Raw genomic sequence first — 68,896 nt, 5'->3', positions numbered from 1 at the left:
AGCCTCTGTCCCAATGGAGTACATCACCTACCCAGTATGTGGATATGTTTGCCAACCTGGAAGCTCCCCAAACCCCACACTATTGGGATTTTATGGAGACTTCATCACATAGGTATAATCAATCATTAACTCCATGTCTAGCTCCTCTCCCCTTTCTGGAAAATGTAGAGTGGCGCTGAAAATCCCCAGCTTCTAATCATGGCTTGGTCTTTCCGGTGACCAGCCCTCATCCAGGAGCCGTTCAGAAGCCCACCCAGGGTCACCTCATTAGCACAAAAGATGCTCCTTTCACTTAGGAATTTACAAGGGTTTTAAACACTGATATCCCTTCTTCAAAGTAGGTATAACTGTACTATACAAATAAAGAAAATGAGTCATAGGTCAAGTAATTAACTCAAATCCCTCCTAAGTGGACTCCAAAATCTGCATTTATATATCTCAGAAAAAGATAGGGCTTTGAAGCAAGAAAGGCTGATAAGAAATTCTACCTCTGCCACTTAATAGCTATATGGCCTTGAGAAAGTTACTTCTTTGTCTCAGTTCCTCTTTATAACATGAATAATAGAATTTACCACATGAGAGTTGTGAGGAAAAAGTAAGTATAGTACAAAGTATACCCTAGCTCTCAGTGTTAACTTCCAACTTCTTATTTATAAGAAAACAAAAAATAAACTAATTGGACATGTGTGCTACTCTGGAAAGCAGATGAAAGCCAGAGGTTAAGAGAATGAAGGCTCAAATTAAGCAAGCTCAGGCCAAAATTCCACGCATGGGTCTTTTAGAAACTTGATGAATTTCAGCATCCACATCTCTGATAGAACAGTACTACCTCACAAAGTTACTGCAAAGATTAAATGAGGTGATACACATGTCCATGGCAAGTGTTTAATAAACAATAACCAATGATCATCTCTGCATCTCTAGCAACTAGCACAATGTTTAATGAAAAACAGTGATATAATTAAGACATCTTTTGTGCTTTCCTTTACTAGTCCTCTTATTTTCTTTCCTGCCATTATCCTAAATATTTTTAAATTCACCATCTCAATCTCTTTCCTATAAACACCAGAGCAACTAAAGAAAAATGGAACTTTGTTACCACTCGAAGTTGGCACTTACCTAGGGGTAAAATGGAGTGTACGAACAGCAACAACCCCAAGTCACCAGTACATCAGGGGAAACAATTTTTACCTTATTCACCACATTAGGGACTATTAGAAAATATCACAATTAGTGTAATTAAAGAATATCTTTCAACTTTTAACCAAAGGTCCTCTTTACTCCTCAGCTTTTACCACACAGAATGTACAATACAAAATCCTTATCATTAAACCTATTTGTTAACAAGTGTCCTGGTCAAGAATAAAATTAAGTAACTGAAACGTCAGCTATTTTATAGGCTGTTTTTACAAGTGTCCACCAAAGGTGCTCTTTAGTTCATGTGAAAAATTATAAAAATAGTCGTAAGTTTACCACTGCTTCATAACTAACTCTGAATTTTCCTAGGCTACTACTTGACAGGAGATGGGAGGCATTTTTTCAACACCACTTTTCTCAAGTACCTGCATACTGCTCCCACCGTTTTTAGTATGGCCTTAATATAAATTAAAATACAAATAAATTGAGCAATAACCCAAACCAATTTCCCTGTTGAAAAGAATTTTTAAAATTGTTTTATATAATACAATCACTTCACTAGTTAAAATTAAAATTTATTCATCTGGAACTTGCAAAAAAAGAAAACTTAAAGCAAAAACTTTACTTAAGCTTAATGCTCTTTTTAACTCCTGCACGGATTCCAGATAGTTCACCACTATAACGCTGCACTTCTCTGCGAACTTCACGAACCTGGCCTCTCCTGCGAATTTTGGCTCGTCTGAACTTCTCCCGGTGTTTCACTCTGGGATTGCGATCAATCTTCTTTCTCCTAGGTGTAAGGCCCCTGTTTTTAGCAATCTGATAGGTAATGGCTCTCTTTGCATTTTTATTTTCAAGAGCCTGTTCTTCGGTACTATTTTCTTTCTTTCTCTTCAAGTTTTGCCTGTCCTCTTTTTCTTTATAGTATTTCAGTACAGTTTTGTCAAAACTGGAATCGTCAGAAAGATCTGTAACAGCAGAGGCAGCAGCTTCTGAAACAGATTTTGGTTTGGCTTTGGTGGATTTTGCTTTTGGATTTAGTTCTGTCTTTCCAGCACCATCCTTCAGTGAGAGTAGAAGACGAATCTCAGAGGACAGCTTCTCATCCACAACTGACAGCTTGTTGATCAAAGTTCGGTAGGTAACAAGCCTGTCTATAACAGGATGTCCGTGTACAGGGACTCTCCTAGCTTTCAGGATCAAATAAAAACTGATGTTGGAGCAGTAGTTCAAATAGAGGTTGTACTTGGTCCTCAGATATTGGCTTCCTTTTCCAGGTGGAATGATCCCTTGCTCCACCAATTGCAACAATGGCTCCAGCTCATCTTTCATCTCTGTCAACTTAGCTTTCAGGTCTTCTATTAGCTCCAAGAGCTCTGGAGATTCCTTCCTCAGCATCTTCAACTTCTCTTTCACCGAAACTTTGGCCAAATCCTTCACGACCCGTGTCTCAGACTCATCTACCCGAGGCACCTGAGGTTTTGCAAAGGCCTCCACCCAGGTAACCCCGAAATCATCCTCCTGCAGGGCTTGGGCTAGGCGCTGCTGAATGAGCTGTGCCTCCTCCTCCTCCTCTCTTTCCTCTTCCTCTATTTCTTGTTGACTCTGCCGGCTTCGGGGCTTGGAACCATAATCCGAGTCATAGTAAAGTTTTTTCCTTTGACCCCACGACAAACTGGGATCCACAGAGGCCTCAGCCTCACTCTGCACGGAGCTCCCATCATCGTCATCCTCCTCATCTCCGGCACTCTCATTATCTTCATCGTCCTCATCAGAAATATCCAGGGCTAGCACTTCCTCCTCCTCATCGCCATCCTCCTCTTCGTCCCCACTCTCTACTTCCTTCCAGCCCTTAGCCAAGATGGCTCGAGATCGGGCCTCGTGGAAATCATCTACCTTATCTTGGTAGTAGCTGGAGTCGCTTGGTGAGGGTGGCAATTCTAAATCGTCGTCCTTTTCATCTGCTGGGCCGCGACCTGCCTTGGCTCGCACAGCTGCCCACTGGGCCGCTCCGCGGCGCCGGGATCTCCGCACCATAGCTCGCGGTCTCAGGCTCCACACACGTCAGACTATCCGCTACCTCTGACGTCCGCGCACGACTCACACGCTCCAACAACACGCCTCTTGAGACAGCCACGCGCTCTCCTACCACGCGAGTTTCGCAGGCGCTCCGTTCGACCTCAGGAGTTCCGACCTCCTTCCGGCTCCCAAGATGCTCTCCGTGTGGCCTGCAAACCAGGACTTCCGCTCGGTCCCACAGGCTTAGAGACTCCCTTTCCGCTTTGCCCTTTAATTCAAATATATTGGGGTAAAGTCTTTCCGTGTAGGAACGATATAGGAATAGGAAGTTTAGTTCCGTAGAGCCCCTTAGGGAGACTTCTGTTTACACTCTCGCGAGCCTGGCCGGGGGCGGGGGCGGGGCGGGGTAGCGGAGGGGGCGTGTAAAGCGAAGAACCCGTGAGGCCAGGTCGCCGGGACCAGTAGAGGGCGCTCTGTCTCTACGCCTACGGAAGCCCCGGGACTGTACAGTGAGTTGTACTGCGCATGTACCGGCTGTCTCCGACCTGGAGCCAAGCGCGGGTGTATGAGCTTTCTTAGTTTACGGGAATTGTTTTTATGGTTTCCGCCTATCAGTCTGGAAGTTAATCAGATTGTTCTTTTCTCCGCAATGTGCAAATACGTTTCCCGCACCACTGCCCGAGGCGGCGCCGGGGCCGCGGGACTGGGTAATCCTGGCGTGGGCTCCGGCCGGGAGCGTAGGCGGGGCTTCGTGGCTGACCTTAGCCATCCTCCGGGGCGCGGTGACTCCACGCGCATTCGTGTCCTGAGCGGTGATGATCGGAAGTCAGGGCTCCGCTTTAGGGTTTGACTTTTTCCGAGGAACGCAAAATTGGCTGCAGAAGGGACAGCGATTTTTCTTCTTTTTAGTAAAGAAGATTCACTTTTCAAGATACTTTGGAAATGACACACGTACCCTTTACTAATTCTATAGCATTTATTAAGGGGGAGGCAGCGGGTCAGCCCATGAGAGAGCAGTGGCGGGCAAGAGCAGACGCAGTTCCCGCATTTGTCGAACTTGTGTTCTAGCGGGGGACAGGCGTTAATCAAGTAATCACGCAAAACTTGCCAGATTGTAACTGGAATAAGTGCTGTGAACATTTGTCCTGTGTTACCCAGCTTTCAGCTGCTGAAAACAGTCCACACCGCTCTTTTTAGAGACGCCGTTCTCCTTACTTAAACGGGTACTCCCCGCACCCTTGGGGAATTTCTACTGTATTGACAAGACAGCGTGAGAGCATCCCCTCTGATCTCAGCTCCCTTAGTGGTCTTTTCCTCAGTTCTACGTCCTCTAGTAGACCTCTACAGACATTGATATTGCAAACACCCAGTACAGTGTCTGGCACGCAGTAAGTGTCCAATCGAGGTTTGTTTAATGAATAAGTATTGAAATTATAGTATTTGATTACCTGTCTGTCTCGGGTGCTACATAAAACAGTGAATGAATGATGCATAAGGCTGCAAACATCACTAAAGGGGATAATCTGAGCTGGAATGAGTTTTAGGAATCATTAATTGCAACTACACACTTCTATTTTAAACACGTGGAAGCAGACTTGGGAGATTACACGAGCTGATCTGGCACAGAAACCAGGGACAGGGCTCCCACATCAGGCTTTCACACTCTGCCCTTATCAGTCCTTTGCCTCTTCAGTATGAGTGAGTTTCAGGCCTTTCCCAGAGGGTGTATTTTGCTGGGTGGATGAAAGAAACCAAGAGCACAGATTAAAGTATTTGAAGAAGAGGGTGGTAATAAGAGAAGAATTAGTCAACCCTGTCTTTAGAAGTATTACTAGGGATAGAAGTATGAAAGGACAACCCTATAATCTTAGAATAATTCAAGGTTTAAGTTTTCAGACATTACATATGATAGGTTCAGAGTTAGTATTTTACTTTCAAATGTAGGTCGTCAGAAGCTGAACTTTTGATATATTGCTAACATTAATAGTGAAATACAATTTATTTGCAGAAAGTCTGTCATTCGGTTAAGAAAAACAGTACACATTTTTAGAAAAGTGATATTTCAAAGTATGATAACTTGCATTTGAAAACCTTTATAAGATTTTAGAAAATAGCCAACCAGGAGGTGGCGCAGTGGATGGAGCATCGGACTGGGATGCAGAGGACCCAGGTTTGAAATCCCGAGCTTGCCAGATTGGCACGGGCTCATCTGGTTTGAGCAAAGCTCACTAGCTTGAGGCCAAGGTCCCCTTGAGAAAGGGGCACTCGTTCTGCTATAGACCCCCAGTCAAGGCACATATGAGAAAGCAATCAATGAACAACTAAGGTGCCACAAGGAAGAATTGATGCTTCTCACCTCTCTCCCTTCCTGTCTGTCTGTCCCTCTCTCTGTCTCTGTCACACACACACACACAAAAAGGATTTTAGAAAATACAATTTTATGAATAAAAACCTTATGTTCTGATGGCAAACACAGGACTCATTTTTGAATGTAAATTTTAATAGATTTTTGTCATTCAACAAATATTGTGTTTACTAACTATAGCAGAATGTTTCTTGCTAGAGTAGATCCAAAGGTGAATTAGCTACAGCCTCTTCCCTCGAGGAGCTTATAATCAAGTAGAAAAGAAGACGTGTGTTCAGATACTAAAATACAAGACAGTGTGTGATGTAAACCCTGTGCTGTGAGAGATCCCTCTGGATTGGCATTCTAGAAATATTGCTTACACAATGTTGCATCTAAACTGGAACTGTAATTATGTCTTTGCTATACATGTATTGAATTTTCATTATATCTAAATATTAAGTTTTATTTAGGCACATAAAACAAATCCCAATTTTTCTATTTTTATTGCAGATTATTTGAAAGTAAGGACCAATATGTATATATTATTATAGAGAAGTTAGAAAAATATTTTGGATACTTTTAATGGGAATGATCACATTGCTCTAAGGTTATTTAGTTTATATTACATATTATATTTCCTATTTAGAATAGTTGCCATAATCAATGCATATTCAGAAAATTCTATTCTAACATTCTTAGGTCTTTTTTTGATAGAGAACAGTTAAAGTCAGTTCTTTAATTCCAGAGGCTCCCATAGACTAAACTTTCATAGCTTAACCTTATAATTATATGCCACTTAGGTAAGGAATTTTTTTCTTAAAAATTTGTGTTGCTGAAAAGACATCAATAGCGTTATTTCATCATATACCTATACCAATGAAAAAGAAAAATGCTGAGCCTCCAGAAAAAATGAACATATATTTATATTAAATAACATTTAAATTTATCATCAACCTGAATCTTTATTATATTATCTTACCTGGCTCAGGAGTTAGCAAGTTACACGTAATGGGTGCCAACAGTCTTTATTTTTTGTTTGTTTTTTACAAAAACCCTTTTGCCTTTAAGGGAAGGTAGGGGTTTGTCAATTACACACTAGGTGATATTAAGATACTTTCTCCCAGGAATGAGTTCTGGGTGTTGAAGGTATTCTACCACCAGTTTAGCTAAATTGATCTCAATTTCTCTCTATGCAGCAATAGTAATAATAGTTATCAATGAGAGCAGTTACTAGGTTCTAGGGACTGTTGTAAGCTCTTTGACATTCAACTCCATGAGGAAGGTACTATTGTAATCTCTAACCTAAGAAACTGGGGCATATGGAGCTTAAGTGAGGTCCTAAGGCTTGTACTGGTAGAACTAGATTTGAATCCAGACAGCTGGCTTCAGAGTCTATACCAGGGGTCCCCAAACTACAGCCCAGGGCTGCATGCAGCCCCCTGAGGCCATTTATCCGGCCCCCTGCCGCACTTCTGGAAGGGGCACCTCTTTCAATGGTGGTCAGTGAGAGGAGCACAGGATGCTGCAAAGCGCGGTGTCGCTCACGTACAGTACTACTTCCGGAGATGCGGGACGCGCGCGTCACGGCTCTGGAAGCGTGTCATATCACTTGTTACGGCTCGCAGTGACAAATATGGAACCGGACATTGACCATCTCATTAGCCAAAAGCAGGCCCATAGTTCCCATTGAAATACTGGTCAGTTTGTTGATTTAAATTTACTTGTTCTTTATTTTAAATATTGTATTTATTCCGTTTTGTTTTTTTACTTTAAAATAAGATATGTGCAGTGTGCATAGGGATTTGTTCATAGTTTTTTTTTATAGTCCGGCCCTCCAACGGTCTGAGGGACAGTGAACTGGGCTCCTGGTCTATACTGTACTACTGCTAATGACTGTATTATACTGGCTTTCAAATATTCTCTCATTATGTCTTCTCATCTCCAGTCTGTGTTATACATTCCATTCAGTGTCATCAGATGTATCTTTCTAGAATACCATTTCCATTGTCCTACACTTTGTTAAAAAATTTTCAAGGACTCTCAGTTGCTATCAAGATAAAGTCTGCATATACATGCCCCTCCCACCGTTTTGCCTCAAAGCAAACTTTTCAGCCAGCCATATCTATCATTACCCCCGATTAAAACCTTCCATTCTAACTGAAGCACTCTCCCACTCTTTACTCTTCAGACATTGCTTTCCAATTTTCATTGCTTTCCAATTTCCTTTTCTGTCTCTTTGCTTATCTTTTCAGTGTTCTCATAATTATCAGATTTTTTTTTTTCAGAGACAGAGTCAGAAAGAGGGATAGATAGGGACAGACAGACAGGAACGGAGAGAGATGAGAAGCATCAATCATCAGTTTTTCATTGTGACACCTTAGTTGTTAATTGATTGCTTTCTCATACGTGCCCTGACCATGGGGCTTCAGCAGACCGAGTAACCCCTTGCTTGAGCCAGTGACCTTGGGTCCAAGCTGGTGAGCTTTGCTCAAACCAGATGAGCCTGTGCTCAAGTTGGCGACCTTGGGGTCTCAAACCTGGGTCTTCTGCATCCCAGTCCAACGCTCTATCCACTGTGCCACCGCCTGGTCAGGCATTATCAGAAATTTATAAATATTATAGATACCTTTTTGGTTTAAGAAAAATAATCACACAGATCCATAATGGTACCTGCATGAGGCAGTTTGGGAAGCTATTATTGATTAGCAGGGAGTCAGAGACAACCTGGATGCCCATTCCTGGAATAGTATATCGATAAAATGTCATGGATGAAGAGCATGGAATTTAGAAGCATAGAGTGACCATACTTCTTGGTTTGCCTAGTACAGCCCTGTTTCACCTGTTATTTCAGTATAATTATAAATTGCACCCCTTTTTACTCTCATGGTTTTGATGATAAATTGTATGGTCATTTTAATTACACAGTAGTTGGAAATAATAGATTATATATTCATATAGCAACATGAATGGTTTTTAAAAACAATGTTCTCAGGGAAAAAGAGTAAAATATTAGATGTGTAATGCTATACCATTCACATAAATTAGAAATGCATGCATAGTACAACAATATACAATTTGTATAACATATATAAACAAAATAATGTACATTAAATATGGAAGGACAGTTGTCTATGGAGGAGCAAAGAATGGGATGGGGCTTGGAGATGAGAAGGAACCGGAGAAGAAGAACCGAAGAACCTGCAGTGGACCAATAATGAGAATGGACCAGGAACTGAGGAGCGTAACTGCGTCTCTGAGGTTCAATTAAGAAAACAAGCACACACAAAAATGACCATATCGCTCTCTAACTTAAAATCCTTTCAAAGCTTCTCAACACTTACAGGATCAAGTTAACATTCCTTATGCTCTGATTCTTTCATACATCGTTAACTGCACATTTCACTACATTCTCACTGACACCACGTGGGGCATAGCATTGCATTTTTTCATATGCATATATTTTAGCTAAAAGCTAAAGCCTTTATTCTATAGAGAATGAGGGCTGACTAAAGAAAAACATTTGTGTGTGTGTGTGTGTGTGTGTGTGTGTGTGTGTGTGTGAACTGTGTTTTCAAAAGGCCTTCACTAATAAAGCTATAACGATCATTGACTCAGTAGAATCAGTAGAGGTATAATTATGTCTACAGGGATCATTGTGGCCCTTGTGCGGGCTGTGCTCTTTCTTGCTTCATTTCTTTTGCACATGTTTCTTTTATATTTTCTACAGAACTTTTATCCATCCTTTAAGGCTAATTTTAAATGTCACCGTAAAAGCCTTTCCTGGTCTCCTCAGACAGAGTGAAGAACTTCCTCTTTTGCATTTCCATGTTTCATAGTTACCTCTATTTATACTTACTGCTTTCCTTCCACTCAGTGTCTGAGCCCTGTTAAGTTTGGATCCACGTAGTCATATTTTAAATCCTAGAATCTAGGTCAGTGTCAGCATATGAAAACAGTAGCCTTTTCCAGTGACTTGCAATCTCTTGTGTGCTTCTGTAGTCATCAGCACAGGTTTTTTTCCTTTTTAATTTAAAAGTAACATTTAAAAGAGGAAATACTTACTATATGACTTTTGTGAACTTAAGCTAATAGTTAACTGTGTATTTACTTTTTATCCCATTGTCACAGGCTCGATTTTGTTGACTGATTGTTAAAGAATAGCAATTTTGTACACTCAGAGAAACAGTAATAGTTGATATGAGAGTTGGAATGGGAAAAATGTATTCTTGGTGTTAATATCTGTCAACTTCTTTAGATAACTTAATATAATCACAGAAACTTCTTGAACTATTTTTGGATGCAAAAAAAGAAAGAAAAATTATTTTTAGGTGTAAGAAAGAAAATGGAAGAGATGAAGTGTAGTTGGCATCTGCTTTCATTTCTGTTGGAAACCACTTACTCTGAAACCAGAAGGTTGCAGATTCTTTTTGTAAATAAGGTCTGTATTTATTTAAAGACACAAAAATCCTAGAAGTGATTTGGAAGTAAAATAGAGAACTTCTACTGAAACACGGGATAAACATATGAACCTCTTTTAAGGTTTTAATGAAAAATGACTAGTTTGCTAGTTTTAATTACAAAATGAAGAATTTAATGAAATTGTGACCCTGGTCTCCCTTCCAAACTAATCCAATGAAGTACTGTGCAGTTATTTTTTAAACATTACTTTAATATCTTCTTGTCATAAGGTACATTATATACACTATTCTTTATACATTAACTATTTTTAATGGTAATTATAGCTTTGATGATGAAGATCTTTTGAAACACAGTTCACATAAATTGTTTTCTTTAGTCCCTCCTCATTAAAGTCCTTAGCTCTTAGCCTAATATTCAATGCCTGCCTTTATCTGGCCCCAGTTTCTTTTTCCAGCTGCTCCTCTAGTACTTTCCTTGAGGAATTCTACATTCTAGTAAAGTACTCATTGTTTTTCTTCTCTTTTTGAGATTCTTTTCTTAGGCTGCCACACATCTCTATTGTTAGATGGCCTTTAAAACTCGGCTGAAATATATCTTCTCCAGGCTGTATTCTCTGCTATGCTTCCTTCCATTAACATCTACGAGCCCTTTAATTCTTCCCATGTTAAGATATGAAAACCTTTTCTCCATTGTATTAAAACTACAGGTATTTATGAACTTATCTTTTCTGCCAGATACATCACCATTCATCTCTGTAACCCTTATATTATCTAATTAGGCTACTTACACCTATAAGTACTGATAAGTAGCTAATCAAATAATGTCAGGGTTTGTTAAAGTTTAATAAAGTATTAGAAGTTAGTAAAAACAACCTAAGAATTTAATAAGCTGCCTGCAAAGGTGACATTGATTTGTATCTTTCTGGTGTTACAAGATAACTTTATGCTAAGAGCAATGGTGCACCACTGGAAGGTTTTAAACAGTGCGAGATTAGAATTGATGAAAAAAGGTAAGATTACAGGTAGGAAGTGAGTGTGAGACTGTTAAGGTCATCTAAAGTGATGAATTTTAATGTCTAAACTAGGGTCCTGGGAATAAGGATATAAAAAAATAGATTAAGAACAATTTAGGAGATGGGGTTACAGGACTTAGTGTCTGATAAGTATGAGGGGTGAGGTGGTACAGTGACTCCTGGGTTTTTTTGACAACTGAATAGACAACGGTACCCTCCACTAAGACAGAAAACTCAGGAGGTTAGTAAGGTGCAGGAAACGGGAAAGTAAGTTTGGACATGCTGCATTTGGGGTGTCTGTGACGAGGTTCAAGTGTCTAACGTCTTCTAGCTAGTAGGGTATTTGAGTCTGAAGCTTGGAAGGAAAATGTGAACTAGAGAAAGATTGGGGGCTTTCACATTCAGTGGAACATGGGAATGTAGTAGATATTAAACTAAAAACAAACAAAATAAGATATTGGATTATTTTTACTTAAGTATTAGCACATATGAACTAAGACCAGAAGATATACTACCTGCCTGCGACTACAGTTATAGGACTGTTATCAAATTTAAATATTAAAAGGTTTGGATTAATAAATGAGCTGTATGCAATTAAATGTCTAATTTAAACTTATTCAACTTTAAAACCTCTAAACTTGTCCATGAAAAATTACCACCACTGCCAACAAAATACATCTGAATAAAGCCTTCATGTGTGCTCAATTCATATTTTTATCATGTCCAAAAGCTTTAATACCTTTCTGGGATTTCTCCATTTGCTATTGTCATTAATATTGAAAAATTTGGGAGATACTAATTATGTATGAGATACTGTTCTCGGTACCTTAAGTACATTACCTTCTTTAATTCTCACAGTATATCTATAAGAGGGTGTCATTATGCCTTTTTCACAGATGAGTCTCAGAAATATGAAGTAATTTGCCCAAGGTTATGTAACTGGTGGTTAAACTCAAGTCTGTCCCACTCTGAAATTGGGTTTCTGAACTATTTTATTATTCTATTTTCTAGTCTATATTTTATCACTAATGATAAACTTATACGGCCCAGAGATATATGCTTCAATGCGTATTGAAAAAGTGTGCTCCTTATATTTACAGATTAAGGTTACTCAGAGACATCATATCAATTTCAACCAATATAATGGCAAAAAAAAAAAAAAGACTCAGGAGGCATTTGCCATATTGAATCCCTTCAGTTTTGTTTTGGAACCTTGGAAAAAATGAGTGCAGTAAGTGTGTTGAGGCAAGTAAGGATAAAGTATAATTAGAAGATATCATTCAGAGACAGGCGATGGTTCCTTTACTGATTAATTTTGGGCAGATTTATTCTGGGTTTTTTTGTTTGTTTGTTTCTTTTGTTTTTGCTTCTGTGATTTTGGTAAAACTATATTTTCCCTGTAAATTACTTTTGTGATTTATATTTGTACTGATTACCATACAGAGCATTACTTTACACTGTGATTGCTAACTACTTATAATTAATGTTCTATTGTACAATTTTTAAAGTAGCAGTGAACACATTATTTAAGATTCCTTTTATATAAATCACTAAACTTCTGATATTATATTTTAAAACTTGATTCATGTTGGTAAGGAACTGAATGAAGATATTTAATAAGTTGTCAGTATTATATACTCTCCTAGACAATATTTGTCCCTTTTTGCCTGACTGAAAGACTCACCTTTCAGTCTCATCGTCAACATTTGTTCCTCTGGGAAGCGTTTCTTGACTCTGCCTGCCCTGTGCTCCAGTGGTACATTTGCCATCATGTAAATATGTTATTTTTATTCAATAGACTGTGAACCCATCTGATGAAAGGTTCTACCTGTCTCATTCACGTGTATCCCTGGCCACATGGAGTGGATGTCAATAGATATTTGTTGAAAGAAAGAATAAACGAATGACCATTTGAATTAAGGGTCTGGTAAGCAACAGTAGCCTTACAGACTACAAAAACATATTTGCTGTAATGGCAACTTTATTTCACTGTCTTAAAGAAAAATTCTTTGAAATAAAAATATGTGGTTGCCCCAATTATACAAAGAAATTACCAGCCAAAAGATAGCTATATTAACTTCCTGTTGGTGTTGTAATAAATTACCACAAACTTAATGGCTTATCATAATACAAATTTATTACCCTTAGAGTTCTGTAGGTAAGAAATCTGACGTGGTCTAGTTCAGGGGTAGGCAACCTTTTTATACCTACCGCCCACTTTTGTATCTCTGTTAGTAGTAAAATTTTCTAACCGCCCACCCGTTCCACAGTAATGGTGATTTATAAAGTAGGGAAGTAACTTTACTTTATAAAATTTATAAAGCAGAGTTACAGCAAGTTAAAGCATATAATAATAATTACTTACCAAGTACTTTATGTCCAATTTTTGCTAAATTTGGCAGAATAAATTTTTATGAAACAACTTACTGTAGTTAAATCTATCTTTTTATTTATACTTTGGTTGCTCTGCTACCGCCCACCATGAAAGCTGGAACGCCCACTAGTGGGCGATAGGGACCAGGTTGACTACCACTGGTCTAGTTGAACTAAAATCAAGGTGTCAGCAGGGCTGTGTTTTTTCTGGAGACTCTATGGGAGATTGTTTCCTTGACTGTTCCAGCTTCTACATGTTGCTTGTGTTCCCTGGCTATGGCTTTTTTCTTCACCTGCAAAGCCAGAAGTCCAGAATCTTCAAACCTCTCTCCCTTTTTCACTGACTCTCTTGCCTCCCTCTTTCTCTCATAACAATCCTTATGATTACATTGAACCCACCTGGATAATCCAGGATAATCTTCCCATCTGAAGGTCAGCTGATTAGGAACCTAATTATATCTGCAACCCTACATTCCCCTTGTCATGTAATTTAACATGTTCACAGATTCTGAGAATTAGGATATGGACATCTTCGTTGGGCCGCTTTCCTGCCTACCGCAATACTTACGATTTGTATTAGTCTGAAAGACGATGCCATCTTTTGCAACATAGAATAATAATAATAGTAGATGCTAACATAATTGAATATTTATATGTTATAGCCATGTTCCAGGTTTACATTTATCCTCATCAATCCCATGAAGTGTGTACTATAATCATGCTTACTGTATAGATGAAATTTAGGAAAAGAGAGGTTAAATAATTTACTAAAGTTTCTTTGAACCCAGACACTCTGACTTCAGGGCCTTTGTTCTTTGTTCAGGAGGAAGATGGTAGGTGGTATAGATGAGTCTCTTAAGACATATCTTGACAACATAAAGTATTATGTTGTTTTAGGTATTATAAATTATTAGAATATACAATATATTTAATGTTGCAAAGTTAGTTGGGAACTAATCAATTACTGTACATTTTGAGGGGGGCTAAAGTAACTTATTTGAAATTTGAGAGAGATACAAACTATTTATTATGATTATCTTGAAAGAGGGCACCAAATATTTTAAAAATAATTGACTGTATATTTCGCATAATGGACCTATACTCTTTTTTTTTGTTATTAGGGAAAACCAATAGCATGGCACTTACATATAATGTAAAAGTTGGAAGAGAAGAGTTAGAACAATGGAAATTTTATTTTCTCACCCATTTTCAGAGTCGTTATAGTTCCCTTGTTTCCTCATATCTTTTTTGGGGGGGATGCTAATTGTACTGCTCTTTATGAACCCCTCTTTGCCTAGAAAGCATTAATTTAGTATAAAATGTCATTTTATTCATATACAAAGAAAAGGAATAAAGTGCAATGTAATATGTCATCTCGTGTAAAATGATATAAAAAGATAGAAGATAAATTTATTAGCAATGAAGAAACGGTAATTTGGTGAACAGAATTGGATGATATTAATCTGGGAAGACTTACTAGCTTATTTTTAAAGGTTTTCAGATTTTTGACAAGCATTGGCAGGAAGGAAAAACAAATTTATGCTGAGGAAAAAAGACTCTGAAACAGGAATTTGCTAATCACATACAGGAAAAGGAAAGCAGACCTATTTGACTAGAGCAGAGGCCGCCCCTGAAAATAGATGAGCATTTCCTTAGAGCAGCGAGGGACTACACCACTGGAGTTCATGAGAGAGAGATTGTTTGAGAGACCTCCTGGGAACCCTGTTCACTGTTGTGTCTCTAGAGAAATTATCATGAAATCAAATGAATTTTTTGGAAATTGCCTGTTTGCAAGTTTAGGCCTGCCCAGAAGGTGGTGTGGTGATGAGAGAGAGCTCTGCATAATGGTCAAATGACTGACATGTAATATCCCAAACAGCTGTTTATGAAAAGGCCCTGCAGGTGCAAGTTTATTTAAAAACAGACCACAGCGCAGGTGCCGTTCTCCTTATAAACATCTAACCACAAAACACTACTCTAAAAGTCTATCTGGAAAGCCGTTGGAAAGAAAAATAATTCAGTTTTTTTGTTGGTCTTAATTTTTAAATTTTTAAAAAGAACTTGGAATGTAGCGTCTTCCTCATGTTTTGAGGTTTTTGTTAATTTAACTGTTGCCTCCTGATATATAAATGTAAAATTTACATACATTGGCTGGATACAGATACATATTTGAAGAAATTTCTCTATATGTGTGAAAGAAATAAGAACGGCTTTTGGTCTTGTGGGAGGTGAAATGTGCTGAAAGTTAGGCCTGTGTTCCACAGGCCTAGAATGACTACAACTGATTCTAAGATTCAAAACACACTCTAAACTTACAGAATTCAAATGGAGGAAAAATCACTCTAATAAAAAGGTTTCTGGTGTCGTCTACTATGGTTCGCCCTCCGCTCAGCTGCCGCTCCGGGGCCTTCCTCCCTGCTACTTGTTTTGTGCAGACCACGCTCTTTCCAACGCTGGGCCTTGGAATGATACTTGCTGTTTCCTTTCTTCTTGGTGGACAAGTTTGTCTGACTCTGTAGTAGGCAGAATAATATCCCTCCAAAGTATGTGCATGCTCTAATTCCTAGAACCTGTTAATCTATTACCCATTATAAAGCAGCAGAGATTTGGAGATGTGATGAAGGGTATGGGCCTGAAAATGGGCAGATTATCCTGGATTATCTGAAGGGGCTCAATGAAATCACGTGAACCCCTAAAAGCAGAGAACTTTCTCTAACTGGAAGCAGGAGAGATGAGGCAAAAGTGGGGGTCAGAGATATTTGAAGCATGAGATGGACTTGGTCTACTTTGGCTAGCTTTGAAGATCAAGGGGATCACTAGTCAGAGAATGCTGTCAGCATCTAGAAGTGGAGGACAACCTCCATCTGGTAGCAGGCAAGGGAATGGGGACCTTGGCCCTAAAACCACAAGAGACTGAATTCGGCCAACAACCGGAATGAACTTGGAAGTAGGTTCTCTCCCAGAGCCTCAGGATAAGAGCTAAGCTGGCTGGTAGCTTGGTTTCCACATTGTGAAAGTGGAGAAGAAGAATTAGCTTAGCCTACCCAGGCTTTCAGTGTACAGATTGTGAAATAATACATTTGCGTTCTTTTAAGCCACCCAGTTTGTAATTTTTTATGAGAGCATAGAAAACTAGTACGGCCTCCTTTGATTTTTTTCATTTAATCAAAATATATACATATATATTTGCATTCAATAATATTTGTATTAGTTTCAGATGTACAGCTTGGTGGTTAGACAACCATATACTTTATAAAGTGTTCTGATTTTTCAATACCCACCTGGCATCATACATAGTTTTTACAATATTATTGACTATATTCCTATTCTAGTACAAGCTTATTTTCTTAAAGAATCTTTTTCCCCATTGATTTGAGAGAGAGGAAGAAAGAGAGAGAGAAGCCTCAACTCGTAGTTCCACTTAGTTGTTCCATTTAGTTGTGCACTCATTGGTTGTGTCTCGATGTGCCCTGACTGGGGATCGAACCCCCGATCTCAGCATGCTGGAATGATGTCTGTCCACTGAGCCACCTGGCCAGGGCTACAGGCTCCTCTTCATTTGCTCCTATTTCAGCCTAGATATTACCTTTTCTGAGAGGCCTTTCGTGAGTATGTCTTCTGAAGTAGACTACTCCAACCCTAACCCAGATACTCTCTGTCACAATACATTTTCCATTTCCTTCATTGCATTGATCACAAATTGATATTTGTTTTTCTTATCGGTCTTCCCCACTAGAGCATAATCTCTGGGAAGGCAGAGCCTGATTGGTTATGGTCACTTATATCTTAGTACCAAGGTTCGACATATCAGATACATAATAGGTCTGCAACATAAATTAGTTGAAAATAGTTTTTGATTTAATAGTAAATGGGGTAACCCCAAATGAGGTAGTAGAGACTTTTTGGCAAGCCATGATATACCAACATAGTGGAATACAACTATTTCAAAGGTTAACATTGCTTCTATATCAATTCTTTGAAATTGGTATGTAAATATATACATAAGTGACAGGTACACAAAGTATTAATAGTTTGCAGAAGAAGTATAATTGTGTAAAGTACGGTGTGGTGGTTCTCTAGGGTAAGATGGGGGAGGTGTGAAGGAGGTTATAGGGGGTAAATGGTGAACACACAATATAGTGTACAGACCTGACACCTGTATAATTTTGTTATCCATTGTCACTCTAATAAATTCAGTAAAAAGGAAAAAAAAAATAAAAAGAAAGAAAGGCAGTGGGAGAGAAGCGCGGGAGGGCAGTAGTTCCAAACAGCTGGTGCTGCCCGTGCCTCTGAGCCTGGCTGCACACCTGTTGTGTGAGCGGGGCACCCGCTTCCTCTGGCTGCTTAGGGCCCGGTATAAAAAACGTGTAAAATGCATTTATGTATGCTTTAAAAAATTAGAAGTTGCCTCTTCTGTGGTGGTACAGTGAATAAAGCATCAAACTGGAACGCTGAGGTCACTGATTCAAAACCCTGGGCTTGCCTGGTCAAGGCACATATGGGAGTTAATGCTTCCGGCTCTCCACCCTTTTCTCTTTCTTTCTCCTATTCTCTCTAAAATGAATAAATAAAATCTTTAAAAAATTAGAAGTCAGTTTTGGAAATAAATTTTGTATTCTTTTTTATTTTATTTTATTTTATTTTTACAGAGGCAGAGATATACAGGGACAGACAGACAGGAACGGAGAGAGGTGAGAAGCATCAATCATCAGTTTCTCGTTGCGCGTTGTGACTTCTTAGTTGTTCATTGATTGCTTTCTCACATGTGCCTTGACCGCGGGCCTTCAGCAGACCGAGTAACCCCCTGCTGGAGCCAGCGACCTTGGGTCTAAGCTGGTGAGCTCTTTGCTCAAGCCAGATGAGCCCGCGCTCAAGCTGGCGACCTCGGGGTCTTGAACCTGGGTCCTTCCGCATCCCAGTCCGTCGCTCTATCCACTGCGCCACCACATGGTCAGGCAAATCTTGTATTCTTAATTCTGCACTTAATATTTACTAAACATTTGTTTAACCTATAGTAATAGTCAAAATGTGGGGTCATTATTTAATTCTTAACTGACTAAATACAATAGATCCAGAGTTAAGATTCTATTGTAAAAAGGAAGAGACAAGACATTCATTGTTTGGAGTGATAATTGGGCTTTATTTTTTATAATAACTCAGTTGTTTTTAATTTATTATAAATGTGCAAGTTGTAAAGGATACTATAACAAACACTCATATACTACAGTTTGGAATAAGAAATAAAGCATGAGAAATACAGTTGTAATCACTTGTATTCTCCTTAATATTATTAAACATAGCTTTAACTTTTTGTTGCCAGCGATTCTTCATAAGTTACACCTGCTTTTATGGAGCTGGAGAGAGTGCTCTCCAGGAGCTCTGGGAGGCCCCGAGCAACGAGCCAGGGTCTTTGTGTGGAGGAGTAATAGACTGCCAGTCAGATCAACCATTAGCTCACTTTTGTCACAGAAAAACTCCCTCTTTACTTTCAGTTTTTTGAGGAACCACCATACTTTCTTCCATAATGGTTGTACTACTTTACATTCCCACCAACAGTGAATGAGGGTTCCTTTTTCTCCACAGCCTCTCCAACACTTGCTATCATATCAGATCATTTACAACAAAATGGTTGGATCTTGATAAGATTATACGGAGTGAAATAAGTAAATCAGAAAAAACTAAGAACTGCATGATTCCATACATAGATGGGACATAAAAACGAGACTAAGAGACATGGACAAGAGTGTGGTGGTTGGGGGGGAGGGAGGGAGAGGGGAAGGGGGAGGAGGAGGGGCACAAAGAAAACCAGATAGAAGGTGACAGAGGACAATCTGAGTTTGGGTGATGGGTATGCAAAATAATTGAATGACAAGATAACCTGGACATGTTTTCTTTGAACATATGTATCCTGATTTATTGATGTCACCCCATTAAAATTAATAATAATTTATAAAAAATACTACCTCTTTAATCTTTGTGAATAGCTTTATGTACAGCAGATTTGTGGAACTTTGAGTGACTAGAGAATGTTTTGGGTCTTTTAGAATGTTTAAAATTAGACTGATAGCAGTTATATATTATATTGCATATATATATATACACATAAAGTGTTTTCCACTCTGAATGCTTTATCTTGCTGATCACTTTTGCTGTTAGCCTCTCTTGGCAGAGCTCTTTCCTCCAGAGCTAGCAGGATCTTCCCCCAGTTTATTTCTCAGGGTCGATTTAAAAGTTACTTTCTGTTGTCTAGTATCTCAGAGTACAGAAGAGAGAGATGTGGTGTTTATGGAGAAGATGGGAAGGCTGTCCCTGATGACCCTGTAATTCTTTTAGGAGCTATGGTTTCGGAGCTGTTTTAGGCAATACTATTCATTACCAAAACTTGTTTTTCATATAAAGTTTAAGGACAAGTTGGAACAATGAATTATTACTCTAAATGAATTTAACCCATTAAGAGGAAAATCAAGATAGTTCAGCTACATATTGGATTTAAAGCCAAGAAGTTCTTTAAAAATATCATCATCTCTTTTAAGTGTTTAAATGGCAAGATGCCAGGATATTTTATATCATGGAAGATTTTTAAAGGAAGAAATCACGTGATATTAATGATAGAGGCTAAGGAGAGATTATTTATAATTATTCATGCTATCTTTGTGGACAAAATGGAGACTTGCAGTCTGTGTGATAGTATGGTATTATATGAATTAACTTGAAATGAACGACTATACCCAAAGTGTGCTTATTAATGAATTGGTGTTAGCTTAGAAGTGGAACTTTAGAGCAGTGGTCTCCAACCTGCAGAGTTGGAGACCACTCTCTGGTACCGGTCTCTGGTACCGGTCCGCAGAGAAAGAATAAATAACTTACATTATTTCCATTTTATTTATTTTTAAGTCTGAACGATGTTTTATTTTTAAAAAATGACCAGATTCCCTCTGTTACTTAGACAAGTGTCTAAGACTCACTCTTGACTCTTGTCTCAGTCATGTGATACATTTATCCGTCCCACCCTAAAGGTCGGTCCGTGAAAATATTTTCTGACATTAAACCGGTCCATGGCCCAAAAAAGGTTGGGGACCACTGCTTTAGAGTATTCCTTAGAAGTCTATCTTCAGCACCACCACATTGAACATTTTTGTTAATGATTTAAATGAGGATTATGATGGCATACATATGAAATTTGTAGATGTTTTGAAGCTGAGAGAAATAACTAATGTGCTAGATTTCAGAATCTGTACTCATTAGGTTGTGATATTATATTGAGTTTAGCAAGATAAAACTTAGAGAGCAATGATAAATCTTATACCTAAATCTCAATTATTTAAGTTTTAAATGTGGAGAAGTTATTACTTTATAGAAACAGATTTTTAGAAAAGGGGATTTTAGTTGACTGTACACGTAATAGAAGCCAATAGTGTAAAATAGCCAAAAAGAGATACTATCATTTTAAATGCTGTTATTGAAAAATGTTACAGTTCTACAGTGTTTTGTACTTGGTCAGATAGAACTTGGATTATTGTATTCATCTGGTACTACATTTTAAAAAGCGACATTGACAATATGGAGCCTGTCCAAAAAAAATAAATAAGTAAAAAGGACTAGTATTGTTAGATGACTTAAAATTAGAGACAGTTTTCAACTTGTGAAAATGTTCCCCATTCATCCTTTATTCAATCAATATATTTTAGGCATTCCTCTGCTTGGTTCTTGGGTAAAGAGGTGAGCTACAAGACAATGCCATTCTCAAGGCGCTTCTATTCTAATGAGGAGGAGACAGATACTAAATAAACTCAATGAGAATTTCAAACAATGATAACTACTATGAAGAAAATAACATTGGGCAATGTGACAGTGACTGGTGGCTGCTTAGAATGATTAATAACCACAGACATTCTCTCTGGGGTAAAGACATTTGACTTGGGACTTGAATGATGGTGAGGGGCCAGCCATGCAAGAATGCGGAAAGTGTTCATGCAGAGGGAGTAGGTAGAGAGTACAAAGACCCTGAGCAGAAGTAGCTGCAGAGTGTGAAAGTGAGAGCTGAGGGAAGTCATGCAAGATAATAAGTTTGAATTTATTCCAAGTGTAATGAGAAGCCAATAGAAGGTTTTAAGTCACATATGGCTGACGTTCCTTTTGAAAACATTGCTGTCTCCTGAGTGGCCAGTGGCTATGAGGGGAAGACTGGATGTAGAGATACATTTGGAGCAGTGAAGAGTTTAATAAGTTTTAAGCATGAAACCGTTTATTCTCCCAGTCATTGCTTCTAAATTACCACAAGTAAATTTTCCCTTGACTTCCCTTGATGGTGTGTTAAGAAACTTCAATAATTTTGGTAGTTTTCTATTATTAAATGTCTGGTTTATTTGGTATGAACCAAAAACTTCTCTAAAAAGTAGTCTGAAACTCTAGTTCAGTCTAAAAACTTCTATTTCAAACTCACTTTTAATATCAAGTCTCTGCACCCAATTCAAAAGCAGATGGAATAACAGACAAGATTTAGCCTCCCACTTGAAACAACTAAAAAAGTGACAACATTTATAAAACAATGATTTCTAAGACATTGGACATTAGGCACTGCAGGGTAGTGATCTCTGAGGGGACCGCTGCCATTGCCCCAGCTGCTGCACTGAGGGAGTTTCTGGGCCATAGCTTCGCTGGTGACATCTGTCAGACATCTGAGGAAAATATACTGATTCCACACAAACTCCTCCAGAAAATTGAAGTGGAGGAAGCAGTTCTAAACTCATTCTATTGAGCCAGCACTATACTGATAACAAAACCAGGTATAGATAGTATAAGAAAAGAACATTCCAGACCAGTGTCCTTTATGAACCTAAATACAGAAATTCTAAGCAAAATTTTAATAAATTTATAAAAAATCTATCAACTTATAAAAAGGATATTACATCAAGGTTAAGTGGGACTTATCCCAGGAATGCAAGGTTAGTTTAACATTTAATTAATGTAATTTACCATATTAACCAACTAAAAAAGGAAAATCATATATCATATGGTTATTTCAATAGACAGGAAAAAGCATTAAAAAAAAGTACAATATCCATTTCTAATTAAAAAAAAAACACTCTCAGCAAACTTATAACAGAAAATTGCCTCAACTTTATAAAGGAAAACCTAACAGCATACTGAAATACTGAATTCTGGAGATGTGATCTTTTTTTGACAACTTAATGAAATGTAATTGATAGATAATGTACTGTATACATTTGATCCAGACAATATAATATATAAATTTGAAATATATATACTCTTCTGAATTCATAACCACCATTCAGATAAAAAAACATATTCATCCTAACCAAAAATTTCCTCGTACACACTTGAATCCTTCCCTCCCCTCCTTCTGTCTCTGTGCCTGCCTTCTTAGGCAATAACTGATCTGCTTTCTGTCACTATAGACTTGCTTACATTTTTTAGAATGATATTAAAAATATATATATATCATTTAATGTAATGTAATATGAAATTTAATATAGTATTTTAAAATATATGAGTATATATATTTATAATATATATTTAAGTATTAGATATAATTTATGGAATCATATAGTAAGTACTTTCTTTTAAATATTTTGTCTGGCTTCTTTCACTCAGAATAATAATTCTGAGATTCAACCATATTGTTGTGTGTATCAACAGTTCACTTACTTTTATTGCTGAGTAATGGATATATACCACAATTTGTTTTTCCAATTTATTTATGGATATTTAGGTTGCTTCCAGTTTTGGGCTACTAACAAATAAAGGTAGCACTTCTTCCCTTCTTCCAAGTGTCTTCTGCCTCCCCTTCAAGACAGAAAAACTCTGGATTTATTCTTTTTCTTTATTTTCCCAGCTTTATTGAAAAATAACTGGCATATAACGTTGTATAAGTTTAAATTGTGCAATGTGATGATTTGATGCACATATATATTGTGCAGTGGTTACTACAATAAGGTTAGTTACCATATCCTTCACCTCACATAATTACCATTTGGTTGTTTTTATGGTGAGGACATTAAAGCTCTACTCTTATAGCAACTTTCAAGTACAGTAGTCCTCCCTCACTGGTGGGGATACATTCCAGGACTCCCAGTGGATGCCTGAAACCTCGTTGCCCCACCCCTTACCCTCCACCCTCCGTTCCCACTGGCAACCACCTTTGTGCTTTCTGTTTCTATAAGTTCAATGTTTTAGATTCTACATATAGGTGAGAATATACACACAGTATTTCTCTTTCTCTCTCTGACTTATTTCACTTAGCACACTTCCCTCAACATTCATCCACATTGTCACAAATGGCAGGATTTCCTTACTCTTAAAAATTTTTTATTTAAATTTTATTTTTTTAAGTTACAGTTTACATTCAATATTATTTTATATTAGTTTCAGGTCTACAGCATAGTGGTTAGATAATCTTATACTTTACCAAGTGTCCCCCTGATATTTTCCAGTACCCACCTGGCACATACATAGTTAATTATAATATTATTGACTGTATTCCTATACTGTACCTTATATCTCTGTGACTGTTTTGTCACTACCAGTTTGTACTTCTTAATCCCTTTACCTTTGTCACCCAGTTCACCACCTCCCCCCTTCTGGCAGCCAACGGTCTGATCTGTGTCCATGAGTCTATTTTAATTTTGTTTATTTTTTTCTTTAGATTGCATATATATAAGAGAAATCATATGGCACTTGTTTTTCTTTGTCTGACATTATTTCATTTAGCATAATATCCTCTAGGAATGCAGGTTGGTGCAGCAACTATGGAAAACAGTATGCAAGGTCCTTAAAAAATAAAAAATGGAGCTGCCTTATGACCCAGTGATTCTCCTTTGGGGTATATATTTGATGAAGCCCAAAACACTAATTCAAAAGAATATATGCACCCCTATGTTAATTGCAACATTATTTACAATAGCCAAAATAGGGAAGCAACCCAAGTGCCCATCAATACACGAGAGGATAAAAAAGTGGTGGCACATATATGCAGTGGAATAGTCCCTGACCATAAAAAAGAATGAAGTCTTCCCTTCTTTTTTATAGCCAAAAAATATTCTACACACACACACACACACACACACACACACACACACACACACACACACACACTTTCTTTATCCTTTCTTCTGTCCATGACACTCAGGTTGTTTCCATGTCTTGGCTATTGTGAATAATGCTACAGTGAACGTGGGACTGCAGATATCTTTTTGAGATAGTGATTTAATTTCCTTTAGATATACACCTAAAAATGGGATTGTTGGATCATATGTTACTTCTGTTTCTAATTTTTTGAAAAGCCTTTCTACTGCCTCCACAGTGGCACACTGTTCAGGGCACCCTTTTCTCTGCATCCTTCCCAGTGTTTGTCATCTCCTGACTCTTTTATAGCAGCCAGTCTAACAGTGTGAAGTCACATCTCATTTTGGATTGATTTGCATTTCCTGGATGATTAGTGATCTTGAGTACCTTTTCATTTACTTTTTGGCTATTTGTATTCCTTCTTTAGAGAAATGTTTAAATAAATTTTTTTCTACTTAGTTGTGTATCTTGTTATTTTATGTATTAAGATTTCATCAGACATATGGTTTGCAAATTTTTCTCCCATTCCATAAGTTGCATTTTTATTTTTTGATTGCTTCTTCTTCTTTTGATGTGCAGAAGCATTTTAGTTTAATTTAGTCCCAGTTGTTGAGTTTTGTTTTTTTTGCTTATGCTTCTTATGTTATAACTGAAACATCAGTGCCAAGACCCATATCAAGGAACTTTTCCCTGTTGTTTTTTTTTTCCCTCCTAGGAGTTTTATGGTTTCAGGTCTTACATTTAAGTCTTTAATCCATTTCAAATTAATTTTTGTGAGTGATATAAGACAGGGCTCCAATTTTATTCTTTTGCATGTGACTATCCAATTTTCCCAATACCTTTTATTGAAGAGACTATTCTTACCCCATTGAGTACAGAATTCTCCTCTCCTTGTCAAATACTAGCTTGGGAGAGGTGGGGAGGTGGTTGATGGCAGTGAGTTGCATTCTGTTGCTTCTTGGTAAGCCCTGGAGGAAGTGTTTGACTCTCTTTAGAATTTGGGGTACTTAGCTGTTGTTATTTGTTAGCTGGGAGTCCTGGTTGCCAATGCCCGGACAAAGGAAAAAATCACTTTTTATTACTGAACCTATTGTAGAGTCTGAAAAAGAGATGAAGGCTTGGACAGGAATGGCGGTGAAAATAATGGAGAAAGTCAGATAAGTTTGGGATTTACTTCGGAAATAAAAGCAACAGGACGTGATGGTAAATTGAATATGGGAGAGAGGAAAAAAGGAACCAAAGAAGAGCTTTTTGGCTTGAGCCGCCAGGTAGGTGCCATCGACTGAGGAGGACTAAAGACAGAAAGTGACTGGGATAGTAAGTAGTGTGAGGGTGGCTTGGCCATCAGGAGTGCTGATTGGCCTGGTTCTGTATTAGATACCTGTTTGGCAGCCACGTGTGTATATTAAACAGAAAGTTGGATAGGAGTTTGTACCTCAGCGGGCAAGGGAAAGTCTAGAATTATCCACTTGAAAGTCACAGCATGTCCTAAAAGCAAAGCCATGAGATCAGATAAAATTAATTAGGGAGAGGGTGAGAGAAAAAAGAAGGCTGAGGATGGAGGAGAATTCAGTGAGAGACCTCAGAGTCGCCAAAGAGAAGAGGATAACAAGAGTGCATTCTGTGTACCAGAGAGGATAGTCATTGTCATGCTTTGAGTATCCCAGATATAATAAGCTGTGCCAGAGGAAGTGCAGCGCTGACCTATTCCAGGTGTTTTGTTTTTTTTTTTTGTATTTTTCTGAAGCTGGAAACGGGGAGAGACAGTCAGACAGACTCCCGCATGCGCCGGACCGGGATCCACCCGGCACGCCCACCAGGGGCGATGCTCTGCCCACCAGGGGGCGATGCTCTGCCCCTCTGGGGGTCGCTCTGCCGCGACCAGAGCCACTCTAGCGCCTGGGGCAGAGGCCAAGGAGCCATCCCCAGCGCCCGGGCCATCTTTGCTCCAATGGAGCCTTGGCTGCGGGAGGGGAAGAGATAGACAGAGAGGAAGGAGGGGGGGGGTGGAGAAGCAAATGGGCGCTTCTCCTATGTGCCCTGGCCGGGAATCGAACCCGGATCCCCTGCACGCCAGGCCGACGATCTACCGCTGAGCCAACTGGCCAAGGCCTCCAGGTGGTTTTTAAACAAATGCTGAACTCAGACTGTTTGCTATATAGAAAATTGAAACAAAACTTGAGTGGAAGAAAAGGTGAGACTAAATTAATTCAAGACCTCTTCCATCCAGATGAATCTATCACTGAACCTCTTACTGTAAGAATCCTTTGTATGGATGTAGAAAAATAAACCTTTTCTCTTCTTGTGCGCACGCCTGCACGAGAGAGACAGACAGGAAGGGAGAGAGATGAGAAGATCAGCTCATAGTTGCAGTTCCTTAGTTGTTCATTGATTGTTTCTCATATGTGCCTTCACCGGGGCTCCAGATGAGCCACTGACCCCTTGCTCAAGCCGGTGACCCTGTGCTCAAGCCAGATGAGCCTGTGCTCAAGCCAGCAACCTTGGAGTTTTTAACCCGGGTCCTCAACGTCCCAGGCCAATGTTTTATCCACTGCACCACTGCCTGGTCAAGTGAAAAATAAACCTTTTTTAGTGGAAAATATAGAACATGTAGCTAAACTCTCAATTACTCTGGCTTCTAGTCTACTAGTTTTCAAATTTTAGTGTGCATAAAAATCACCTGGCTGGGTTTTAAATACTACATATTCTGAGATGACATCTCCAGACATTCTGATTGGGTGTAGCCAGGAAACCCTTATTGTGCCTACAGTCCCTGTGACTGTAGGGAAGAGGATCTCTGGACCACCCTTAGCAAAACACTGGTCCTGATACTGTATCACAAGTCTGGGCACCTCTTCTGGCAGCCAGAGTACCCTTGGATCTCCATACCTTATTCTATTCAAATAACTTCTTAGATGCATAGTTTACATAATAGAAATGAAAAAAATCTTTAAGATGGAAAAAATATAAACATCAGATATAGAGTTTATCTTTAGGTTTTATATATCCAATAGTCTTTGCTTTTATAGATAAATAAGCTTTGGGGGAAGCTTTCATTTGTCCCCAGGAATTTATCCAGTTGTTTTGGGGAGGCAGTCTAATCTTGAGTTTATTTTCAAGGAAATAATTTTTTAAAAAGTATCAAGCTAACTTCTGATCACTCTTTTTCAGAGTGATGGAATACACCAGTTATTTAGAAACTACCACTAGTGATGAGGAGCTCGTCAGTGGTCAGCATTTGCTTGCCCATCCTGACCACATAACTAAAATAATGTGCTTTCAGATCTGTTTCTTTTTCTAGTAGGTATGATTGTTCATGTGAGTCCAGTATATTTTCTTAACCCCAGATACTTTATGAATGCTATGATAGTGGAAATTATAATGAAAGTAAAGTCTGACAGTATATAATATTGTGTGTTCCAGAACCTGACACTTTGTTGTTGCTGGACTTTCAATGAGTACTAATGGAAGGAGAGCAGTTATATGCTAGACTCCAGCAGAGGTCCCCAAACTTTTTACACAGGGGGCCAGTTCACTGTCCCTCAGACCGTTGGAGGGCCGCCACATACAGTGCTCCTCTCACTGACCACCAATGAAAGAGGTGCCCCTTCCGGGAGTGTGGCGGGGGGCCGGATAAATGGCCTCAGGGGGCCACATGCGGCCCGCGGGCTGTAGTTTGGGGACGCCTGCTCCAGAGCTTTCATTCCGCTGTTTTCTACTGCCAGCTATGAAATCTGCCTGCGTCCTTAGGATCCCGAAGCATTTCTGTGGTACCTCTCAAAATTCTAGGAGACCCTTAATAAATTAGAGAACAAAGAACCAAAAGTAGTAATAACATAGATTTGATGTTGCGTGTAAATGTAACCAACATATTCTTGGAAGAAATCTAAGAGACAGAAAATTCTAGCATGTTGAGGTAGTGGTAGTGGTGGTGTGGGGGTAGGCAGACACTTTGTCCAAAAGCTTAGATTTTTGTTTTTTGCATTAATTCATAAAAAAAAATTACAAGAAATACTACAGTGATTCTGTTTCCTGTTGAGGCATCTAAAATGAAAATCATTTCATGGGCTTACAAATTCTGGAAGGTGTTATTAGATGAGCAAATACAAGGTCTGTCTTAATGCTATCAAATTAAAATGTGACAACTGATATACCTAGTTCCACCTGTTTCTAATTGCAATTCTACCTTTAAGCTTATAAAATAACTGAAAGTAATAAGAATATGTATAATATGTGATATGTTATATAGCTTGGTTAATTAAGGACTAGAGGAAATAATTGACATAAGGTGCAATTGGAACCTTAGGAAGCTTTAATTCATCTATCCTCCTTTATTTATTGTTCCAAGCACAACAGATGTCATACATATTAGAAAACTTTGTCTAGGTAATAAAGTTGAAAACCCTATTTAAACATTCTTAATGGACCCCTACCTTGAAATTATTATTAGTCTTCTGCTTTAGTTATACAGAGTCAAAGCATAGTTTTTGGGGGATGCTTTGGAAGAAAATAGGTAAATTGGAGCCATATATTTCTTTCCACTGCACTATTAGCAGTATTAAAATTTCAGACTCCAACCGCAGTTTTGATTGGTTTTAGTCTGTTAGCTGCCTGGAGCGTTATTTTAAGAAAGCAGAAGCACCATCATTTGCACGCTCCTTATAGACCACACACCTTAACTCTGACATTTTTAGCTCCAGTTTTCACAAAAGAAGTGAAGACAAGATGAAGAAGCATTTGCTTTTCTGGGGAGTTCTGGCCATTTTCACTAAGGCTGTTCTTGTGACAGGTATGTGCTATTTTGAAAATAAATCTGGATAAAAGGAAAACTGTAACACAGATCTATTCTTCAGATTTAAACATTAATGTATGTTCTTTGGTTGGCTAGCTAGCTGGTTACTTTTTTTCTAACATGCCTTAATCTTTATATGGGCAGTGATCTTTATGCAGACAAGATGCATTAGAATTCTTTTTATTTCTTTTCTTTTCTCTTACTTGTCTGCCTTCTATAATCTAGAGAATAAGAATATATATATATATTTCTGGGTAAGTATTGATAGCTTTACTTATATGAATATCCATATTGAATCTTGAAAATCAGTATTCAGGAAAAATGAAGTAATAATTACTGTAATACAACATAGAACACATTGGGATATTATTTCTCCAGATAGACTAGTATTAGTTCTAAAAATTTTCCTGGATATGAGCCTACAGATTTATTATGACCCTTTAACAATGTTTAATGGTCTACAGGACGTATAACTTGATGGCTATATTTCAGGTATTTTGTTTATTAACCCTTCAAAGGACTAGAAAATGGAATATATTCTGAATATAGAACTGCCATTCATCTAGAAGGGCACATGAATTAGAAGTGATTTAATTTGGCTGGATTGTTTTTAATACTTACTGAGCTTATTATTCTTATTTGAAAACTGAGTATGATATGATTAAGAAGAATCATTTAAAATATATTTTATACTAATTTAGCATTAAGAATAACAAATTTTAAATAATATTTACAATGTGAAGATAGTAGTAAAATATGTATAGTATATGTATTCATACATATGTTTATATAAGTAGACAAACACACATGTATACATATATGAGCTATCATTTATTAAGCACATTTTATGTTCTAGGCATTATGTTGACTACTTTACATATACTATCTATTTAATTCTTACAACAACCATTTAAGGATTGCTACTGTTATAATTTCTGACATATAGTTGAACCCATTGAGACTTAGGCCAAATATTTTACCTAAGGTCACACAGAAAGCACATAGTAGGTAGAACCCAGGCCCTCTGATCCTATAGCCCATACTCCTAACTACTATCATATAAATATTTTGCCTGTGTAAGAGAATCACCTTTTAGTAAGTTAACTATGTTCATATATAGTATGTGTTATGAAATCTATTTTCTTATTTGTTTGAATTGAATTAAATTTAATGTGATAACTATTTATTGAGTACCTACTAGGTCTCAGGTGCTCCTGGAATAACATAATAGAAAATAAATGATATGTTATAAATAAAATATAGATATATTCTATTTAAGACTTAATTGTCAAGTCACATACTTGATTCAATTTGGGGGGGCCAGGCATTGCTGGCTCATTTATTTTTTATTGAGAAAAACATTTAAGTCATGAATACAGCTGTAGAGAAGAGGATATCATTTTAGTTATTTTACTTTTCAAAATGTTAAGATGAGTTATATGATTGTCTTGAGTTGACTTCATAATGCTTCTTCTCCAATACCGTACAGAGTTTCATCAGAAGATTTATTAAGAAGTTATGAATAATGACATAATAATGCATTATAAAGCACTTCAAACAATTATAAGTACAATAACAATGATCTTAAAATGTTTTTGTAATGACTTTAATTATTAAGACTGAAATACTGCAATTAGATCTTCTCTGTTCTGGTATTATTTCCACAATAATTAGACTGCCAGTAACAGTGATATCTATCGCAGTCACTTATCCTTTATAACTTGAATTTATGTGCTATTTTTTTTTCAGTTGTGGCTTGATGGGAGAAAATTTTAAAGGTTGCTTTAGCTAAAATTATAGGAATAAAAAGATATTTATCATTATTATTTAATTAACATTATTAAATAAAGCTGTTATTAACTTTCCAAATATCTGTTAACTGATCTAAATCCAGATATTAATAAACTTTATTCTTCACACTTACCAGACCTCTTTGTCTAATACTCAGATTAGACAGTAAAGGTTGACACTCGGAGGTAATGCTTTCATGATCATCTGTGTATTCATTCATTTATAATTTTCTTTTTGCATTCATACATATTAAATTAAATAGAGATTGTACTTCTCAATATTTTCTGAATTGTTTTTGATTATAACACTTTACATGTATACATACTACAGCTTTTAAAATAAATCTTATAAGAAACATTAATATAGCACCTGTTTTTAAATTTTTTAAAATATTTTTCCCCAAAGTGAGAAGCAAGGAGGCAGACAGACAGACTCCCGCATGCGCCCGACCGGGATCCACCCAGCATGACCACCAGGGGGCGATGCTATGCCCATCTGGGGCGTTGCTCCTTTGCAAATGGAGCCATCCTCAGCACCTAGGCCAACTTTGCTCCAGTGGAGCGTTGCTGCAGGAGGGAAAGAGACAGATAGAGAGAAAGGAGAGGGGGAAAGGTGGAGAACCAGATGGGCGCTTCTCCTGAGTGCCCTGGCCAGAAATCGAACCGGGGACTTCCACATGCCGGGCAGATGCTCTATAGCACATATTCTTTTATTTGATTGAATCATTATATTATAATAACCTGATTTATTTGAAAAGGAAGACTATAATTAAGTTTAAGAGTGTTTAATACATTTTATCTTTCAAGCCCAAGACAAAGAGGAAGTGACTGTTCTTGCTGACAACAAATGTAAGTGTGCCCGCGTTACTTCCAGGATCATCCCTTCTCCCGAAAATCCTGGTGAAGACATTGTGGAGAGAAACATCAGAATTATGTACGTGGTACTCTATATTTCATCTTTCTGTGTTGTAAGCGGAGATACTAGCTATTGTTTGCATGTAATGCTTGTGTCTTTGCTCCTGTTTTTGATGGGTAGCACCTGACATGAGGTTGAATCTGGTTAATGGGCTTGAGACAATTATGTACAAGTTGGGAGTAGGAACAAGGTTTCACATTGCCTAAAACCAGTCATAAACCAGCCAGCTAGATCAAATGATTAGAGCTGAAGGTTTAGATCTAGTCATCAGCATGCCTGGTTTAGATGGAGCTATTTCCATTTGAATCAGAACTTTTAGTTGCTCTTGATCAGTTCAAACTGAAACATGAGATAACACTAAAAGTCTTACTTTGTACCATATCTGGACTACAGAGTATTTTACATAGTACTTAGCAGTCTGTGTAAAGGTATAGACTAATCAAATTGGCTAATTTGATTTAGTCTTCAATTGTACATTGGACTTCAGGAATTCATTTCATTTTACACGCAGTCCAAATTATAAACTAGGATGTTCAATAGCCAAAGTACTAGTAATATTTAAGAAATGAGATTTCTCTTGGATCCAATCAGTAAAGTGAGCACTTTTGCCTGAACAGTTTCCCTGCAATCTAGTACCTCTTATTGGAACAATGTAGCATTCAATTCCATCTAATCAGTGGGAGAGGAATATAATGTGTTTAAAATTTTGTTTCAAGTTCTGGTTGGGTCACTTAACAATTATGTGCTCTTGTATGCAAGTTATTTATCTCTTCTAAACTTTGTCTTTAAATAGGGGGAAAATAATATATATTTCATAGGGCTATTATAAAGATAAATTGAGATCTATCCCTTTTAGAGAATGCATCGTTCCTGGCATATTTTCAAAAAGTATTTGCTGTTATTTATCCAGCTAACCTACATGCCAGTTTTCATTATGTCACTATACTTCTTAAAATACCTTTGCTGATTTACCCAACCTCGTTAAATGCCTCGGCATTTGAACATAACTCTCAGGCTCTTCTCTTGACTTTTCTTCACCTTATGTTTGAAAATCCAGGAATATTGTAGTGTCCCTGTTTTTCCACGCTCACTGTGCTCTCTTCCTCTTCTATTTTTGCATATGTTATTCCTCTGCTGAAGAACCTTTTCTCCTGACCCTCTTAGCCTGATTGACTTCTCACCCTGCAGGTTTTAGCTCAGATATGTCTTCCTCTAGCAGGTTTTCTCTGACCATTCAGACTGTAAACCACTCAGCTCCCTATTAGAGATAGAAAAATTGGAGAAGCATGTAACTTGAAGGGATAGCACTCCTCATGATATTGGCACCTAAACCATGTTGAAGATGAGGCACAATCTTTTGTTTAAATCTTCAGAATTTTTAAATGGCACTCCATGTTTCTCTAATTCATTTTTTTCTTTTATGACTATTCTTTTTATGATATTATATTGTTTTCTGAATTCAGATAATTCAGTTACTGCATCTACTTTGCCTGCTATCTATTAATGGTTCTCTGATCTCCTTTCTGAAAGTTCTGTTATTGCATGTCATTATGGCATTATTCCCAACTCCATCACTTACTAATGATGTGACTTCTGGCAAGTTTCTTAACTAATTTGAGCCTGTTTCCTATATTACAAAAAAGGAATAATGGTATGTTGATATACAAATATGCTTTATCAGGTTATGAGGATTAAATGTGATCATGGGTAAAAGCGTCTAGAATAGTGTTTATTTGTCCCATAGCAGACATTAATACATGTTTATATTCCCTTATCTTTATTAATATTTAAAGGCTTTTCTGATATTAGTAGAGCCTTTCAATATAATAAAGAATAGATCCAGGCCCCGGCTGGTTGGCTCAGTGGATGAAGCGTTGACCCATGGGCTAGAGGTCACGGGTCCCACCCCCACCCCACCCCACCCCACCCCCATCCTGGTCAGGGCACGTATGAGAAGTGATCAATGAGTGCACAACTATATGGAACAACTAAGTGGAACAACGATTGATGCCTCTCTGTCTTTCCTTCTCTCCCCTCAAATCAATGGAAAAAAAAATTTTTTTAAGAAAAAGAATAGATCCATTCATTCATTCTACAAACATTTATTAAGTGCTACTGAATGCCACTGAGGATTAGAGTTGGAGACCACTGGAGAATTTACAGTTGACTAGGGAGCTATAAATAGTTAAAAAGTCAATTGTAATAAAGTATTGTGAATGCTTTGACAAGAATAGGCATAGGATGTTAGAACAAACCCGGTCCAATCCTGGGGCAGGTGGAGAGTGGCAGAGGAGGCAGGAAAGAATGTCCGGAGGAAGTGGCGGGAGCGGATGATGGCTGTCAGCTGGCTACACGGGAGTTACCTGGGGAGGCGTGTGGGGAGTGACAGGGTTCCCGGGCGAGCTAGATCATTGTAGGAAAAGGAAACCGTTGCTGAGAGGATTGGGTGAGATCATCTTGTAACGTGTTTAGCATAGTACCAGGCACACTGCAAACCATAAATGTTAGAACTGTTACTGTTTTTGTTGCTAAGACTCGGAGATGCTCAAAGCATGGATAATTTGTGGAATTGCAAGCTGGCATGCAGTGTAAAGGGGGTGACATGCTGAGCAACAAGGCTGGAGAGTGAAAGGCATTAATTAGGACACCCTGTTATTTGTGGGGAGACACTGTAGGCTTTAAGCAGAGAAGGAAATTAGGCTTGTATTTTATTTTTTATTTATTTTAATTTTTACTAGGGTGACATCAATAAATCAGGGTACATATGTTCAAAGAAAACATGTCCAGGTTATCTTGTCGATCAATTATGTTGCATACCCATCACCCAAAGTCAGATTGTCCTCTGTCACCTTCTATCTAGTTTTCTTTGTGCCTCTCCCTCTCCCCTTTCCTCCCCCCCCCGCCCCCGTAACCACCACACTCTTGTCCATGTTTCTTAGTCTCGTTTTTATGTCCCACCTACGTATGGAATCATGCAGTTCTCGTTTTTTTCTGATTTACTTATTTCACTCTGTATAATTTTATCAAGATCCCACCATTTTGCTGTAAATGATCCGATATCATCATTTCAAATGGCTGAGTAGTATTCCATAGCATATATGTGCCACATCTTCTTTATCCAGTCTTCTGTTGGAGAGATTTTTGATTGTTTCCATGTCTTGGCCACTGTGAACAATGCTGCAGTGAACATGGGGCTGCATATGTCTTTACGTATCAATGTTTCTGAGTTTTTGGGGTATATACCTAGTAGAGGGATTGCTGGGTCATAAGGTAGTTCTATTTTCAGTTTTTTGAGGAACCAAGATACTTTCTTCCATAATGGTTGTACTACTTTACATACCCACCAACAGTGAATGAGGGTTCCTTTTTCTCCATAGGCTTGTATTTTAGAAAGGCCGTTTTGGCGATAATGTGCTCATGCATTGGAGGGGCCGAGATTGAAGGGAGGGTATTGCCGGAAGTGGTGGTGTCCTGAACCAGGAGGGTGGATTTCACAGCTGCAAAAAGTGAGAATCAGTTGAACTCTGAGATGGATTAAAAACACATTTTAAGAGAAAGGGAGGACTCAGGAATGGTATGTAAGTTTTTGCTTGGATATTTATAGGGGTATTATTGCCAAACACTGAGTTAGGAAACAAATTTTTCTTGGATGGTATCTTTTTGGTAGGGACGAGTGCACGTGAGGAGGATAATGACATAGAGGAAAAAGAGTAGAAGTTAATGATATTACCTGAACTAGTTGATAAGCATTATCTGATTTCTCGTGGAAATGACCGATCAAGAGATTTGAATTCCAGCTACAGCTTTACTACTTTGTAGTTGTGTGATCTTGGATAGGTTTCTAACTTCTCTGATTTATAATTCACGCATCTCAGAAATGTGTGTAATATTCACATCTGTCCTTTGATTCCATGTGCCACACGTCCAGTGAGGCACTAGAAATACCTCAATGGTTTTGCCTCAAGAAATTTACATAGTGTAGGGAAGCAACTGCTCTGTAGACAAATGACTATGACATGGCGCTTGTTATAATACAGATATATGAACTGTAGTGAGATACAGAGGAAGGAATTTATTGAGAGGTGGAGAGGGGGTCAAAGTAATCATCACAGGGAGGGTAAAACTTGAGCTGATTGTTAAAGGGAAATGGGGAATTGCCTATTAAACAGAGATCATTGACAGAGGAGTTGTGAGGTTTATTTAGAATGGAAAATGCTTAAAATATAGTAATAGTATCACTATGGAGTGCTTATGGATTGCTAAATGTACTAAATGTCCTGATGAAAGAGTAAGTGCTGTCCTGGCAATCTGTTACCAAAAAATAGCAGTATCTGTTAGTTTTATTATTTTGATTTGCTGTTTCTTTTTTTTTTTAGTGTCCCTCTGACCAACAGGGAGAATATTTCTGATCCCACGTCACCAATGAGAACCAAATTTGTGTACCATTTGTCCGACCTGTAAGAGACTTTCCTTCATACTAATACATATATACAAATTAATAACTTTTAAAAATTAGGTTGTTAGTAAGAATGTTTTAGTAGATATGTTGGGGTGTAAACATTTACCAATATAATTTGAACTTTTGAGTACACTAATGCCTATGTTAGTTATTAGGTATCATCAAACTTTATCACAGATATAAGTTAAGTATAAATTTATTCTAAAGAAGAAACTTTTACCATTGGTACAGGAAGGGCCAGTTTGTCTTAATAGCTCAGTAATTGGATTTCAGACATATTAACATACAGGTGTTTTTCTTTGGAAACTGTAGAATCCAATATAAGCAATTTAAAAAAAGTTCTTCCTTTGCCAATATAAATAACTTGTTTACTCCTAGTACACAGTTGGTAATAAATCTAACAGAGAAGTTGCTGTATAGTGTAGGCTAAACATATTTTATTTGTAATGTTGCTTACTTTTGACTCAGTTTTATAGTAAAGGTTAAACACATGCCATACGCTATTCTGTATTGTAGAGCAGCTGACCTCTACCAGGAGTCACGTTCTGCCCACTGTCAGGTCAGAGCTGCAGGGCAGACTGAGTCTGGATGACATGTACTGTCACGGAGATGCTGCCGCATGGGGGATTGTCTAATGCACATATTTGTGTTTCAGCTGTAAAAAATGTGAGCCTACAGAAGTGGAACTGGAAAATCAAGTATTTACTGTCTCCCAGAGCAATATCTGTGATGAGGACAATGAGGTCTGCTACACTTATGACAGAAACAAGTGTTATACCAACAGGATCCCCTTCTCGTATGACGGCAAGATCATAATGGTGGAATCAGCTCTGACCCCGGAATCCTGCTACCCTGACTAATTGAAGTCCTTGCGGACCTCACAGCTCCTTATCTTGAAAGGCTCTCCATTTTGATCCAGAAAATCAATAAATTGAATACCAACAAATTTGAAACCATACATTATTTTGATAATGTAAAACTCCCCCCACTTCAAGTAATTGAAATAGTAACAATGTTATTTTTCTCAAGTAATTACTTCGCAACTTGAAGTATTGTATGTTTACATTCTAAATATTGAATCTCTTACATATCTTTGCATGAAATATGTTCTTAAGAATATAATTTCTAACATTTAAAGTAATATGTAAGGGGAGAAAATAAAGCTCAAGGTTAAAAATCAGGATACAGAATTAAATTTCGTTTTTCTTTTTGCTTTGCCTTGGAGAGCCAGAGCTTTTGTGCACATTCTAGGTTATTCTCTTTAAAAAGAGTAAAACTGTGCAGAGAAAGCAATATGTAAACACAGGTCAACTATAGGTCTCCATTAGAAAAATTATTGGAAAACCTGTTTTAGAAATATTATAAAAGTAACTAAAATGAGATCTAACTTTATTGTTTATGAAATCAGTGAGCTGAAAGTGACATCATGAAATTCATAATTGAAAACATGTTTTGACACAAACAGATTCGGTAGCAGATTTGGACACAGATTTTTTTTAAATAAAATTACTTTCTTTGGATAATCAAGATAGTATGAAATTGCAATTGGAAATCATCAATGTTGTAATTAAATTTAACAAAATGTATATTCCAAAATATGTATTCTCTGGCACAGTTTGAACAATTAAATAGATTCTTAAGCATATACCTGTGTGAAATGATTTATTAGAAAAAAAGTTTGTGTTACCTTTGTTGTATGTAAGTTAAATATAATTTATTACTTTTGAATAGTTTGTAAGTACGATATAATCATACATGAATCACTGAATTCATACATGTACATATCTGAGGTAGCTTTGTGATTTAAAACTAAACTGAAATAAAAAGACAAGGGCCCTCCCAACAAACACAGTGTTCATGATTTTAGTTAACATCTATCACCTCATCCAGTTCCAAAAGATTTTTTTGGTTTCCTTGTGGTAAGAACTTATAGGGGTGATTGTTTCTGGTGTGGCACTTCTACCCTCTGCCCATCTTTGCCTTTGCTTTTCTGTGAACCTAGTACAGAAGTCTTTGTTACCACCTTGCATATTCTTTCTGGTAGGAAAGACTCCTGTCCCGGCATTGTGGCCATCGAATGCCGGCTGGAAGAGCACCTCACACTTAGAGTCCTGTATGTTGTCCTTCTTTCAGAAGTTCAGTGAAACTCAGAGACCATCGTATTAATAACAATTTAGCACTCACCATCTGCTAGGCATTGATCAGTGCTTGATTAACCATTAACTAAATCAGTGTAAATTCGGAGTAGCTGTTGGCTCTTAAATGAGAGTTCTTGAGGAAAGATGAAAGCCTTTCTGCTAGTTTTACTGCTGTTTCCTTGTACTAGTCAGTTTATTTTTTTTTAATTTTTTTTTTTAATTTTTTTTTTTTTTTTTGCATTTTTCTGAAGCTGGAAACAGGGAGAGACAGTCAGACAGACTCCCGCATGCGCCCGACCGGGATCCACCCGGCACGCCCACCAGGGGGCGACGCTCTGCCCACCAGGGGGCGATGCTCTGCCCATCCTGGGCGTCGCCATGTTGCGACCAGAGCCACTCTAGTGCCTGGGGCAGAGGCCACAGAGCCATCCCCAGCGCCCGGGCCATCTTTGCTCCAATGGAGCCTTGGCTGCGGGAGGGGAAGAGAGAGACAGAGAGGAAAGCGCGGCGGAGGGGTGGAGAAGCAAATGGGCGCTTCTCCTGTGTGCCCTGGCCGGGAATCGAACCCGGGTCCTCCGCACGCTAGGCCGACACTCTACCGCTGAGCCAACCGGCCAGGGCTGTACTAGTCAGTTTAGCAGGGAAACATGAGGGGCCGGTGCAGATGAGGCAGCTGTGAAAGGAACCTTTTGGTTCTTTTCAGGGAGCGTGTCTGGCCGACGGCTCTGGTACTCACTCGCCACTGTGTTGGTATGAGGTCCGTGTGCTGTCCCAGTCAACGATGACTGAGAATGTCAGGATTCTAAGACAGGCCAGTTCCTGGGAGACACAGGGTTCCTTCGATGGGTGACTGACTTGAGGACTCCCGTTAGCTTCACTGAAAATTTCTTAGCCATGTGCCACCAGTAGAGATGAGCTACTCAGCCTTCCTTCCTACCCTCTGTCCTCCACATGGGTCCGACCTGAATCAGACAGAGCCTGCTGGCTCTCTCAGCCTTCTTGGGTTCCCACCTCATTTTCTCTTACCGCTGTTTTTCCCAATAAGTCTCTTGTACCTTGAATCTCATCGTGGATTCTGCTCATGAAGGCCTGAGTTACACAGTAGCCAATTATGTGGTATCTGATTTAATGGTGATGTTGATATGGAGCATTCTTCACACGCACATGTGGTTCACCAATGTCATCTCATTTTATCAGAATAACTCTTGGGTTTACATTTCTATTGTTAATGAGAAAATGAACTCAATGCATAATTAACAATTTGACTGGTTCACTCATCTAGTAAATTGCAATGAAATATCAGTCACCACCATAGCCTTAATAAATGTCACAGAAGCTCTTTGATAATCATTTATGCCCACTATAACATTATCCTACAGTTATGTGGCATTTTGAGGTTAATGTGACCAATTCCTTGATCTGTTGTAAGTCAATTATTTTTGTCCTCTTTTTAAAATTTGAGTTAAATGCATGTTATTTTTAAAGGACAGGAATAAGTGGGTATTTTTGGTGAGAATGTTTTCCTTTTGCATAGCCCTTAGCTATTACTTAAGTGAGCACACTCAGCATCAGCCAGAGAAAATGATATTAACTATGAGTAATGTTCCTTTGTGCCAGACCCTTAAAAACCAGTAGACCCAGTCAAGTATTCAGTTTTCACTTTAAGACTGTTGTCATTTTGAATGGTTTTATATAACATGATATTCAAAATAAACCATAATTATGCTTCTGCAGTCACAAGGACACAGATGTGTACACTCATACCAGATATGAATGGACTTCCTGACCTGGGGTCAGTGGGATAGGATAATTACCCTTGAATGAATTTTCCAGGTCTTGGCTTTGGTAGTGTAGTGGGTAAATCCAAGAACTGGGTAGAACACAGACTTTATACTTTATGACTAAATAACAAGTCACTAAGGGCAAGTTCATGCAATCTGATTGAAAATAGGAGTAAAAACAACTATCTCACAGTTTTTTTTTGTAAAAATAAGGATACATGCCATAATGCATGTATATCACTTAGTACAGCTGTTGTAGTAACCTGTAAATTGCAGTTGTTATTCTATGTTGACTTCTGGCTCCTCTCTGCCCAGCGAACAAATGAAATAAAAATTTAAACATATTAAATAGTTGATTCTCAATCTTTAGCATGCATGAGGCTCACCTGGAGGACTCATTGAAACAGATCTCTGAACACCCCCTTGTGCCCTTCTACCCCCATGATGATTAAGGTAGTTCTGGGATGCATCAGGGGCAAGTGCGTTATTCAAAAAATTCCCAGCTGTTGCTTGGAAATTGAGACTCAGTTTTAAAATTATAAGCCTCTATCTCCACCTGGTGGTTGATTTACAAAGTACATGCATATGCATTTTGACCTTGTTTTATCATATAATCCTCATAATTGCCCTATGAAGTAAGTACTATCCTCATTTTATAAGTGATGAAACTGAGAATGAAAGAGATAAATTAATCTTCTTCAGGTTTTTCAGTGTCTGGAGAAGTGGTAAATGAATCCAAGACTGTCAAACTCCAAAGCCAATATTCTCATTCAGTAAGTTATCCTATCTAAATACATTTTCAGATCATTGCCTTCAGCAATTCCACTTCTGAGGAAATAAGAAATGTGGACCAAAATGCATAAAGATATTTATCACAGCATGATTTATTATAATGAAATTCATAATAAATTTTAAGTCTATTGTCAAAGGGAATGATAATATAAGTATACTTAAAAATACTTGACGAACAACAAAAAAGAAGTTTTAAATAGTTTTAGTTTTAAGGAAATTGCTTATATAATTTGAAGAGAGAAAAATGTAGAATATTTTATAAAAGAATCACTTTAAGACCCCCCTCCCCCCCCCCCCCCGCCTCAAACACACCATATAAGAGAAAATAGGCCAAAATATTAAAATTGGGTGGTTGGATTATGTGTTATTTTTATTTGTTTTCTTATACTTTTCAGTATTTGCCAAATATTCTACAGTGAGTGTGTGTTTTATACTTAGAAAAAAATTCATCATTAATTTTTAATTATGTTAAAATTAGGGAAATTCTAAATTTCTATCTATTTACAAAAAGTATTTAAAGAAAAAGCCATGCTTATTTAGCACCTATTCTGTGCTCAGCACAGTTCTGGTTGCCATGATAGCTACATAAGAAGAATAGGAACTGGGCCTCACTTTTTAGAGGTTTTCTTCCCCTTCTATAGGTAAAAACTAACAGGAAAAAATCAGCACATGATATAAGACAACATGTGATTAAATATAAAAGATGATGTGCTGTGAGCCTTCTGGGAAGCTGGAGTAAGCTGGAGGAGAAACAGAACAGAGTCTTCGGGGAGGGAAGTAGAACTTTCTAGACCTGCCTGAGGCCATCAGAGACAAGAAGCATAACATAAATGTAGGAATAGAGCCGGATCGTCCTGCTCCTCTTTGTGTCCTCTAGTGAACCTTACATTTACGCGCTTCATTTATACACTTCCCCTTTCCCACAATTGGTGATATTAAGATTTTTCAGTGGTCAGGGTCTTTCTGTTCCCTGGTGAGTGTTCATTTGTCCCTTATTTGTAGAAGATAGCCTGCAGTTTGACACTCCAACTTTGCTCTACCAGCTGGCTGATTCATTATCACTTGTGCGTGTTCATAACATAGAATTGCGAAATCCAAGTCTCCTTAACGAGATTCACGTTAAAGCTTGAGAAACACCGATAGAGCATGCAATACTGGCAGAAAGAGCCAGAATCCTAAGGAAAGGGGGCAGCTGCCCGTGTGGTTTAACAGCTGAGGCACTAACAAGGTCCTCCCCTAATAACATTTTCTACCATTGTCCCTTCCTGCATAGACCATGATTAGAACTCGCTGGCTAAGGGCATGGTGGATGATTTGAGAGAACTACATTTTAGCTAACACTTGAGAAGAAATCATTTACCTGGTCAATCACAGCAAATACCTGCTCTGTACAGTGTGGAAAGGAATGAGGCATGGTTCTTTGGATAAAATCCAAAGAGGAAGAAATCACTGTCCCGGTTCTGTGAAGCACAGAAAAGAGGGTGCTGGGTCCGGAGGCAGAGGAAAGGGACATTATGGATACAGAGGATCTTGACCGGGGAAGTGATCAGGCATTGTGAGCAGCTTCATCTATTTCACAATTACCTCTGTGTCAAATTACAGCTTAGCGTCCCCCTTTAGTAGAAGAACTCTGCTTTGCCAGAATGGAAGTTTGTTTGGTACCAGCTGAATCCTGGTTTCTAAATCGTATTGCCTGTGAATTCAAAGAGAGAGATAAAGGCCTAGCGGCTGTTACCGGGCTATGGCGGGGGGGGGGGGGGGGGGGGGGAGGTGAGGAAGGACAGGTGGACAAAACCAAGAGCTCTATTTCATTGTGAAACGGTGGTTACCTGTTTTCCACCAAGTGCAGTTTTAATTGGACAGTTGGTCTGAGTCACAGTGAAACCTCTGAGGTTTTGTGAAGGAGGGTAAGAGATGTTGATTTGAATTCCAACATTTCTGGTTCCCTTTTTGGCTTTTAGAAATGAAGTTTGGTTTCCTTAGGACAAGATGAATCTTCTTTAGGGTCCTTTAGGTCATGACTGAAGCAGACTAGGATATGTCAAAGCAAGCAAGAAAAGTGACTCAAAGGTCGTGCCTTGTAAAATTTTCTCTAGAGCTGTATAAAGCTAAGACTCTGCTCTGAGCGACTAGAGTAAAACATGTCCATGGCATTCAAAAGACAGAAGAAGAATCTCCATGGTAATGGCTGCTAGGCTAAGAGGTGGCAGGACCGTGCATTTCATGATCCTACTTTGCTTACTGCTTCAAGTGGAAAAGTTCAAGATATTCCCCAGCCACTTGGATCAGTGGCCAGCCACCTGCAGAGAAAGCGATTGCAGGCTGTGAGGCAGAAGTGCTTACAAGGCCGGTGTGTGTCAGCTTCGCTAGATTATCTCCTGAATTGCCATCCTCAGGATTCTTTTCTTGTTGTTTTTTTTTTTTTTTTTTTTTTTTACTTTATCATCTAAAGACATCACTAGGTTATATCCAGACATTTAAAAATCCATCTAGATGATGCCACTGGATGTAGAAACGTCATAAAAATGAGGCTATGGCAGTGGGCTGGGAGTGTTGGCGACAAGAGGGCATCACCTCAGAGCCTGCCATCCTTCACTGCAGGGCTGACTTCAAAAGCTTCCTCACTAGCTGAGCAAAGGAACACAGAATACCCTCTGTACTGTACTGTAGGGAACTCAGGCCTGGCACCAGGTGTGCGAAAGGATTCCTGTGCTGATGAAATGAAGAGTCGTTTCCTACAGGGACATCCACCCGAATTTTAAAATTAAATAGATGGTTTTGTCTCCCTGTTGTTTATATTTTACATTCCAGAGGTCTCAGATGATAGACCGAGTGGCCGTGCCTCATAAAGGTGTGCCAAAGTATCTGGCAACACAAATGGATGAGCCATACGTTTTGATGAAATATTGAAGTGAAAAGAAGTGAAAAGAGTATTCTTCAATGAGTGCCATTCATATCCAGATGAAAAAATTCTTCGGAAAAAAGTAGTGAAACATAAAATGTACTTTTATTTTGACGAGGATGATTCTTAAGAGACAGTTTATATTGAATAAATTAATGATTTTGCAATGAGTGATTAAAATATAAAGCTGGTGGTGGTGGTGGATTTAACCGACCAGTGGCTGGCCCGAATAATCTCCCTCTAAGATCCCTTCTTATCCTGAGATTCTACGATGCCAATGTTGCTGAATATATTAAGCTACGAGTGTGGTGGCTCATGGAGAAACCGGGATGGTTTGCCTGCAGGAGAAGCATGCTGCAATATTTTCATGAGACTTTTAAAATCTGATTAAAAATCAGTCAATCAATAAATATTTATTGGCCATCTACTCTGTGCAAGACATTGCGACAGCAACTTTAGAAGACTCAGAGGATAAGATTTGTTTTCTCAGGGAGTTTTCAACATTATATTTTCCCCAAATTTCTGACATCTTATGAAATCTGTTCCAGGAAATTTTCTCCTAACAAATTCCTTAGAGTTAGAAGGTAACTTTCTAGGTAATTCTGAGAATTCTTTCTCTCTAGGAAGGAATATACAGCTAGGAGGCCAAAATGCCGTGAATAAAAACAAAACATCTAGATGTAGTTTAAGCAAGGCAATACAGAAATGTCTACTTTACAAAATAATTTACATGCTTTAATCAAGATATGAAGAAAGTGTGTCAGCATATAATTCTACCAGGACATGAAGAATAAAAATCTTTTCGTTATGGTAGAACATATTGCTAGAACCACTTATACTGCACTATTAAAGAAAACTAACCATCGAGTGTTTCCCTTGTTTGCTTAGGACAGTGTCCCCCGATCCCGCAGGTGATGCATTGATGATAGGGAGTGGCAGGTCCTTCTCTTTTCCAGCTGGATGCTCAGTCACAGAATGGCAGTCCTGGCCTCCCCACCTTCCTAAGCTTTGCTCCTCAGCTGCCAGTTCTGGGTAACTAGCCTTTCTTCCCCCATTCCTTTCCTTCAGTGTGTTCCTCTGACTGACCTGTGTCTACCTGGTAAAGACAATAAGAATATTAAAAACAAAAGCAGGGACTCTGGCTGGGTGGCTTAGTGGATAAAGCATCATCTCAGTTCACTGAGGTTGCAGGTTCGACCTCTGGTCAGAGCACATATGAGAAGCAATCAATGAGTGCACAACTAAATGGAACAATTAAGTAGAACAATGAGTTGATACTTCTTTCTCTCTCTCTCTCTCTCAAATGAAGGAAAAAAAAAAAGTAGGTTCCAGTGCCTACTATTTCTGAAATGTATTCTGCAATGATGATTAGGCTAGGACAAGAAAAAAATTAAGATAGAGTTTAGATTGTAGATATAATAAAGGGCAAGAGACATGCAGTCTTTTTTTTTCTATTCAGTGAGAGGAGGGGAGGCAGAGACAGACTCCTGCATGCATCCACACCAGGATCCACTAGGTAATCCCAGTAGGGGGCGATGCTCTGCCCATCTGGGGCATTGCTCTGTTGCTCAGCAACCAAGCTCTTCTTAGCACCTGAAGCGTAGGCCATGGAGCCAACCTCAGTGCCTGGGGCCAACTTGCTCCACTTGAGCCATGGCTGCAGGAGAGAAGGAGAAGAGATAGAGAGAGAAGCGAGAGGGGAAGTGGAGAAGCAGATGGGCACTTCTCCTGTGTGCCCTGACTGGGAATTGAACCCAGGACAACCACATGCCTGGCCAATGCTTTACCACTGAGCCAATCCACCAGGGCCGAGACATACAGTCTTAATATATGAAAATGGAACATCAGGGAGAAAGATAAATTGAAGGGAAGAAAAGAGTCAGAGAAGAAGGGATTGATTGAAAAGTGACACATCAGGAGACAAAACAGAAAGGTGGGAAGAGAAGAAACAAAATGCAGAAAGGAGACACAAAGACTAGTTAAAGGAAACTTAATAAGTAAAGAGTGAAAGAAAGGTGCAAAGGATACATGTAGAAAGCTAAATATAGAATGGTTGGGAGAGAAATAAAAGAAGGAAGATAAGAAAAGAAATGTTAAAGGGGAAAAAGAGGTAATGGAAGAAAAAATGCCAAAAGAGAACATTAACTAGAGGGGAAAAAAAAATACCTGACAATGACCAACACAAGAAAAAAATGTGCAATCATCAGGATTATACTGACATATAAATCTCCATACATAAAATGGAAAGTTCATCTGCTTTTCTGTCTTGCAAAACCAGAGAATTTTGCAAGTATGGAACTTTGAGAGAAAAAAAGAATCAGCAAGCAAAGGGAAACTAACCCAGATAAGTGGCTTCCAAGTTTCAAAATAGTGGTGGTCATAGTCTTCCTGCCTTTTTTTTTTTTTAAAGGTCTGTGCTAATAGTGACAGCACTGGATCTTGTGACTCCCAGAGAACCAACCTTACCAGCATCACCTGTGCCACTACTCCTGTTGCTGCAATGGGGAATGACTTAAGGATCACCAAGAGGGTCAGATACTTAATCAAGTCTTGGGGGGAAAAGTTTGAGAACCACTGTAGGATACCAGGAATTTTTCTTCTCCAAAGAATACTCAGTTGATATAATTTCTAGGCCTGAAGTAGTAAGCAATCTTGCACCTGGTCCTGTGGATCGGTCCCTATTTGAAAGGAATCAAATGGAGTGTGTTCACCTGCATTAAGTGGGTCTACATTTATACTCTGAAATTGGGTCCCAGGAGCTAATCCAGCCAAAGAGTTAGGAATTTCAGTAGGCATAATTGAATCCCCAATGAATGACCCTTGCCTTCCTATGCTAGAAGGAGTTCCCGGGCTGGAAGAGTGATACTTTGCTAATGTGGAGCCAAAGCATGGTAACTGTAGAATGCTAGATGGCCTTGGTTGCTGCCTTTCACCCTCCTTTTCTTGCACTTCACTTTGGATTCCTTCTGTTGTGGGGCCTTCATCAGGTGTACCGATGACAAGCTGCTCAGGAGTAAGGTCCATAGTTCTTTCATTGAGCTGGTTGCCTTCAAATATTTGTTCCAATACATTGTTTCCATCTCCTCCAAGGTCATTTTTGAGACAAGGTGTATTCTTTGATTGAAGGGAATCGGCTTCAGAAAAGGGCATAACTCCTCTTTGGTCCAGTTGATTCTGTATAGAACATGGTGTGTTCCTCCTCAGAGTGGACACATCATCTCTAAAAGGACTTGGGTTTTGGCTTTCTCCAGGCTGCCTGTTGTCTGAGCTGTTTCTTTGGCTAGGTAGGATGCTTGTTGGGGAAATGGTATGTCTTGCATGCTTAGTATGACTCTCTCTTGTATACGGAGGGCTGGTGTTTTCATTTTCTCCTGGTGCAAGACCAAAAGATGGAGTGTAGTCTTGTAGAGCAAGTGGATTGTCCTTGTGTCCAATGGAGCCACCAGCACAGCAAGGGCCTCTCTGGCTTGGGTGAAATAAGTGTGCTTCTTTTTGACCTGTTGAGTAAGTCGGAGGAATAAAGTCCTGGAAAGCCAAATGTTCGCTGTCTGGTGGATTTAACCTATTAATCTGCATGTCGTAATTCAGATTCTCACTTTCACGCCATGTTGGGTTTTTCTGAAGCCCAGCTGGGGAGTTACTGGGATAAGGCTGGTTTTCTTTTTGGAGTGGTGGACTAGCAGGAGCTTTGTGGAAATCTGTTGGCCGATCCCAGAAATATCTGTTAAAATATGGCCTTCTTTCTTTCGGCCCTTGGACTTCTATCCTATGGTCCCAGGAGTTCCAAGAAGGAAATAGAGGGCTTTCTTCTTGTCCAACAGCTCTATTTGCATAATAGCCCCTGCTCTCCACAGGTGGTGGTGGTACAGTGGGAATTGCATTATAGGATGGAAAATTCTCTTCTGGGTTCCAGGGGTAAAATTCACCATAAGGAAACTCCTCCCTGGGTTTTGATGGATTATCTGAGGAATAGGGAAGGTATTCCTTTGGTTGATTTGAGGTATACTGTTCACCTTTGTAGTGCCTAACTGTGGTGCCTTCTTTAAAGCTTGACTCCTCCACACCCCATCTATTTTGTCCTGGAAAAGGTTCATCTCCAGTTGGATCAATGGGATCCTCTTCATTATAAGGGACTGTCTCTTTCGGGTCTGGAGTATTCACCGGGTACAGCGGCTCTTCGGGTAGCCCCATCGTATTGGGAGAATCATCTCTCTCATCCCATGTATTGCTCCTAATGTATGGCGAGTTTTCCCTGGGATCATAAGGGTTATAGTTAGGGTAGTACACACCTCCCCTAGAGCCAGGGGAAGGATGAGCTAAATGTTCTTCCTGCCTGTCGGGATCTTCCCTAAAAGGTGGAGAGATTTCTTGATGGTTCCAAGTATTTCTTCCATCAGGAAAACGTTCTCTTGCAGGGGAAGGAATTTCCTCAGGGTATGCAGGCTGATATGTACTGTGCTTTAATTCTGGACGATTAGTTTCTGATTCATACGGGATCCTTCTTGGCTCTAAAATAATCCCTTTGGGCAAATTCTGGCTTTGGGTTTGCCCATCAATACTTGGGGCTGTTCTGGAATCTCCTCTTGGGTAATAAGAGTTTTCACGTTGATCAACAGAATTTACATTTGGAAGTAGCATGTTACTGTCTGGGTGAGGCAGTTTATAGTTTGATTTATTAACTCCATTATCTTGAGAGTTTCTCCATGGGCCAGTTGGGTCCCTTGTAGGAATGACCACCCTTTCTTTTTGACCTAATGGTTTCTCTCTTGTTATTTGACTTTTTTCATTGCGACCAACAATATCATGTTTGGGACCCAAAGGGGCAGCATTGGTCCCCACAGGGTGTTTATTTGGCCCCTGAGGTTTTCTTCTGAAATTTGCTGCATTTCCAGCAAGATTGGGAGAATTGCCTCTCACAGTGGAAGCATATGGTTTGCGATAAATTGGACTTCCTGGACGAGCTGGTTGTTTGCTTTCCAAAGCATAGGAGTTCCACCGAGGACCCCTTTGGACTGGGTATCGGTAAAAAGGCCCATTTTGTCTGTGCCCCATGACAGTACCAGTGGGGCGCCATTGTCTTCTCACAGGAAAATTTTGAAAGTTAGGATTTGGGCGCTTTTCACGAATATTTGGCTGATTTGATCCCCATGGATTTTGACTTCTTGGTGTCCCCTGGCCTGAAACATTAACTGTAGGGGGTGGGATGACACCATTTTGAACTGTAGGGTTGTTTGCAGTGTTTGGCCCTTGGCCACTGTTTCCTGTTGGGCTGGTGTCATTTCCACCCTGACGCCCTCCGGGACTGGGTGCATTTGGTTGGGTAGAATTGGTCTCAGGAACTGTTGAATTAGATGAGGGTTCGGTGGCTGGACTCTCAGCTTTAGGAGGGTCTTCTTCTTTGGGTTTTTCAAAATCTTGTTCAAACATCTCTTCTGAATAATAGGGAGGGCGACCCCCAAATCCTTGATATCCAAAATATCCAAAGTAAGGATTCTGTAGGGAAGAAAGTAGACATCGATAATTACTCTTTGTTTCCCACATGGTGTTGCTTGGAATTTTTTAAATGCAGTAGGGAAGTCTTATTAGCCATGTGCTTCTTTAAACATCAATGATTTATGCTTTCTGTCTTGAAATTTAATTCCTTTTTGGGTTCCATGACCTTGCTCCCTTCTGCTTCTCCCGTCTGGTACTTGCACTTTCTGACCATGACTTCTCAGCTTTCTCTTCCTAGGCCTGGATTCTAAACCTAATTTTTTTAAAAAAAGGTTTCCATCTTCTATCCTCCTCATTCTTCTGTTCTCATTTTACACATCTGCCTTGAGAAGTCTATTGCAGGCATATTCTTTTAATACGAATACATGCCATTGATTCCCAAAGCTGGAACTCTGGCCCATCACATTCTCACCTGAGATTGAGACAGTGAGACAGCCTCACTGAGGATCTCATGCATTTCTCTGCCTGCATGTGCCCAGACTGGACTCACCTTCCCCCAACCTCCTCCTCCAATAGTCTATATCCGAGTAGCATTCACCACAGTCTATTTAGTTTCCTAAGTTTCTGTTGTCTCCTTTATTTCTCCTAGATAATTAATGACCACATCTTATAACATCTAAATATTCATCCTTCTGTTGTCCCCTCTTTCTTTATTCCTCATACCCTTGAACTATTGTAATAGCTTTCTTACTGGATACTCTGGATATAATTTTACTTTCCTTCAATCCTGCCTCTCTGTTGCCCCCAGAGTAGTGGAAGTTGGGAGTGGGTGTGTGGGAAAGTTCTGTTATTTTAAATATAATTTAAAGTTGCCCTTACCTTACAGGATAAACTCTAAATGTTGGGTAACATACAAAGCAGTACAGTGTGCTGAAGAGTGAGTCTCTAGACAGATACGGATTAAAATCCCAGTTCAACCAGAATTAGTAGTATCGCTCTGGGCTCACCTCAATTTATTTGAAAAATGGAGTTAAAAAGAAATCTACCTTGTAAGTTGTCATGAGAGTCAAATGAAATAACATGTGTAAAGCTCTGTGCCTAGTACTTGGCAAGGGCCTCACAAATGTTATACATTGAATAATAATAAGTAATTATTATTATTATTTTTCTTTTTTTTATCAAGTGAGAGGCAGGGAGGCAAAGAGACAGACTCCCACATGTGCCTCGGCCAGGATCCACCTGGCAAGCCCTCTACCTGGAGGTGCCCTGCCTAGCTGGGGCTGTTGCTCCACTGCTCAGCAACCGAACCATTTTAGTGCCTGAGGTGAGGCCATGGAGCCATCCTCAGTGCCTGGGGCCAACCCCCTCTCAAACCATTCGAGCCATGGTTGCGGGAGGGGAAGAGAGAGAAAGAGAGAAAGAAGAAGAAGGAGGGGTGGAGAAGCAGATGGTCACTTCTCTTGTGTGTCCAGACTGGAAATTGAACCCAGAACTTCCAAACGCCGGGCTGACGCTGTACAACTGGCCAAGGCCAATACTATGGAATTTTTAGTAACCATCTGACTCATAACTAGAAGATCCAATCTCATTTCTTCCCCCTTGTACTTTATGCAGTTGTAAATCATGACTGCTACTTGCAGCATTATTCACAATAGCCAAGACATGGAGACAACTCAAATGTCTATTAACAGACGAATGGATAGGAAAATGTGGTGTTTACATAAAATGAAATATTATTCAGTCTTAAAAAAAACTTTGCAATATGTGCCAACTTGTAAAACTTTGGAGACATTATGCTAAGTGAAATAAGCCAGTCACAGAAAGATATATACGCATCATTGCAGTTAGATGAGGTATCTAAAATAGTTAAATTCATAGACATAAAGAGTGGAATGCTGATTGGCTGGGGCTGCAGAGGAGGGAAAATGAGGAGTTATTAATAGGCATAAAATTTCAGTTAAGTAAGATGAATAAACTCTAGACATCTGTAGAACATTGTACCTATAGTCAACAATACTATATTATACACTTCAAAATTTGTTAAGTGGGTAGATCTTATGTAAACTGTTCTTATTACAATAAATAAAATAAAAAGACAATTACAACTAATATTAGTTCTCTGCATACTTTATTCTCTCTGTGTTTTGGTGCCTTTGCACATAGCTTCTTTCTATCAAACCTTCTCATCTACACGTTTATTCCTCCTGGCAAACTTGACTCATTCTTCAGGGCTCCCTTGGATGGTCCCTTCCCTGTCCTTACTTCCATGGGCAGAACTAGGCTCTGCTCCTAGGTGTCCACAGATGTATAGACTTCTGCTATAACAATGACTCACTGAATTTCAATTGTCTATTTTCCCGGGCTTCTCCTGCTTGATTCTCCCGTGTGAAGGTTTTGAATGCAAGCATTCTTTTCATCTTTGTTTTCTCAGTACCTAGCACAGGGTGCTTAATAAATTTTTAATAAACAATGTCATCATCATGAGCTCTGTTGGTATGTTTCTTAGACATTTGTGTGGCATTTATGTTATTTAGTTTTTATTTTAAAACAAGTAAATTCTAGAGAAAAGGTATTTTAATCCCTATTTGTGGATGGAGATAATGAGATCAGTGGGTGCAGAGATGTCTCTAACATCAGGCAGGAAATGAGGCATCATCCTCAGGTGGTAGAATACAGATTTCCTAGTGCTTATGCTAACTGCCTGGGTCATTGTACTATTTTACTCTCTCCTGTTATGTTTGTGAAAATTTGAAGTGTCAGTTTTTAGGTTGCATACAATTATCTGACTAATTTTTATTTGGGATTATGTCACAGTGAGTTTTTTGAAACCACCTTATGCCATTACTAACATAGTAATTTCTTTTTTTTTTTCTTCAGTGATAGGAGGGAGGAGGAGACAGAATCTTGCATGCTCCCCAACAGGGATCCACCAGGCAAGCCCACTAGGGGGCAATGCTCTGCCCACCTTGGGACCATTGCTCTGTTGCAACCAGAGCCATTTTTTAGGGCCTGAGGTAGATGCTATGGAGCCATCCTCAGCGCCCTGAGTCAACTTGCTCTAATTGAGCCATGGCTGCAGGAGGGGAGGAGAAGAGAGAGAGAGAAAAAGAGAGAAATGAGAGGGGGACCAGTGGAGAAGCACATGGGTGCCTCTCCTGTGTGCCCTGACTGGGAATTGAACCTGGGATATCTACACGCTGGGCCGACACTCTACCACCAAGGCAGCCAACCAAGGCCAACATATTAATTTTTAATGTCATTAATTTAACTTCCCCCACCCTAGCCCTGGCTTCCCAGACTAATCAGGTTTCTGCATTTCACTGAGGATGTATCACATATCTAGGGGAAAAGAGGTGGGGTGCTGAGCCACGATCATTACAATGACTCTTTTGATGACACAGTGCTAGAACATATTAACAGTATATCACTCTGTGACATGCATTTGGCTCTTTTTCTAGCATGGTGTAATAAAAAAGTCATTGGACCAAGTGTCAGAAGACTTGGGTTCTGGGTCCAGTTTATCCACAATAAGTGAGATTAATTAGTAATTTATCTTCTCTGGGCTTTAATATGTTTGTACAACGAGGGAGTGAGATGATTAACTTAATTCCCTTCTGGGGATAACATTCTAAGATATTTTTACTCCCTCCCTTGTTTACTAGTTGCTCCATCACTGTCTAAGGTCCAGCATCCTGGAGCACGGGTTATTAGATTAGCCTTCTTTAAGTAAGAGGGAGAGGAAGAGAGAGGAAGGTAAAGAGGAAGGCAGATTTCAAAGAGAAGAAATGATATATCACATTTATTTTATTTGAGGTTAATGACTTGATTTGCTTCACTTTTTCCCTGTTATATCATGGGCACTTGGGTTCTAGGTTCATGTGTTGAGTTTTAACTTTCTTATTAGGAATCCAAAAAGCAGAGACTAACAGATTGTAATGCTTAATGGGAATTGCAGCTTCCCTTGTACTTACCCCCCCTTCTTCATTGCTGACTGGTGGACGTCCATAACCGGGCGGAAACCTCTGAAAGGTGAAAACACAATGAACACAAAAAGAAACCACTTTCTATGTTGCTATTTGTTTGTTACACTCAAGTTGTTTTAAAATAGTTCATATCAGTGACTAGGTGTCAGCACTGTTAGCTTTTAGTATCTGAGTCATTAGCTTTCACAATCCAGCTATTAATATGATAATTATAACTATAGGCCTTGACCAGTTGGCTAAATGGTAGAACTTTGGCCTGGCGTGTGGAAGTCTCAGTTTCGATTTCCTGTCAGGGCACACAGGAGAAGCGACCATCTGCTTCTCCACCCCCCCTTCCCCTCCTGAAGCCAGGCTCTAATAAGCAAGTGGCCCCAGGCACTGAGAATAGCTCCATGGCCACGCTTCAGGTGCTAAAATAGCTCGGTTGCCGAGCAATGGAACAGCAACCTCACTCAGATGGGCAGAACATCAGCCCCACATGGGGATTGCCAGGTGGATCTTGGTTGGATGTGGCAGTCTGACTCTACCCCTTTCTGCCTCTCACTTGATTAAAAAAATAATAATTATAACTATAATTATAATCCATTGGTAAATTCTGGTAAACACAAAGGCTTCAGAAAGATCCTAGGTCATCCTACTTAAAATGTCATCTTCTAGCGTCAGCCTGGCGTGCAGGAGTCCCGGGTTCGATTCCCGGCCAGGGCATACAGGAGAAGTGCCCATCTGCTTCTCCACCCCTCCCCCTCTCCTTCCTCTCTGTCTCCCTCTTCACCTCCCACAGCCAAGGCTCCATTGGAGCAAAGTTGGCCCAGGCGCTGAGGATGGTTCTGTGGCCTCTGCCTCAGGCGCTAGAATGGCTCTGATTGTGGCAGAGCGATGCCCCAGATGGGCAGAGCATCGCCCCCTGGTGGGCATGCCGGGTGGATCCCAGTCGGGCGCATGTGGGAGTCTGTCTGACTGCCTCTCTGTTTCCAGCTTCAGAAAAATACAGAAAACAAACAAACAAACAAAAAATGTCATCTTCTAGCAATCACCCTGCCCCATCACCTTAATACATGTACACATGTATTGAGTACACACACACACAAACACACACACACACACACACACACACACACACACGAGTTGAGTGCCATTAGGGTCCAATCATCCACATTAATACATATAATAGTGGAGATTAAATAATGAAGCTATTTTTAGAATGTCTACTTCACATTTAGGATAACAAACTGGCAATCTTTCCTGGATTATTGCTCTAATATTTTTATTTGATCAACGTTTACTTTTCTAATCAAATTTGGAGGCTGTATTTCTACTCAGAGGAGGGTTTAGAAAAGCAGCTCAACTCCCACAGACCTTCAAGAAACTCTATGTACCTGAGATTAATATAGCTACGTCAGCATGAGAATCAAGCTCATCTGCTTTTTAAATGTTCACCTGGTACTGTGTTAGTTTTCTTAGTTCAGTATGGCCAGTAAAGGGGAGTAATATTTTTAGAGAAAAAAAGCAAGGAACTCTTATTGAAAGAAGTTGTTTCTTGTTGATTAGAAGCCTTCCTGGCTATAAGAGTCATAGACAAAAAAACAAACAAAATCAATGTCACAGCTGAATGAAGACTCATGAACAATTGCTTGTTTTTTCTTTGTTACTTTAACAGCACTTGGCCTTTGCTATTTCTTCAGTTCAAATAATTTATTTTGCAATTCAAATTCTTAATGCCTATAATGCAATTTCAAGATTATGTTTTATTTTAACTACTAAACTTTAAAATAGTCTTGTAAATACTATTTTGTATGTTTTTTTAAGAATAAGTTATTTGTGTTTAAAATAAGATATGATGGAAAGATTTTTGTCTAATAATCATAGCTTCTCTTATGAATTTCAAACTTTATTTTGTTCCAATGTCCCCATTACATGAAATGAGGATAATCTTGTGTTTTCTAATCTCTTGAGGAAACAGGGAATGGTAATGAAGTAGCACAACCTTTTAAAATTAATTCATTAACTAAGCTATTAGCAGTTGTTTGGTGATTTAAACTGTGTTCATATCACCAATTTGAGTAAAAATTAACTTAAAAAGTTTTTTTCCCTACGTGATTACTGATGTGATGATTTTGTTTCATACTCTCTACCGATTGGCCCATAGCATTCCATTTAGAGTGCATAAACTCATATTACTTTGAGATATAACATGCTAATATTATTTTTCACTTCTTATATAAAGGAAGAAAACTCACATGTGGAATTTGCCATGGTGGCTGTTGATAGGGAAAGAACCCGTTGCCGAATGGTGGGAAAGCCTAGAGAGAAAGAAAACATCAGTGTGACATAGAAGTGAGACGTATAAATGAAAAATAGAATGAACCTAGTATATACAATTATTTGAAACTTGAGTGTCTACATCTCCCTTTGCATGAAACTGTGATTTTTAATTTTAAGGCAGAGCTAATGATAATAATAACAATTAGTATCAATATTATTGGATGGATGTTCCAGGCATTGTACTGACAATTTCATATTGGCAAGCTTATTTTACCTCACATAACAGAGAAAATATGTGCTATTATTATTTTTCCCATTTCACTTGAGATTCTGAGGTTCAGAGAAGTTAGCCACTTTCCCCAAATTGCACAGGTGGTAAATGATTGAAGCCAGGATTCAAATCCAGGAGAATCTTTTTATACTCTCTACATCATTTTATATTCTCTACATCTCTAATAGTGTCTATTAATAAGTGCTAATAGACTAAAAGACAGTATTTTAGGAGCTCCGCACTGGATGAGATCTTGAGAAACCATATATACGTTTTCTTACTTTAAGTCAGGACCATTCTAAAGCACTGGAAGCCATGAGGCCTTTCAGGGCAGCATTGTAGATCATCGAAGCACAGATCTCAGAAGGGACTTAGAGATCATCTATCTCCCTCTCTCACGCGGAACCTGGAGTCTAGAGAGGTGACGTGACTTGCTCAAGCTCATACAGCTAAAAAGGGCTGGACGGTAGCACGCGAATCTCTCTTCCCTGACTCTTCTATTAGTGCTCCTGTTACTGTCATGTTATCTTGGTATTTTAAAAGGAGCGTCTTTAAGGCAAAAGTTTTAGGGTAATTTTTAACCAAACAAGGACTGAAATGTTCTCACCAGGCAGTTTTGGATAGGTGGTGACAGCATCATCTTGGAAGAAAATGTCAAAACTGAAGATTCTGTTTTGTGCAGAGCAGTACCGGATAGAGCAGTGCGATACAGCAAGTGTATGCAGGGTCGCAAGGCTCTCCAAATCACTCTGAGGCCATATGACTTAGACTGGAATATTTTTGGGCAAGCCTCACCTGGGGTGGCTGGGCGTCCTCTTCGGGCGGAGTGGGGGCAGGTGTCGGTTGCGTTAAAGGCCGCTTTGATGGTGGCATTTTTGTTTGAGGCTGGTTGGGTTTCTGGGTCTCTGGGCCTTGATCAGTCTTGCTCTGGTGCTTGGGTGTCGAGGGAGATGAAGGTTTGCGTGGGCGCCCCCTGTTGGGTGGGGGCTGAGGCCATGTGGGCATCTGGTACTGCGGGAAGAGCTGAGGCATTTGCATACCGTATCCATACAAGGGGCCCAGTTGTGCCAGCTGCAAGGGTAGCAGGTGACAGTTAGTCCACAGAGGTCTGAGGTCCCAGCCCTCCCCACTCCTCTGAATCCCCTCAGCCAGGGATCTTAAAAATCCTATGGAACCTAACAGTGGAAGCATCAAGATCTTGAGCTAACATTCCTTTATCTTACAGAAATGAATTTCATTCAGTCTTCTAGAAAACCAACCAAAAAAAAGCAGAAATCAGTATTGGGTGAGAAATTTCAGTTTAAGAATGAAGCCCTGGCCCTGGCCAGTAGGCTCAGTGGTAGAGTGTCCGGACGGCCTATGGATGTCCCTGGTTCAATTCCCGTCAAGGCACACAGGAGAAGCACCGATCTGCCTTTCCACCTCTCCCTTCTCTCTCTCTCTCTCTCCCCTCCCCTCCCCTCCCCTCCTGCAGCTCTTGCTCGATTGGAGTGAGTTTGACACTGGTGCTGAGGATGGCTCCATGCTTTCTGCCTCCAGTGCTAAAAGATGACTCTGGTTGCAACAGAGCAACGCCCCAGATGGGCAAAGCATCGCCCCCTAGTGGGCATGCCGGCTGGATCCGGGTCAGGGATGCATGTGGGATTCTGTCTCTGTCTCCCCTACTCTTACTAAAAAGAAAAAAAAAATAAATAAAAAGAAAAAATAGAATGAAGTCCTCACAGATAAGAAGTATACAAGTCAGGTTATAGTGGAGTGAATGCCAAAACAAAACCCCTGTGACTTACTAGAGGTTGAACAAGGAGGAGAAAGAGCAAAAAGGAGAAGAAGAGAGAGTGTTAAAAAAAAACCAAAAAACAAATGAGAGAGAATAAAAATTCTTCTATGTAAACACCCTTAATGGTACCTGTGCTTTTTGATTACATGTGAACCCTCATTAATTTTATTTTCCTTATCAGAATCTCTACAATTAAAAGATTGACAGGGAAGTAAAAGTAGTTATAATCTGAAAATGCTAATCTATAAATTGAACTCGTACAACATCAATTTCCACTCAAATGTTCCCTTTCTGGCTTAACACCGGTCTCTATCACCAGTCTTCGTTAATCAGTTTTTGCAAGCTATTGGATGATAGACACACAACACAGTGCAAATGTCACATGGACTGATGGGAGGAGAAATGGCAAATCTTGCATTAAGATGCAGTATTTTATGACAACTAAGTTGGTGAACATTTTAAATTACAGGCAAAGTCACTAAAAACTGAGAATGAGAGTTTAAAAGAAGTTGCCCTGGCTACATAGCTCAGTTAGTTAGAGCATCGTTCTGATGTGCAAAGATTGCTCGTTTAATTCCCGGTCAGGGCACATACAGGAACAGATAGATGTTTCTGTCTCGCTCCCTTCCTTGCTCTCTAAAAATCAATCAATAAATAAGAAAAGAGAGAGTTTAAAAGAAGCCAATTAATAGCTGAAGATGAGAAAATTGACAATGATGATAATTTAGGTAAGGGGTTTTAAAAAAGAATGACTTGAGTAAAAAGGATTAAGAGAAAATCGATGAAGTCCTTGATTTATCCCCAAAATGGTTTTTATGATCATGCCACAAGAGTGACATATGATATTATTGTACTAACATACAATTTTGTCAGAAAAATTATGCCAAAAGACTCAACAGATATTTGACTCATTATTAGTTAGTTCTAAGAATTAACACATTGTGGTAAGTATAATCTAAATTTATGTAAGCCTGGCCGGTGGTTGCACAATAGATAAAGCATCTACCTGGAACACTGAGGACACCAGGTCAAAGCCCTGGGCTTGCCTGGTCTCGAGACACATAGAACAAAATGTAACAAACAACTAAAGTGAAGCAACTATGAGTTGATAGTCCTTGCTCCTTCGCCTCCCCTCTCTCTGTAAAATAAATTTTTAAGAAATATCTAAATTTATTTAAACAATAAGAACTTATTTCATAATTCTGGTGCTATCTTTCAAGATAACCCAAATAAAATTTATACCCCTGAGTATTTACTCTATCTCTTCTTCTTATCATTTGTGACTATATCTTGTGTGATCATTCTCCAGAACAAATTTATCTTGGATTTAAAGAACATTTGTAATTAATAAATGAGTTTTATTTACTTGAAACAACAATGGTAATAAATATGAAAATTTGGTGTAAGAGGAAAGGTGAAATTATTTACCCCCCTTGAAACTGTTATAATGATTATATTGTAATTGAAATGTGTAGGTGACTATTGGTTTCTTTACTAGCTAAGGCAAACCTTATGGTGTAATTATCTATAGAAAAACAAGAAATCATCATCAGAAATAATACAAACCATTAGAAATAATAACTTACATGTGGGGAGTTCATGAAGTTGAACTGACCATACCGCATCATCTGTGACCAAAGAACCCATTAATGTGGCACAAAGTGAAAATTTTTCATTCAGTCAATCCTACTAAATATTCTCTACATCTCTAATCATACTAAATAAGTTGACTTTCTAATTTTAAGGTTCAAGAGTAACAATATCTTTTACTGGCTATTAATAAATTTAAAATAAATATGCAACAAGAAACTTCTTTGGTGTTTTATTTTACTCGAATTTTATTTTGAGAAGAATCAATACAGAATAATAGAGAATAAAAATCTTGTCTACTTTGAGGTTGTTGATTGTTCTACTCTACTGTTTTGGAGTTCAGTATTTGAGAGTGTGTTAATTCTATAAAAAGAGAATTCTCCTCTCTGATGTGTGTATTTAGCTAATGAACCTGGGTGTGAATCATGTAAAAGTTATTTACATACTTAAATGTCTACCTTCTAACAACCCTTGGTACAAATAGCTACCTTTGCTGGCTTAAAAACTTAGCAATAAAGCTATCTATACTGTAACCCAGATTCACATTTACCTTGAAAAGGAATACTAAAGTGCATTGGTAGGGTGATGCTGGCTGGGGGAATGACTATTTTGCCTTGATTTGAGAATTTAAATCTTTCAGATCTTGCTCCCTCTCCTCTTTCATAAAAAATCTTATATATCAGACAGTTTTCCAATATTCTCCTTCTTTAAATGAGCACTCAGGACAGGGCTCTGGAAAACTTTTCCTCAGAGACTAAGCATACATACCTCCTCACTTTTACTGCTAAATCCAGGCATTCGGGGCATTTGCATCTGGAAGTGAAAGAATATCAATGACAAATTCAGAATGTCAGTTGAAATAAGCCTAATAATTTTCTCCAAGCTGTGTAACAATAGAACCCACAAAAAAGTCCTAAATCAAAATTAATACTCACTGGCATCGCAGTAGAATTACCAAGCAGACCTAAAAAAAGCAGGAGAATCTTCATTTTTCCACTTGGTGCCTGAAAGAAAAGGACTATGAAGTAATTGTGCTTGGAGTACTCTGCACGTACTAAGGCACAAGCCCACCCGTCTGCCAAGGAGAGTGCAGAAATAGACAGTGAGAAAGGCCTCCGCTGCCATTTTTATTTTATGTTAAGAAAGTGTTAGATAGTTATTACCTGGCACTGCTCTAAACTGCAAAAGGGTCAAAGTAAAAAAGGGAGATAAGGGGATGGAGAGAGAGAGAGAGAGAGAGAGAGAGAGAGAGAGAATTAATGCTTGTGAAGATGGAAGATGATTTATAGCACTGGAATGTAGAAATTAGACATTAAGAGTTTATTTACATGAAAAATTTGCAAACTGCTGGTTTTAAATTTCTAGTTGCTAGCCTGGTTTAGGAAGACATAATAATGTCTGACTATATTTATTGTTTAGAGTAATCTCAGTTACAATGAGGCACACTCTAAAATCAGTACCTTTAACTACTTTCTAATATGCTATAGATAATATTCCATTATAGAGGCTAATTAAATAAACTGGAATAATCTAAAATCTTATCCTTTTCTTCTTTCCTCTATTGTTTCTTTATTATTATTATTATTTTATCCTTTTAAAAAGCACTTCTGCTCAAGGGCTGGTCAGAGAACTAGAAGAACATAAGCAAAACTATAAATCCATCTTTTTATTAGATACTTTGATTAAACATAAAGAGAAAATATTAAAACTATAGACATATATAAAGATTGATTTCATTTATCCTACTCTAGTTTATTATGCAAGCTTTGTATGATTAGAACTTGTATTTACGTCTTTGAATAAGGTTTATTTTGAGCATCTCCTTGGGTAATTCTTCAGGAAAACTTCTATTTGCATATACAATAAAGGAAAATAAAGTTTTTAATCAGAATGACTTATTTTCATGGTATATCAGATTCAGCACAATTCCTAGCACAGTAACCAGCGTAGAGACTCCACTAGATTTTCATTCCTTTTGTCCCTGCTTCTTTTTGGCATGAAATGCATCTAGTGGTGATTTGAGCCAACGCTCACCCTTGTGCCTGCTTCCCAGCAATATGATTAAAAGATACTTTGGCATTTTGCTAAATTTTAGGTGTAATTGATTAGCTTTTATACATCAGAAAAAATAGGAAAGTGTAATTAAACAAAGGAAGCAGTAATATGTAAATACCTTTTCTCTTAATTAAAGATTTCAAAATCATAACATTGTAGAGAATTAAAAATAACCAATGAAAATGGTGCGTTTAGTACAGACTATAATAACACAAGGAAGCTAATGCAGAGAATATTAGTGAATGCTTTTTTCCTCTTTAATCTACTTTCTAAGATTATGGCCTAAGATTTTGGGAAACTTTGGATTGTTTAAATTCTCTTTTGCTTAAATATCCCTTTAATTTCTATAGCGGCAATCACTTAGATTCTTGACAATGTAACACACTCCTGTAGGATGATGTGGTCTATTATTTTGCAAATATAAAAATGTCACTCATTTCCTCTTTTGTAAAACTAATATATTATGTTGAGTAACTTTTAAGATTTCGTCCACTTCTAAAAGTACATTTGTTTTTTGAACTGAAAATAACACTCATAATGATTGCTACGGCATACAATGACTACAGCTGTTAACTCAGATGCTCTTTGTCTCTCCTGATATATTTAAATAGTGTTTTATCTCCTTCGTGTACTTTTGACAATATTCAACTTGCTATATAACCTGTGTGTATTCAGAAAAATAAGTGAAAATACTCACCAAGTTATCTAGCTTAGGGAAAGAGGCTCCCTGTCTGCACTGAAGCAGCAACATTTTTTCACCAAAATTTTCATAAGCCTTTAAGAAAAATACAGATTTAACATGAGAAAAAAACTCAAATATAGAAATGAAAAAAATAAATATAGTGAATAGCAAAGCTTCAGTTTTATGGGAGTGCATGCAACGTTCATTAGTTTGCCAGGTCCTATTTTTGTTAGAGGGTCTTCAAAATCAAGCTTAATCTGTTGTGTTAAAGGTAGTGTGGAAACTAAGTCGGGAAGAAAATGACCTGGGCACTATAACGAGACACTTCTAGTGCACAGTAGACAAAACTTGACAGCTCTATTGGGAAATGTACAAAATCACAGTGTTAAGTGAGATGTAAGGTTGGAAGAAAACATAAGAAAAACAAATACACTAAACCAAAGAGTTTCAAGTTTTATCAGAAGATCAGTCTGTAAACAATGGTTATAAAGCTAATTTCAAAGAATACAGTAAAGTGGTCAACTATTATCTTGGCTCTATATTATTTATATTGATAATCTTTAATACTTACCCAATGCCAGATAGAAGCTCCAATATTTAAAAAATAAGTTTTACTTGAACTTTGTTAGCCTGTCTTTGAATATAGTCTTAATGGTCTGCAGTGTAAATGATCACAAATTGCTGGAGCCAGAGAGATTTCAAGAAGCAAGACACATTTATTTCTTAATAATAAAACAAATTCTTCATGAGATGTTATGTTTTGTACCAAAAAATCTCCTCCTTGTCAGGAGAGCTTGGGATAGCAAGGTCACATTTAAGCACTGTTGCAGACTGGCACAACCAATCAGCTTTGAGAAAAATGGTTTTGCCATCACAAGAGTTTAAGGTAAAAAAACACATCCAATGTAAAATTTATAATGTATTATTATAGGAGCTGTCAAATCAAGTCTCTTATTATGTATAATAACAGTCTAGGAAAATGAGCTTGCAGCAGTAAGATTTAAAAGATGCTTTCCTTGATGTATTTGGGGCTTTCCAGGGATAGAAACTTTGTTTCTACAAAGACATTTAAGAAACAAAGGTGAATATTCACTATATGCTATTGTTATATATCATTGTGCATAATCAAAAGGCAGGCCAACATATGTATTTAATATTCAATTAATACATATTTAATATATAATGAAATTTAACTGGAATGTCATATCTATGAATAACTCAGTGGCTTGATTTGACTCAAATTGCATAAGGCTACTAGGACACAGTGTTCTCTCTGAAGTCAAATATAATTCAGTCATTGGAGATCCAGAGTGTTAGAGGAGTCGGGCAAAGCAGCTAATGAATTCTCAGCTATTTCTGACAAGACAACTTCTTTAAAATATGAGTTGAGAAATTCACTGAAGGGATTATGGATTTTTTTGGGAACCTAAGTTACCATAATAAAGATTTCACTTCTAAATAAATGGGACAGTATACTATGCATTGACAAGAATGAGCTTTGCTATCTTTGTTGACCTTGGAATCTCTTGTTTTCTTCTGGCGCCACAAGAGAAAGCATTTGTAGTGGTAATGTTTGCATTTGAAAATTAAGGATGTTTAAATATGATGCCAAAGCTGGTTCCTACTTTGTCTGATTGTGTGCATTGGTTCATTCAGTGGTTGCACAGGTCACTCACTGTTCTTCCCAGTCACGAGAGATGTGTGGCCACTCACTGTTCTTCCCAGTCATGAGAGATGTGTGTCCTTTCTCTTGAGCCAAATAACTCTGCATTACTTATCCCCATTCCCATGCTTTGAATTTAGTACCACAAATTAAAATTACTTGAGCATTTGACTTTAAGCTTTAAATATCTTTGAAGTCTGTATGCATCCAAGATGTGCAAAGGTGCATTTGCTCCAAGTGCCTGGCTGACTTTGCCTGATTTTGTAGAAACTGAGTATAAATTACAATGGTGTATGCACTTTGTCTACAATGAGATGAATTTGCAAATAGTAGGACATTTAAGGCAGTGTATTCATGGAGGTGAAATGGAAATTGTTGATGTCCAATGATCCTGGCCTTTGTGCCCTTCATGGAGAGGCTGGAGTTTTGATTTTGGACTTGGCAATACTGGTTATTGGGAGATTCCACTAAAACTCACTTTTGATTGTGCTCTCTGTTTCTTCTCTTCCTGCTGCCACTAGGGTTTTTAGTGGTTATGAAATAAACATGTTTAAAAAATCCAGCCAAACTATTGAATAGACAAACTCTTAGTAGTGGTGGCTTGGATTTAGAAAACAACCAAGTCTCTTTTTTCTCTCTGAAACTCTGAAGAGATGCTTAACTAGTTATCATATCTTTAAACAGTCTTTTTTAACCTTTCCCACTCTACTCCAGTTATCTATACTTATTTTATAAACTCTTTTTTTCTCCGAACATTTACAATTTTTAGTGAACATGTTTATGATTTAGCTTTTTAAAAAATTTGTGTTTTCTCCCCCACATTTGTCTTCTTGTCCATAAAACAAATCTTCCTAAGCAGAATCTGTAAACCCACACAACTGTATATGAGAATTCATGCATGTGTGTGAAAATGCACTTGTATTTTTCCCCAAAAGAGGACCCATATCCTCCAAGGGTCTGTGAACGCCCCATTTTTCTTTTCCTCCAGTTATTAAGATCTTTTCATTCATTGCCTGTCCTAGAGTTTAAGCTTCTGGGAGCATCGAGGTCTTTTGATTTTTTTACTACAGATAGGTTAGAAAGAGGCCAGGCTTTAGTGTTGCCAGATTTGAGTTTAAACCTCAAATTATCCAGCTATTCAACTTTCTGTTCAGTAAATTGAAGAGTAATGAGTTTATTTTAAGAATTAAATGAAATAATGTATATAAAGATGTAAAGTGCCTGGTACCTAGTGGGTACTGAAATGATGATCGGTGAGTAACTGGTCAATACATGGGTTACTTGTGTGGTTCTAATTACACCTTATGATTTACAAAGGACTTAAGAGTAATAAAAGCAGTAATAGTTCTTAGAGTAAATTGATCCTCTTCTAAGCACAACTGTCAAACTGAGTGTGGATTATTTTTAGCAGAATATGACAACACTGTGGGATTACTGAACTTGAGACACTGAGATAAAGTGTCTTAAGAATTCATTATTGGTCACAAAATAGTGTCTAAGAATCCACAACCTTGACTTCTCTCTGGAACCATTCGTATAGCATATCCTCAGGCTCTAAATTTGAGACACACTTCTAGCCTAAGAGAAGAGGGGTGTAGTTTAAGCTCTCACATATTAAATGGTTAGTAATGTTTTATTCCACAAACATTTCCCGAGTGATCTCTCATGCAAAGCCCTCGTGTGGGTGTCCACCCATTGTGCATGAGACATTAAAATAATAAATTGTCAGTGTCAGAACTCAGATTGGGTTTCAATTCTGTAAGGTGACCAATCGTCCTTCTTTAGGGAGAAGGGTCTTTCTTTTGTTAAGTTCCGTCCTTCCTTGAAAAGCGTCCTCCTACATGTCCTCTTTTTTGATATTGGAAGACTAATCTGTAAATGTCCATATTCGATCGATGCAGAGTCGATCCGTTGCATGTGATGTGACATATATATATTTGACATGACTATTTGTCAAGGATCAGTACAGTGCGGCAAGATGCAATTATGGGATGCATGCACTCCTCATGGGAGACCTTGAGAGAGCGTGCAATATACCGAGTGCACAGATGGCTTTGTGTACTTCTTACTGAAACATGACATGGCACAAATGACATTGTAGACTCACAATTATTTCCTTCTCAGTGAATATTCAATCATAGACAGGTAAGCACAATCCATGTTTTATTAATTCATTATCTATTTAATAATTTCCAAATACATTATAATTTTATTTACAAGTATTTCCCGAAATTCGAGTTTTAAAGTAGAAATCTAACCTCAAACCATATCTATTAATAACTCATTTTGATTAAATAGTTGCATAAAACAGATGTTTTAAATTAGAAAATGATAAATACACTGAATATCACTCCAAATTAGTGGTTTTGTTTGATACTTAGTTTTACTAAATGAGTACTTTTTTCTTACAATTATTATTAAAAATTAATAGGCATGTAAGCATAATTACAATATAAAATATTACAAATGTTTTTATGCATTTATCATATTACTGTTGCAATGAATAAAGTGTTTCTTTTATTTACGATATTGTTTTCTTCAGTTTATTTTTGTCCTCCTTTTCATTGTAAAAATGTTGGTCACCATAAATTCTGGCTTCATACGATGACTTGTTTGTTTTTTAAAGGTCGGTCAAGTGAATTAATTTTTTTTTTTTTTTTTTTTTTTTTTTTATTTTTCTGAAGCTAGAAACAGGGAGAGACAGTCAGACAGACTCCCGCATGCGCCCGACCAGGATCCACCCGGCACACCCTCCATGGGGTGACGCTCTGCCCACCAGGGGGCGATGCTCTGCCCATCCTGGGCGTCGCCATGTTGTGACCAGAGCCACTCTAGCGCCTGAGGCAGAGGCCACAGAGCCATCCCCAGTGCCCGGGCCATCTTTGCTCCAATGGAGCCTTGGCTGCGGGAGGGGAAGAGAGAGACAGAGAGGAAAGTGCGGCGGAGGGGTGGAGAAGCAAATGGGCTCTTCTCCCATGTGCCCTGGCCGGGAATCGAACCTGGGTCCTCCGCACGCTAGGCCGACGCTCTACCGCTGAGCCAACCGGCCAGGGCGAATTAATTTTTTTAAGCCTCAGTTTCTTCACTTGTAAAGTGGAAGATAATGTTGAGAATTTAATGAGGTATTAAAAGTTCTTAGTACATAGTGGAAATAAATACGATAAATAAATAGATATACAAATGTTACCTACCTGTGATCATGATTACAGCTTGCTTAATAGTTGCTTTAATACCAACCAGTTACGTATTTCCTAAAGATATTTGAGAAATATTTCACCACATTGTGCTTATCCATTAAAAAACAAAACAAGAAAAACAGACCCCCCCCCCCCCAGGACCAATAGAACAGGGACATAATTAGAACATAAAAGAAGAAACTGGATCATAAAGTTGATCAGATTTATCCAGCTTAAGTCCAGTTTTTGATCTACAAACGCAAAGGTTACCCTGGGACATCAGTGAGCTGCCATTGGTGGGTGGTTATTTAAGTGGACCACCCTCACAGGTAGCGTTTACTGCTTGGAGCTCTGAGTAATCCCTCTCATACATGTACTCAAGATCAGCTTTAAAATGATGTGGCATCTAAGAAGATTGTCTTGTTCTCCATCTTCTCTTTATACCCCGAGAAAATGTAACCCAATGGTTAAGAATACTGGACTCGAGGTTTGAAATACTGAGGAATGTGTTCACTGTGCTTAGAACAAACAGTACCTGACTCAAAGAAAGTGCTCCATATGGGTTAGATAGTCTCATACCTCTTACATTTTACACAAAATTAAGGTTGGTATAGGCCCCAGAAGAAAATATTGGGCCCCTTAAAAAAAAGAGACAGGGAAAATAAAAGTACATGTTAATCGTATTTTAAATAAATAGAGAATATTATGTACTATTAATGTAAAATTGCATATATGAGACCAAACTTGGTGTCATTAGAAAAAAATGTAAAGTTGGGGTTTTGTGGGGCCCTTCAGAAGTCGGGGTCTAGGACAGGAGCTCGGTGAGCCCGCATTAAATCCACCTCTGACTTTATATGATCTGGTTGTGATTTTATCTTATCATGGAGAGAATGTGTTTATTGACCATTTACTACACGTTTGCTGCTCGAAGCACTTGTCATGGATTGACACTCGTGTATTCCTCATAACAACACTATGAGATAGGTTCTATTATTACCTACATTTTACTATAAGAAAACCAAGACTCAAATGATTGAGTAACTTGTTCAGGGTTACACAGCCAGGAAATGGCTGGAGCCAGATGGTCTGGTTCCACAATCCCTTTCTGCCGCCTGCTCCATGCCGCCTTGGCGTGCCGGAAGCATGCAGTGAACATACAGCTTCCCCAGCCTTTCTTTTTATAGCAATGGCTCCACTGTCCCTGTCTGGCTGTCCTGTTTTAACTGTGGAGAAAAGAATCATGGGGAGTCAAAATATCTAGTTTTTAGTTCTTGTTCGATCATCACCAGTCCTGGGACTTTGGGTATGTCATCAGACTTCAGTATGTTTCCTTTTTCTTAACAAGAACCTGTCTCTATGTTTTCCAAAGCATATGATATTGTCTCTCATCAGGAGAGCAGAATACTAGCTGTCTGGACATTCAGTCAAAGAGAACCTTAAAATATGTGCAGTTCAGTTCTAGTAAAATGCCTCGTTGAGAGAAGTGGTTTAGGGCAAAAAGCTGTTAAACCACTTTCTTGGGAACTTCAAGGTCTGTCCACAGAGTAAGTCATACTATCAGTAGGACAAACATTTAGATGAACTTAGCTCATTTAAAAAGTCACCTTCACTAAGTTACATTTACTAAAGCTCCCAAATGAATGCTAGACATAGAAAATCTGCTCTTATTAAGTGGCCAGCATGTTCCAGGCACAGTGCAAGTGAGTGGTGATAAAATGGTAAACACCATAGGATAGAGTCTGTGCCTTCATGAAGACATTTATTCAATAGTGTATCTAGACACTGCAATATCAGATGTAACACTGTGTAGTAAGGAATGAGAATGACAAAATTCAGAGTGTGTACGAGAGATTAGACAGTATCTCAGAAGAAGTGAGATGACAGCTATAACCTGATGTCTGAGTTGAAGGTAATCAAAAGAGCACAGAAAAGTGTTCAAGGCAGGGCATAGCATTGGTGAAGGCTGGAGGAAGGATGAACAAGGTTAATTGGAACAACTCTAGAAGTTTAGAATGGCTGGAAAAGAACTCTAGGGCTGAGAG

At 38.5% G+C, this 68,896-nt stretch overlaps 3 protein-coding genes across 3 annotated transcripts; 1 reads left to right on the top strand and 2 right to left on the bottom strand.

Moving 5' to 3' along the window:
• Positions 1-1,699: 1,699 nt before the first annotated feature.
• UTP3 (UTP3 small subunit processome component) lies at positions 1,700-3,432 on the bottom strand. The gene has a single exon (XM_066385842.1). It carries the CDS (start codon positions 3,172-3,174, stop codon positions 1,759-1,761), a length of 1,416 nt encoding a protein of 471 aa, XP_066241939.1. The 5' UTR covers positions 3,175-3,432; the 3' UTR covers positions 1,700-1,758.
• A 25,591-nt stretch (positions 3,433-29,023) lies between these two features.
• JCHAIN (joining chain of multimeric IgA and IgM) lies at positions 29,024-37,994 on the top strand. The gene is made up of 4 exons (XM_066386012.1): positions 29,024-29,181; positions 31,782-31,908; positions 36,267-36,347; positions 37,005-37,994. Exons 1-4 carry the CDS (start codon positions 29,118-29,120, stop codon positions 37,207-37,209), a joined length of 477 nt encoding a protein of 158 aa, XP_066242109.1. The 5' UTR covers positions 29,024-29,117; the 3' UTR covers positions 37,210-37,994.
• Positions 37,995-46,590: 8,596 nt separating this feature from the next.
• Positions 46,591-62,084, bottom strand: ENAM (enamelin). Its single transcript, XM_066386142.1, has 8 exons — positions 62,031-62,084; positions 60,214-60,282; positions 60,047-60,091; positions 59,275-59,316; positions 56,707-56,982; positions 55,616-55,678; positions 53,367-53,417; positions 46,591-49,455 (listed from the first exon to the last, which is right to left on the bottom strand). Exons 1-8 carry the CDS (start codon positions 62,082-62,084, stop codon positions 46,591-46,593), a joined length of 3,465 nt encoding a protein of 1,154 aa, XP_066242239.1.
• Positions 62,085-68,896: the final 6,812 nt, after the last annotated feature.

The sequence above is a fragment of the Saccopteryx leptura genome, chromosome 5 (assembly GCF_036850995.1).
Source record: "Saccopteryx leptura isolate mSacLep1 chromosome 5, mSacLep1_pri_phased_curated, whole genome shotgun sequence".
Taxonomy (NCBI): Eukaryota; Metazoa; Chordata; class Mammalia; order Chiroptera; family Emballonuridae; genus Saccopteryx; species Saccopteryx leptura.
Note: the sequence above shows the minus strand (reverse complement) of the source record. Positions and strands in the feature narration are given on the sequence as shown.

Excerpts from the sequence above, each read along its gene's own strand:
- UTP3 (XM_066385842.1), bottom strand. The coding sequence starts at position 3,174 with ATGGTGCGGAGATCCCGGCGCCGCGGAGCGGCCCAGTGGGCAGCTGTG.
- JCHAIN (XM_066386012.1), top strand. The coding sequence starts at position 29,118 with ATGAAGAAGCATTTGCTTTTCTGGGGAGTTCTGGCCATTTTCACTAAG. Across the intron at positions 31,909-36,266 it reads GAGAGAAACATCAGAATTAT|TGTCCCTCTGACCAACAGGG; the intron begins GTACGTGGTACT and ends TTTTTTTTTTAG. Across the intron at positions 36,348-37,004 it reads GTGTACCATTTGTCCGACCT|CTGTAAAAAATGTGAGCCTA; the intron begins GTAAGAGACTTT and ends TTTGTGTTTCAG.
- ENAM (XM_066386142.1), bottom strand. The coding sequence starts at position 62,084 with ATGTTGCTGCTTCAGTGCAGACAGGGAGCCTCTTTCCCTAAGCTAGAT. Across the intron at positions 59,317-60,046 it reads TTAGCAGTAAAAGTGAGGAG|ATGATGCGGTATGGTCAGTT; the intron begins GTATGTATGCTT and ends CTTTGGTCACAG. Across the intron at positions 53,418-55,615 it reads CACCATGGCAAATTCCACAT|AGGTTTCCGCCCGGTTATGG; the intron begins GTGAGTTTTCTT and ends TTCACCTTTCAG.